We start from the raw sequence: 58,214 nt of genomic DNA, 5'->3' as shown, positions 1-58,214 counted from the left end.
CCCCCCTGACCATTTTGGGCCCTAGGCTCGTGCCTACTTGGCCTATTGGTTAATCATACCCTGCATGTGACACATCAGCACAAGGGACTACTCTTTCTGCATATCGACACTTTCCTATAATTTATGAGCAAGATGGGTTCCTTGCATTCTGTCTGCAGAAAGGAAAGCTTTGAGACTTGAAATCTGTCAACAATTGTTGTCCCAATAGGAGAAGGAAGGTCATGAATTTCTTCACAAGATTATAACATCCAGTGAAACATGGACTCATCATTATGATCTAGAAACAAAGCGCCAATCCATCACAAGTATCATCACAAAGGTTCATCATCTGTGAAGAAGAAGAAAAAATTCAAAACACAGCCTTTTGCAGGAAAAAAAAAATGTTTAGAGTCTTTTGGGACATGAATAGTCCTCAGATGGATTTCCTTGAACATGGTACAACAATCAACTCAGAGTGTTACATTGCAATTCTGAAAATTTTGCAAGAACGATTGAGAAAAGTTCAGACGCACAAGAAGGAAATTTTGTTGCAGCACGACCATGCTAAAGGCTCTCACACAACACAAAACACCACAGAGGCAATTGTGAAGACAGATCTCAGTCTTACCCCATCCACCATACAGCCCGAACTTAGTGGCACGCAATTTCCATCTTTTCCCAAAATGGAAGGAATACCTTCAGAGGCATCTGTTTGACCCGAATGAAGAGGAGGAAAGGACTGGGAGCAACTGGTTGAAGAGATAAAATGTGCAGTTGTTTCATGACAGCTGTTAAAAACTTGTCCATCATTGGCAGAAATGTGTGGCGAATGATAGTGATCTATGTAGAAAAGTAAATATAAATTAAAAAAAAAACTAACTAAAGTCACTCCAGTGTGAGAAAAACACTGTCTATGCCCTAGTAAATATGATACTAAAGCGAAAGAAGAGCCTCAGATCAACGGAGAGGTGTACCCACACTCTTCCACCCTGACATCACGGGCAAAAACTTTCACAAACGTTAAATACTAGCAGGTGGGAGACTCAAAATAGCCAAGAAAAAAAAGACATGGAAAAACCACTGAATATTATTTTTGTTTTGTTTTAAATTCATTACAATAACTTCATTTTAAAAAGGTTATGGAGGTGGGAGTATTATTTTTTATTTAACCCATGTACAGTCACCAGCAGTCAAACATATCATGGTTGTTTTTGCTACAAAGTGTTGTATGGTTTGCTACCAAATTATCTAATGGATTTTTTTTTTTTTTTGGACTCCTGTACGTTCACAGTGTAATTTGGTCTTTTTTACATTGCTCTTGCCCAAAGGCCATGTTTACAAGACAGATCATGGTTGACTACTTTCTTATCAGGCCATTACTGAAGACTTATCTGTATCAAAATTTCTTGGGAAATAATGATGGCTGGTTGATATGTTTGTTATATTAATTACGATTTTGTAGCTCAATGTGTTTGTGCAGTTTTCTTATTTTGTTATCCGCATAGAACTGAAAGGTTTTGCGGAATAAAAATAAGTGTTATGTTATACTGGACCACAGTAGTTGGAACAGGAAACAAAAGGCACTTTCACCAGACAAAAAAGATTTGCCTAGTTTGACCTGCACAAGACATCTACGCCTTAAAATAACGCAGGAAATTAGAATCAAATTGATTGTGTGGGATCTTTTTCTTATCACAGTGAAGGGACCAATGGTCTTAGAGTTTACTACTGGAATAAATTTTGGACACCAAAAAATATCGAGCAGTATGTCAAAAATTCAGCCACATCAGAGGCCACGAAATTCAGTAACAAACTGGTCCCTCTGATGTTCAGTTCTTCTGACGAGGTGATTTCATCGGAAGAAGATATTGACCTTGTTACCATGGAACTTTTTGGTAAGCTTGGCATATTATCTTTTATAATATTGTATTCTAATAATCTTGTTCACTGTTTTGGATAATTTGTGTCTCATGAGGTGATGCATGTGTAATAAATGAAATGAACCTCTACTATTACAATAGTAATATCAAAACAATATAGTAGAAAAGGACAACTATGATCAAATGACCACTGTATCAATAAATATCATTCAGAGTTAAATAACCCAAAAAATTCAAAAAATAGTGCAGAAAAAGAGACCTCAGTTAACTAATTTGCTCTATATTTCAGTATATATAGTACAGTAGGAGTTCTTGCACGCCAGTCATTAACCATCCTTGACAACTATGAAGATAAGTACCTGGCTGTATTTGGTCAATGTCTGAGAAATTTTATAATATAAATGAAGAGTGGAGGTTTTTTTGAGAGACTAATGACTTTGCTATGCTATACTACAGAACTTGTATGTACTGAAATATAGAGCAAATTGGTTATCTGAGGTCTCTTTTTTCTCCACTGTTTGAATTTTTTTGGATATTTAACTCTTTGAATGATATTTATCGATACAATGGTCTTTTGATCATAGTTGTCCTTTTATTCTATATTGTGTTGATAAAAGAAATGAAACAGAATTAGCAAGGGCAGCAGTTTCTTCTTGTGGACTAGTTGTGTGATATATCCTTTTTTTTATTTTTCTTCAAAGCCTCAGAGACTGGAGGAATGGACAATGCAGTAAAATCAGGTAAACTGAGCTCTGGCTAGCCAGAAAATTAGTCAAAGAAACTAGCTTGATCTTTAGGTTTCTTTCCCTTCTTCTCAGCTAAGAGTTCTCTGTGCTTTTCAATAAATGTATGTTCCAGGGCTTCCCTCCTTGTCATTGCGACACACATCTATACCCGATATTGGAGGTTGAACGGCACTTGTTTATTCGATTTACTGCTGTTTGTTACATTAACCTATTTACCATGGACCCCTGAGGAAGGCAATCTGTCCGAAATACGGACCATGTTGGGTCCCTTGGTTGGTAAATAGTTGTTATACCATTTACAATACAATAAACAGTGCCTGCATCTTGTACATGATCTGCAGTTTTTGTTTTGGTTTTCCAGGGCTTCCCTCTTTCACCTATCTTCTTTAATGTGTATGTTTTTCACCATATACCCTTCTTGCTTAGTGAGGAGGGTAGAGGACTCTACAGCCCAATAGTTAGGCTACATGTAAACTTTTTCTTCCCTTGTTATAGTCCTTTTTACCACTAAACTTGATTACTGTAATATAGTTTAGTCTGGCATCTCCAAAGGATTGACAATGAAATAACAAACTCTACAAAATTGCACAATACATTTACTTTTTTGGGTAAATACAGTAGATTCACTCATGTATCATCATTATTTAAAAAAAAACCAAAAACCCCCAACAACAACACTGGTTTCCAATAGAAGAATGAATTAAATTCCAAAATTCTCTCTCTCATTTTCAAAGCCCTTCGATATGAGTTACTTGAATACCTTCACCAGTTAACTCTTTCGTATACCCTACCTCATACTCTCTGTTTGATAATGGACCATAGACTTGTTCTACCAAAACCCCATCTTGCACATTCAGAATCTACCAGATATTCTGCATTCTTTTTCATAGCCCCAGCACTTTGAAATTCACTTCCACAATATAGACATAGTGAACCTCAACTCAAGAAATTCAAATCTGCTATCAAAACCTGTCTATTTAACCAGGCATTCCCAGAATGATGAGTTGGCACCTCAGTCTTTGGGGTCCTTTTATCAAGCCGCGCTAGTGGGGTTAGCACGTCGTACATTTCATCACGCACTAACCCCTGCGGCCGGCTAAAAAACTAACGCCTGCTCAATGCAGGCGTTAGCGGCTAGCGCGGCAGGCGGTTTAACGCGCAGTATTACACACGTTAAACCCCCTACTGCAGCTTGATAAAAGGACCCCTTTGTCTATCTGTGTCACTCCCACCCTCTCGTGTTTCCTCCTCCCTCACCCCTCTGGATTAGTTCTTGACGTATGAGGATTCTAGAATGATTGACTGTGTCCTATCTAATAAATTATAGCTCCTGTGCTCATTTTTAGATTGTATACTGCTTTGCTCTGTTCACCCAGTTAAAAGTGGTATAGAAAAGCTCAACTAAATAAATAAATAAATAGTGCAGTCGGCTTTGATCCTGGGGAACTGGGTTTAGTTATGTCATCCAATAATATATACAGGAATAAGAGAGAACAAATTATTACCTCCAGTACCCCTCTCTTGTTATTTCACAAATATAAATTTGCTTAGAATTATGAATATTAGCCAGGTGTGACCCAGATTGGAGCTTTTTTCTTTCTTAGATATCCATGTAAATGTGTCATCAGATATCGTTCTTTTAAATATGTTTTTGTAGAACCAGCTCATTTGATTGCTTTTCTTTCTCTGAAACGTCTTGAGTGTGGAATACCAACCAGTACCTAAGTGATAATTTGCTCTGCATCAGCACAGATTCAGTAATTTTCTTTGTAAAATTATTCTTCAATTTAATTACTCTTTTCGTTAATCTTGGACCCAAAATTGAGGACTAGTGTGTGATTAAGATAAGAAATGTTTTCCTTTTCCTTTATACTTTGATCCATTATTAGGATTGGAAGTTAACCTAAATGTTATATTTTCTTGATTATACTTTCTGTACAAGTTATGCTTGATAATAATGTAAAATCTTATAAATAAATAAAAAAGAATTATGAATATTCTTCCCTTCATTACTTGTCTCAAAATAACTACTATTTTTAGTTAAAGGGGGAAAGAGCCTCAGATCCCCATGTGCTGTAAGTGTCAAACTGAACAAACACACTAGAAAGGGTTAACTACCTCATTGGCTCAAAAACCCCCATCCCGTCCAATATTTATGTAACTCAATATGTATGTGCCAAAAAATTCTTATTCAAAGCGCTATGCAAAATAAAGTGCAAACACTTAGCTTGGTCAGGACTCCGATGTTATGCGCAGATGTTGTGCTCTCCTGCTGTGTGCTGCTTCTGCCGGTCCCTTCTAGCCGACGTTAGCTAGCTGGTATTTTACTTAATAGCTGCGTCAGGGCAATGGACCGTTTCCTCCGGCGTTGCTTCTCCACGATCTTTGCCTATAACTTCTGAAGAGGTTCGTTCATTGTTTCAGGTTTCTCATTCTCAATGTACTTTAGATACTTGCCCTGCTTACTTCTTTCAATCTGTTCCTCCAGCAATTATTAACTGGACAACTCTGGTTGTAAATGATTTGTTGAAGTTTATTTATATCCCATCCTCCCAGAAAGCCCAGGACAGGTTACAGGAGAACATACATAATTTAAAAAAAAAAAAACAACTGAAGGGAACCTATCAACAACCCAAAGGAACTTACATAGTTTCGATAAACAGTGGGAAACCTATTTACAACATATAGGAGCAGTTACAACAAAGGTGCGTTAAGCTTTATAGCGCGCTAAATAGCGCATTATAAACGGTAATGCATGCATATTATTCTATGGACGCATTAGCAGTTAGCACACGCGTTGATTTAGTGTGCGCTAAATCCACGCTAAAATGCTTAGTGTGCCTTTGTAAAAGAGGCCCATAGTTTCAAAAAAACAGATGGGAACCTATCTACAACCCAAAGCAACTTACATAGTTTCGATAAACAGTGAGGCCCTTTGCCATCTGATATGGGACAAATTACATTGACACCTATACGAAAAGCAACTGGCTTGCACCACTCTACAAAACTGATTGAGACCTATGTCAGTAAGCAGTTTGCTGCTTACATAGACATGTTTTCTTGTCTACATTTTTCATTTTGGATTGAGACCTATATATAGCACTGAAACTTTATTACATGTATTATCTTCTCATATAAAAGACGGTTATGTTTAGGCAGACCTATTATTTTACTCCAGTTTGACATTTCTGCTGCCTTTGATGCTGTTGACCATGTTCTGATGATAGAGAGATTGAGTGAGGCTGGAGTTATGGATCCAGTGTTGAGCTGGTTCCAAGATTTTCTATCTAATCATAACTATTGTGTTCTTAAGAGCAACTCATTTTCTCAGTTTTGGACCCCGGGTTGTGGGTCTTATGCTGCCACATACACATCCATGTTCCTTGTTTTCCTCCATTCATATAATTTAAGGATTTCGGTTTGTAAAATGGATGGTCATGCTGGATGTTTCCAGGACAGGGACATCCATCTCATATGCATGTTAGAATAAGACTCCAGATTCAGTATGCAAACTGTTCAAGCACTGTTCCATATTACAGTTAGAAATATCAATTGGTCAACAGTGTAAGACTTTGTCTACATTCACATTTATTGGGTGATATCCCAAGTGTATTGATTAGGCTCCATTTCAATGCTATGTAGCAGTGTTTTTTGATGGTACCATATTACATTCCTATATATCTTATAGACCATGCTTTCTAACACAAGTTTACAAGTTTCTTACAGTAATTCATTTATGATATTTTCCTTCCAAGCTATCTCTTTCGACCTCTATGCAAAACCAGGTAACAACAGAACTTTAATTTTGAACAATCCAAAGAAATCCCTTTACCAGTGGAGACTGCGAGCTCCTCCCAGCTGCATTGTCCGACTCATAATCTTCACTTTGAACGGAGCACCTCCTGGAAACTGCATATCGCACAGACTATCAGCCTATGATTTCCTGCTCCCCCTTCAGAACAAAGTCATTGCAAGGTATGTGCATAATGCACAGATACAAATAAGGGTGCTTAGTTTTCTGATAATTTATGAACCAACATTCAAAGGCATGTGTACTTTCAGTGGCAGCTGCAAACCTTATAAGTGCCATATGTTATATGGAGAGTGCCACTAAAAATTCTTACTGATCATCCTAGCACTATAGAGGGAAATTCTATAAAGATGCATCTATTTTTTAGGATCCCGTGGAGGGGGAGGGGTGGACCACCCTGGGCACCGTCTTGGTGGGGCTGAAAGTACCTCCCTTATCTGCCCCCCTGTACAATTAATGTAGCTCTGTCCTTTACTTCCGTGAAAGAATCTTCCAAAACTGCTGTTAAATTTTGTAATTTGATATCTACTGGTAAATTCCCAGAAAGTGGTATATTTTCAGAAACGGATACTTCTTCCAAGCCAGTATTTCTTTTTGGTGTTGATAAGTAATAAGCCTTGTTTATAGGTGGTAATTTATCTGGTGGAAAAGACAAATTCTCCATCAGAAATTTTTTAAAGACATCAATCGGTAGCATGGAAGGAATTTTTGGACAACTCAGTACTCTTAAATTAAGATGTCGATTGTAATTTTCAATCATTTCTATTTTGCGTGAAAGAGTAGTCTGATCTCTAATTATAGTAGTAATGGCATTTTTCAAAGGAATAGTCTCAGAGTCTACCTTCTCTAATCATTCGTGTTTCACTTTTTCAATATTTGAAGTAAAAGAGTCTACTTTGGTTACCAATACTTGAACATCTGAAGCCGCCTTCTCCACCTTCTCTTCCATTCTCCTTATGGCCTCCAGAAGGATATTCAGGGTGTTAGCAGGAGTTCTTCCTGAGGCATCAACTCCCTCAGAGATCTTACTCCCTTGCTCTCCAGCCGAGAGTGTAGCTCTGCCTGCAACCTGCTCCAGAGCAACTCCCTCCTCCCCTCCGGAAAACAAGTCGCTGCTCTGCCCGCCCGCTGGACAGAGTGGTGCAGAGATCGTTGGCGGTGACAAGGATGTCTCCAAATGCAAGGGCTCGAGTGCTCCCTCACTCGAAGCCACCACGGAGGTCTGCCACCAGTGGGAAGTCCGAGGGTCAGCGGCGGTCCGCGGCTCTACAAAACGCTGAAGTGTTTGCTGCGTCGGTGAAGAGGTAAGGGCCGCAGGTTGAGATATCCTAACGGCTCCTTTCCTCTTAGTATGGGGCATAGTCAAAAACTTGTGAAGCAAAAAGCTGTAAATTTGAAGTAAGAAAAGACAGCTGGGATGCCACTGCTACACGTCCGCCATCTTGGATAGATCGCCTGCTCTAAAGAAGCATTTCTTAACCAAAGAATTTATTTGATTTTTAAACGTGAGTGAGGAATCCATGAGAATGCCCATAATCTTGGAAGAAAATTCGATCTGTAAGGTAACTCCTAAGGCCAATGTTACAACAGGAGTGAGATAATCCAAATTTGGGCCTAACCATAAAAGTAAAGTAGGAGACTACTTTTCTCTATAGACTACTAGCATAATAGATTAAATATTTTAGGTGCAACCAACCACTTACACAAGCCACAGCACTGGTGCAAATGTTTACACTTAGGGCTCCTTTTACAAAGGTGCGTTAGGGCTTTAATGCGCAGAATAGCGCACGCTGAATTTCCATGTGCGCTAGACCTTAACACCAGCATTGAGCTGGCGTTAGTTCTAGAAGCGTAGCGTGAGTTTAGCGGGCACTAAAATCCTGCATGCGCTAAAAACGCTAGCGCACCGTAGTAAAAGGAGCCCTTAGATTTCCAAAAAACTTGTATAAATTATAATATGTTGTAATTTATGAGTGTAACTGTGTGCCCTGGCCTAGCGCTGCCCAAACTCCACTCATGTGAATGCCCATCTGTAAAGTAATGCTATCAGATATTGTTGCGTACTTACAGAATAGTGGCAGCTATCCTCTAAGTTTGCTATATATCGTATTTTATTTTATTGAGTTGGGTTAATTATTATTTCTTGTATTTATGTCTTCAACTTTTTAGTTTGATTTTTCATTAGGAAAACATTTCTATTTATTTGATACTCCCATATTTCTATATATTTGATTCTCCCATATTTAAAATATCACCTTATAGGTCAGATATAATGTTAGGCGAAATAGAACAATAAAAAGAAAAAAGCCTACAAGTCAATTTATTTCATCTTAATTTCATGAAGTCTGTGAAAGAGCAAAATGCTACAGAAAAAAAAAAATCAAGCAAAAACTAGTACAAAAAGCACTACAGGACGTTTGCCAACATTTAGAAAATGCAAAAAGTGATCAGTGCTTAATTTTTGCACAAGTATTTACATTACGTGCTCCTTTTACTAAGGGCCTGTTTTACAAAGCCACGCTACCGGTTGCTGTGCAGTAACGGCCCCGAAGCCCATAGAGAGTTAAAGGGCTTTGGGACTGTTGCGGTGCGGCCGCCGTTAGCGTGGCTTTGTAAAACAAGCTGTAAGTTGTGCTAGTGGTTTTAGCGCGCGCTGCATTGTCACACGCACCAGACGCTAACGCCAGCATTGAGCCGGTGCTAGTTCTTGGCGCGTAACACGGGGTTAGTGTGTGCGGCAATGCAGCACGCGCTAAAAACGCTATCGCACCTTAGTAAAAGGAGCCCTAAGAGTTTTATCCATGGATCTCTGGGAATGAAATACTTGAACTAACTTTGCTGCAGTTTGAGGACTGTGTAAGAAAAGTGGTCCAAAGGCCATTTTACCATCTTTTAAACATAAATCTTTTCCTAGATTCATGTAACAGGACCCAGTGATAGTTTCAGTCAGAGAAGAAGGTAGGAAGAAAGCAAGGGGTAGAGGGAAGAGTTGAGCCTATCGTGGGCTCCCAGTAATGGTCTCAGAGGAGCCATTGGCACTTCATCTCTTCTGCTGGGCCAAGAATGATGTAGGAAGAATGTGACAACCCAGCACTGAGGATTTCTGTGAATACCGCAGGTCATATTTTAACTGAAATAATAACCCCAGTTCTACCCCCACTGGAGTAGTGGGAATGGAAAAGGGTAGAATGAATTTGACTAATTTTGGGGAGAACTCACTGGAAGTAATAACTGAAAGATCTACACTCATAGTGGCATTTTCCTTGGAGTTTGACAGAGATTTAATTCTTCAAAACTTACTGTAAGCATATGAATAATACATTTTTTGTTTCGACAATTCGAATGTTTCCAGACATATCTCAAGTGGCACACATAAAGTCCCCTTGATCTGGAAGGCCTCTCCCCCAATTCAAGACCCTCCTAACCCAGACCCCTCCAATTAGCCAAAACACCACCCTCCTTTAGGCCCCTCCCCCAAGCATACATTGACGATACCAGTAGTTAATGGGGTCTGAGCAACAGTCCCTAGTTTCTCCTGCCTTTGCTAATGCCAAACTCAAAATACATTGGCATCCCCTAATGGTAGTCTCATGGTACTACCACTAGGGGTCAGGATTGTATATAAGGGCTCACTGGCTGGCTTCTTTGAGAAGTTCCTAGGAGCAATGGGTTGGATTGGTAGAATAAAACTGCTTTGTAGCTGGTTATGTTTTTGCTTGAAGATTACCCTATCAATTTGCTGCCTGAATATTAGCTCATATTATGGATATTGTATCCATCCCCTTCCATATTATTCCCACCTAAACAAACAGACAGGAATTAAGCCAATTAGGGTAAACTTTCAGGCCACATCAGCTGTGTCTTTTCCCATTTACAAACATGATAGATGTCATTGGATCCCTGAGATTCCCATTGTGTTTCTATTCAGTTGTGTGGTGTTACATTGTAAAATATACACATTTTCCACACAATTTGAACTGACAAACCCATGTCTTTTTGACAACATCCTTGGAAAAACATGACCCTGTCTGACTTATCATTGGAGTATTCAAATTCTCTTTCCTTCCTCGGCTGATCTTTTCACTCCACATCTAGTCTTTCTCCACATCCAATGCAGTACATGGACAGTACAAAGGAACCCTGGTGACAAAAGCCCAGAATATATCTCACAGCACCAATCAACTTCAGCTGGTCTTGCATTTTGCAAATTTGTTTTACATTTTGAAACTGATTAGCAGGACTTGGAATGAGGGCTAAAATACTGTTTGTCTCTGAAACTCTTTCAGGTGGTGTGAGATACCAGTGTCTTGGAGCCCACCCATCATGCACCTGACCTCATCAAGCAATGTGATGCTTGTTACAGCTTCACTGGACAGAGAAAATAATTTGTTCAAAGCATACTTCCAAGCTATCCCTAAAATAGGTAAGTCATAAAAGAACCAGCACAAGCAATGACTTTCTCTTTAACATTAATGCAGTAGTAATTATTAATTGTTGAAATGTATTAATATACATCAACATTTTGTTTGACTTAAAAGAGTTCTAGGTGGAGAATGGAATTTATTCCATGGTTTATTATTCTTTTTTAAAAAATTATTATTATTATTTAATAATTTTCTTCATTACATATTTCAAATTAAATAAAATAATGGAATTATAGTCCACATCAATGAGAGGAGACAACTTGAATTTAAATTATTATTTATACAAACATAAGGAAAATAAACCCGGTTTATTATTCTTATATGGCACCTTTCTTAGGCAAATTTTTAATAGGAGTGGTAATATGGGGAAAGAGTGGTACAACGTTGCATATGTCTAGTACCACTATAGAAATGATCAGTAGGAGTAGTACAAAGGATATGGGCAAATAAATCAACAAGCAGGAATATGATACTAGGTTCCACTTAAGAGTCATCACCCAAGATAAACATCTAGATGTCATTGTGGACAACACATTGAAATCTTCTGCTCAATGTGCAGCAGTGGCCCAAGAAGCAATCAAAATGTTAAGAACTTAAGAATTGCCACTGCTGGGTCAGACCAATGGTCCATCATGCTCAGCAGTCCGCTCATGCAGCGGCCCTTAGGTCAATGACCAGTGCCCTATTTGAGTCTAGCCTTACCTGCGTACGTTCTGGTTCAGCAGGAACTTATCTAACCTTTTCTTGAATACCTGGAGGGTGCTTTCCCCTATAACAGCCTCCAGAAGAGTGTTCCAGATTTCTACCACTCTTTGGGTGGTAATAATTTCTAACAAGAGGGCACTCTTACGTTTGTACGGAATCTATCCCCTTTTAACTTTAGAGAGTGCCCTCTCGTTAGAAATTATTGGGAAAGGGATATAAAATAAGACAAAGAATATTATAAACCCCCTGTATCATTCCATGTGTGGCCTCACCTTGATTATTATGCTAAAAGAATAAAAACATTAGAAGGCCTATTTTCATTCCCAGCAGCAAAACTAGCTAAAGATGTTGTCAGAATCTTAAGTGCCATATCAGATTATAAAATCTTCCAGAAAAAAATCAAAATATTGTCATTTAGGAAATATGTCCTGCGATGCTAATCTAATGTTTGTCTAATAATAAGCTGCATATCTGAATGGCACCTAGCGACACCTAAGTCCAGGCGCCGTCCGACGCCTAACAAAGCCTACCTTAAAAGTAGGCATAGTTAGGGGTGGAGAATAGGTGTTGTAAACTTAGGCATGCAAGATAGGTGCCAATAAATTAGGTCAGGTAAAACCTGGCCTAATATACCAGTGCCTACCACAACGATGCCTATTGATGCTTAAAGATGCCTAGGCACTACTAGGCATGATTCTATAAAGGATGCCTAGCAGTTGATTGACAACCGTGTGAACCAGTGCCTACAAGTTAGGCATGGTTAGGCACCATCTATAGCAGTGGTTCCCAACCCTGTCCTGGAGGATCACCAGGCCAGTTGAGTTTTCAGGATAGCTCTAATGAATATGCATGGAGCAGATTTGCATGCCTGGCACCTCCATTAAGTTTCAAGTTTATTAAGATTTTGATTTACACGCAATATCAAATATTTTCAATGCGTATTACAAAAATTAAAATTTAGGGAAATAAATAAATTATTTAAACAATAGACATAAAAACATATCCATAGACAGTAAAGAGTACATAAGGATTATTAGGATAAAATTACATTTGTTTAAAAAAAAAAACCAAAACATTTTTAGGGAGGAACAACATCAGGAAAGGTATGGATAGGGGAAGAAAAGGGAAAAAAAGAAAAGATTATCTAATTTAAGAATCAAATGCATCTCTATAAAGGTAACTTTTTAAGTTCTTTTTAAATTTTTCTAGAGAAGTTTCAGCACGTAGAAAGATAGGAAGTTTATTCCAGAGCTGAGGTCCAAAAATAGAATTATATGCTGATCTCTCTCATGCATATTCATTAGGGCTATCCTGAAAACCCGACTGGCCTGGTGGTCCTCCAGGACAGGGTTGGGAACCACTGATCTATAGAATAAGGCCCAAAAGTCATTAATATGTAATGCAAATACAAATAAAACTACAATCAGAGCACTTAAACATGTTTCAGTAATTTGTGTATTATTGCATAATTTCCTAGATATTCCAGATAGGTACCGTAAATAGCATATTATACAAAATTTAAAGCTAGTTGTTGTTTTCCACTTGAAATTGTACCTTTTTTTCATTAGTGTTTTTTAAAATTATGAAATCTTCAAAATTGACACACAGTACAACCACGTGGCATCAGTGGGGCCTAAATGGATGCATCCAGTTATAGAATTACCCCAAAAAGGGTAAGTCTAGAAATCGGTGCCTATTTTTAGACACCAAAAAGGCACCTATCTAGCCTTGCAAATACCCTGGGCAAGTCACTTAACACTCCATTGCCCCAGGTACATTAGTCAGATTGTGAGCCCACCGAGACTTGAGTAAATCACTTAGGCCCAGATTCACTAAAAGATAGCGATTCACTCGCTGTTGTCCATTTCTAGCCAATTTTAAAACAGCGATTGATTCACTATCTTGTTTGCATGCAAATGATTTGAATGGAGGTGCAAATCATTTGCATGCAAACTCCCCAACTCAATCGCTCAGTGAGCGATTGAGTCGGGGAGAGCCCTGACAGTAGTGACAGAAGAAGCAGCCTCCTATCACTGCTGTCAGGGCTCCTGTCAACCGCCCGCAACTCATAGCAAGAGGGATGCCCACTCCCTCCTGCCAACCAATGCTCCCTAAACCGCACCACTGAAAAATATGGCAGGAGGGATGCATGGGAAGGGGACTAAGGGAGAAGCCCGAGGCACCTGAGCCAATCATGGCCTTAGGCCCCCTCCCCATGCATCATATGATGCACTGGGGTGGGGCCTAAGGCCGCATTGCATTGCTGGAGTCCGGAGGAGCAAGAGGGAATGAGCACTCCTCCTGCTTCCAACTTTTAAAGGTAAGAGAAAGGGAGGGGAGGGGGCATCATCTGGGTCCAGGTCTGGTGACAGGAGGGAGTGGGCATCCCTCCTGCCATATATTTAAGCCCGTACCGCGTGGGTGTTTGGTGGTGGCGGTGGGGTGTTCAGCCGGCTGCAGGGGGGGGGAGGAGGGGACAATGGCAGGAGGGACCGCCATCCCTCCTGCCATATGTTTAAATGCGCACCGCGCGGATGTTCAGTGGAGGGGGAAGGGGGTGTTCGGGGCGGGACAGCAGAGAGGCAGAGAGCAGGGAGGCAGAGAATAGGGCACCTTTTGAGAGCAGGACAGTCAGAAAGGACATGAGTGACTGGTCCTCAGCAGTCGCTTCTTTTTTGATTGGCCAGCCCAATCGGTGTTCCTTCTTCTCTTTAGTGAATCGCTGTCTTCCTACTTTGCATGCCATTTCTCCTCATTTGCATATGTGGATCAGGTCGGGGTTGCAAACTGGTCGGTGCATGATCGGTAAGTTTAGTGAATCTAGGCCTTAGGCTATTGTAAACCACTTAGGCTATAAGTGGTCTAATAATATTGCAATAAATAAATATAATTTAAGTATAACCACTTAGACCAACCATAGAGCTGATGTAAATGCTCATGCCTACATTACCAAGAAACACCATGGACCCCTCCTTCAAACTATGCACCAATGCATTTAGGCGCCTTCTTACAGAATAACTCTTGATTAGTATGCTAGCTATTACACATAGAAACATAATGGCAGACCCATCCGGTCTGCCCATCCGCAGTAACCATTATTTCTTCCTCTCAAAGAGATCCCACGTGCCTATCCCACGCTTTCTTGAATTCAGACAGTCTTGACACCTTTTCCACAAGACTGTTCCATGCATCTACCACCCTTTCTGTAAAAAAGAATTTCCTTAGATTACTCCTGAGCCTATCATCTCTTAACTTCATCTTATGCCCCCTCATTCCAGAGCTTCCATTCAAATGTATGTAACTAGAATACTGACATTTACACACAGTTACCACTTAACTTTATGTGAGTCCTTATCGAATTAGGTCCAAAGGGCTCTGTTTACTATCCTATTGTACTGTGTACTGCCTTAATCTGCTTGCCAGATACCTAATAAACCATAACCTATGCAATGGTTTTGCACCTAAGTGTTCCCGCTAAGCTGCGCTGGGGTGCGCTGACGCACAAAATATTACCTCGCAGCGCACAAGTTTCTCGTCACAGCGCACACAGTGTAGAGCACAGTTCTTCAACCGCCGGTCCGCAAACAAAATCTTGCCGGTCCGCGAAGGATTCGGTCCCCGCCGCAACGAAAGGCCGGCGTCAGCTGACTTGCAACTTCCTGTTGCAGTCGCTGTGCCGGGACTCCTGCCTTCGCCGGGACTCCTGCCTTCGCCGGGACTCCTGCCTTCCACCGCGTTTGCCTCCTGCCTTGTCTCCGCACCTCCAGACCAGCAGCGGCAGCTGTGTATGCTTTTAACTTCGGCACAGAGCTGCCCCTAATCAATAGTTTAGCGCGGTTTCATAAGGCAGCCTCGGGGCCTTTGCTAGGCCGGCCCACATCGCATCATCGAAGCGGGCCGGCTATCAAAGGCCCCGAGGCTGCCTCATGAAACCGCGCTAAACTATTGATTAGGGGCAGCTCTGTGCCGAAGTTAAAAGCATACAGAGCTGCCGCTGCTGGTCTGAACTCTTGGGCCGCTGAAGGAGGGCAAAAAGCAGCTGTCCTGGAGGTTTCCCTTCCTCTCGCCTTTACAGGTTCCTTTTTTCCACCTTTTTTTTTTCCTTCAAACGGCAACGGGCCCCAGCATCGACATCAATCAAGTAAGTTCCACTGTCAATCAAGCGGTTCTGCTCGGCCAAAGCTTCCCCTGTGACATGAGCCACCCTCAGGGGAAAGAAAGTGACCCACAAAGGTGAGGGGAAGGGGGGCAGATGATGGAAGTTGGGGGGGGGGGGGAGAGAGAGAGAGAGAGAGAAGGGGCAGATGATGGAATGGAGGAGATGAGAGAGAGAGAGAAGGGGACAGATGATGGAAGTGAGAAGAAGGGAGAGAGAGCAGAAGGCAGATGGATGTCAGTTGAGAAGGGAGAGCAGATGCTGAATGGAAGTGGGGAAAGAACACATACTGGATGGAAGGAGGAGATAAATAAAGGGGGAAGAAAATAGTAAGATAATGGAGGGGTGAGGGAAAGGGGTGACAAGCTGTGTGTAGACACAGTGAAAAGAGGGAAACGGGACTAAATAGTAAGAAAGAATTTAATTTAGATGGAGGCAGAAAATAGAGAAGGAAGACCAGAGAAGAAAAGGGAAGAGAGAGCAGAGAATGATCAGATCTGAGTGGAGGAAATGAGAAGAGAGATATGCTAAAAACCACAGGGGGGAGGGAAGGATAGAGATGCCAGACCATGAGGGGAACAGAAGGAAGATGATGGATGCTAGACCAAATTGGGGGGTGGGGGGGGGCAGGAGGAGAGATGGCAGGGAAAGACAGACAGTGAATGGAAGGGGCAGATGCTGGACTGAAGAGACAGAGAAGGTTATCATGCTGCTGTACCGGGCCATGGTACGCCCTCACCTGGAGTACTGCGTCCAGCACTGGTACTTTAAGAAGGACACGGTACTACTCGAAAGGATCCAGAGAAGAGCAACTAAAATGGTTAAGGGGCTGGAGGAGTTGCCGTACAGCGAAAGATTAGAGAAACTGGGCCTCTTCTCCCTTGAGCAGAGGAGATTGAGAGGGGACATGATAGAAACATTCAAGGTACTGAAGGGAATAGACTTAGTAGCTAAGGCAGGGAGAACGAGAGGGCACTCTCTAAAGTTGAAAGGGGATAGATTCCATACAAACGTAAGGAAGTTCTGTGGTAGAAAGCAACATATTTATTTGGCTCATAACTTGCTGGCGCCCGATATTTTTAGCTCACAGTGAAAAAAGTTTGCTCACAACACCCGCCCGCTTAGAGGGAACACTGCACCTAACATAATTAATAAACAAATTTGTAGTGATTGCTAAAATTAATGTACATTAGATACAAAACATCTGTTGAGGTGTCCCCAGCATTTTGCTATTCAGTTAATGTAGAGAAAAAAAATGTTGGTACATGAAATGGCAGATAATGCAATGAAGTTGACTACTCCTCTTCAGGTGGCAATAACTATGACATGTTATCTGCCATGTTAAGACTTAATGCAGAGATAGTTATCATGCATGGTGTACCGTATTCACGGTTCAGAGTTCATGGCCTCAGTCGTTCGTGGTTTTTCACTGTTCTCTTCCTAAAAAACAAAAAAAACTACACAAGCGCCAAAATCGCTGACTAGAGGCAACACTGCCAAGATTTTTTTTTTTTTTTACAGCAGCCTATTTAACCAGGTGATCGCTAGGACTGCAAAGACTTCTTTTCAAGGACAGAATGGCCTCTTCAACGGCGCTTTACGCATCTGGTGCTAGGAAATCCCCCATGCCGCATTCTTTGCCAATAGCTCCTCCCCCTCAGGGCCCGAGTTAGGTACCACCAGGAGAGGGAAGCCCTTTGCTGCCGCTGTCATCCAAGAAAAAGAAAACGGCATCTGCGATTAGCAACCGGCTCGAGAGGCTTGCATAACACCTCCCCTGCCAGTTTACATGAAGTCAGTGCAAGGCCAGCAGAAACAGCCCAGATCTGCTTCATCTTCTAAAAGGGTTTAAACTGAAAATATGCTTCTTTTATTTTACCTTATATCAAGTTTTACTTCCAAAGATGTTTCAACAATATTTCTCATCAACCAATCTTATTTATATCAATTTAAGACATTTGTGTGGACCTTCTGTTTGTAACTAGGCACCACACTGCCGGTTACTTTTTATTCTGCATCAGTCCAGATTTATTAAACAACTTTATTTTATTCTGTATTTTATTCTGTATCTATCATTTTTGTATATAACTCATGCCTAATAGTTTTCATATTCCTATTGGCGCTGTGATTAAAAGGAACCCGTCACTTATCTTAACAGTAGACAGTTCCTCCTGCACCTCCCCCGACATGCATGTTTCAACTAGAAACTTTTCTTCAGGAGCGAGGTAAATGTTTGTGGGAGCAATTTTGGGCACATCCAATATTTGCGGTTTTTTTTTAATTCACAGACACATTTTAGAACATTACCCCTGTGAAGTTTGGCGGTGGATTGTAGTTCGTGCCCATTTCCTGCCCCTTCCATGTTAGGTGGTTAATGCAGATATTACCATATGCTAGCTGTTAAGGTGCCATGTGAATTGCTAGTATGGTGCTCAAGTTTACTGTTAGCATGAATTAATTGCCATGGTAACAGCTAATGCCATTTGGTAAACAGAAGCCATTAAATATTGCATCATTTAGATATATCCTATAAAGTTTGCTATGTTCCCTCATAATCCTCTTTGGTTCCTCTTTTCTCTTCAGCATGTGGAGGACGCTTTACCTCATGGAACGGCACATTGAGTTCGCCGTACTACCCAAGTTACTATCCCCCAAACATGGACTGCAATTGGATTATTAGGGTAAGTGTCTTTAAAGCATAGCAATGGATATTCTTTCCTTCATGGGCTAGACCCAGTCACAAGTTCATGCAGGGTGATCTGAATAATTGAACTTCTACCTCCAGCAACCAATCATAGGGTTTTATTTGCATGCACTATGCACAAATCACTTTATATAATCAAAGAGGTACTTTGGATGTACATTGGATTCTGTATGTAAAGTTATTAATACAAACCAAGGAAACTAAGTGTTATAGGGGGATAGTGTGACACAGTGGTTTAAGCTACAGCCTCAGCATCCTGAGGATGTTGATTCAAATCCATGCTGCTCCTTGTGACCCTGGGCAAGTCACCTAATCCCCCCATTGCCCCAGGTGCATTAGATAGATTGTGAGCCCGTCGGGACAGACAGGGAAAATGCTTGAGTACCTGAATAAATTAATGTAAACCGTTCTGAGCTCCCTTGGGAAAACAGTATAGAAAACTGAATCTATATATATAAAATCGGAGGTATGTATGTGTGTATGTATGTATGTGTGTGTGTGTGTATGTGCCGCGATCACGCAAGAACGGCTTGACCGATTTGAACGAACTTGGTATGCAGATCCCTCACTACCTGGGGTGATATGTTCTGGGGGGTCTCGCGGCCCACCTGCACACATGGGCGGAGCTACAAACAGAAAATCAGATTTCACCCATTCATGTCAATGGAAAATATGTAAAAAGCTGCCATTCTCACAGTAATTCAAAAACGGCTTGACCGATTTGAACGAAACTTGGTATGCAGATCCCTCACTACCTGGGGTGATATGTTCTGGGGGTCTCGCGGCCCACAACTCTATGTTGCTTGCTCAAGGGTGGGTTCACCCAAGAATTTATATGTTCTTGCTCCAGGCGGTGAAACTAAAAATTTTGTTTATAATCACGTTTTGCGTTTGTTGTATTGTATTCATTTTGTCAAATATTTCACATTATAATTTGAATATTGTACTTTTTATTAAGCTGTAAAAAAATAATTTCATTCACCACTATAAAGTATCTTTATTTGAATCCATTTACAGTGTTATTGCTATAATTAAATACCCGTGCAACGCCGGGGCATCAGCTAGTACTTGAATAAAAACCAATACATTTAGCATGATATGTAACAGCCAATGATAGCAAGTTATCTGCAATACTTCTACAATCTGCATACCCTCAAGTTACATACTATAGGCTTGAGAAAAAGATGGACTTTATGGACTCAAGCATGTACAGTAATACCCTCACCTCATAACTTACCCTAATAAAATAAATAAGACATAAATAATAAATAAGACAATCAGTAAGATAATAATACAGCCCAACGTTTTTTTAAAAAATGTATTTATTTATAACTTTCACATAAAATTCACAAGAATACATCTTGCTGCATGAAATGCAGAGAAGGAAAATTATTCAAAAAGGAAAAAAAAGAAAATTTCTTATAATATAACCAAATCTTAATCCCATTTCTTAGACCACAATAACAGTAGGGGTAGTCAACATACATTACAAGGAGAAATTAAATGCATATCATTTGAGGAAAAATCTTAGAGGGGCATAATCGAAAGGGACGTCTAAGTCCGTTTTCATCTAAGTCACAAGTCATCCAAAGTAAAAAAACAGCCTAGGATACATTTTCAAAAAATACGTCCAAAATTTTTTTTGTTTCGAAAATCGTCTAACTATATGTCCTGCCAATCTGATCGTCCAAGTCACTAAATCATCCATCCTTATACCACATTTTTGTCCAACTTTTTGTCCAAGTCAAAAACGCCTAGAACAAGCCCTGTTGGACATGGAAGGGGTCTGCAAAGTGATGGACTGAACACCCAGACATGCCACCTAAATAGTGGAGTACCTTACAGGGCACTGCTGTGAACTTCACAAAAAGGGTGCCATGCCTTCTCCTCACTACAGCTTCCTTATAGGTCATGGTGAGCCCCCCAAATCACCTCCAGAATCCCCTAGGCCCACTTATCTACCACCCCAATAGCCCTTATGGCTGCAGAAGCCACTTATATGCCAGTACAAAAGGGTTTTGGGGATGTATAGGGGAGTGCACATGGTTAATTATCAATGCAGTGATTACAAGGGCTCATGGGCATGGGTTCTCCTCTCCATGGGCCCCTAACCCACCTCCAAGACGGCTTAAGCCGCCTCTATGCTGGACGACTAGGCTTTCCTATGCCAGGCGGCCAGGTGATGGTCTGGAAGCTGAATTTTAAAGGTGTGATTAATATTTTTATGTGGGTGGGGGGGTCGGTGATCACTGGGGTAGTGTGTGTAGGGTCTGTTTTATGTGTTTCCAGTGCTTATCTTGTGACTTTAGGTGGGTTTTTGTGACTTAGACCATGTTTTACATGTCTAAGTCACAACGTCCAAGTTCCGTCGATCCTGGTCTGTATAACTTTCGGTTATACATGCTGTACGACTAAGTCTAGCAGCAGCATTCAATGCCACCGATCCTGTGCAAGCAGTGGCTCCCCTGTCTGTCTCAGCAGCAGACTATGGACTTTTCCTCCAGTAACTTGTTTTAGGGAATGATCATATTATTTTCTTACTTCTGCATATGTTAGATAGAGTTCAAAATAAATCAGTATTTTCTGTTATGAACCCTTATCTTTGAAGAAAGATCTGCTGTTTCCCAGCCTTTCATAGTAAGAAGATGAAAGGTAGATAGTATTGTTTCAGAGCAAGCTGGAGTAGATTGACAGCTGTTTGGAGAAAGTAGTCATTCTTGTGAATGGAAGTAGTGTATCTTCTGTAACATTTAGGGCTCCTTTTACAAAGGTGCGTTTGGGCCTTAACGTGCGGAATAGCGCGCGCTAAATTGCCGTTCGCGCTAGCTGCTGCCGCCTCCTTTTAAGCAGGTGGTAATTTTTCAGCTAGCAAGCGCTGTAGCGCGCGCTAATCTTGTGCGTGCGCTAAAAACGCTAGCGCACCTTAGTAAAAGGAGCCCTTAGTATCATCTGTGGTTGTGTGGGCAGTGGCCGGGCACGGAACGTTCACAAATGCAGGCAGCGGATAGTTTGAACAAAAAGTCTTTATTGTGTTTTTTCAGGCAGTTGAAGTCACTACTACATAATGTAAGCCTGTGTACTCTGTCAGGCAGGCAAGTCAGGTAATGTAATTCTTCACTGTAATCACTTCAAAGACCTGGTCTCTCTCAGGCCTTGCATTCAAGCACACTATGGTTTCTAGCAGTCTCTGCCCCATATACATAAAGTCCTTTCCTACCTTGTAAGACGTAGGTCAGACATCTTCCCAGCAACTTCCCAGTCACAGTTAGTCAGGGCTAGAGGCTTCCCTCAGCCACCCCTGCCAGGGAACAGGAAGCTTCCTTCAATTATTTCCATGACCTGCTATTCAGTTCTTCCCCTGGGGCTTATACGAGTATTAGGGCTCCTTGTACGAAGGTGCGCTAGGGCCTTAACGCGTGGAATAGCGCGCGCTAAATTGCCGCGTGCGCTAGCCGCTACCGTCTCCTTTTGAGCAGGCGGTAGATTTTCGGCTAATCCGGCGCGTGCGATAAAACCGCTAGCGCACCTTCGTAAAAGGAGCCCGTAGTCTGGGATACGCCATCTCGGCTCAGCAGGCTAGTTGTGCTGCACTGCTTGACCCACTAGCTAAACTAAACTAAACTAAGCCTTAAGTTTATATACCGCATCATCTCCACGGATGTTGTGGTGCTCGGCACGGTTTACAAGAACTTAAAATATAGGAAGAGAAGGAAAAAAAAGCTTTACATGAACTTATATATAGAAGAGAAGAGTAAGGGGGGATAGAATTACATTTTAGTGAAAAGCCAGGTTTTCAGTTGCTTGCGGAATAATTGGAGGGAGCCCAAGTTCCGCAGCGGGGTAGTAAGATCATTCTTCAAACTGAGGGGAGCCACAAGCACTAGGGGTCACTCGGAGAAATTGAAAGGGGACAGGTTTAGAACAAATGCTAGAAAATTCTTTTTTACGCAGAGGGTGGTGGACACATGGAATGCGCTTCCGGAGGAAGTGATAGGCCAGAACTCTGTACAGGGGTTCAAGAAGGGTTTGGATAGGTTCCTGGAGGATAAAGGGATAGAGGGGTACAGATAGAACTTGAGGTAGGTTATAAAAGTGGTCAGAAACCACTTCACAGGTCGCAGACCTGATGGGCCGCCGCGGGAGCGGACCGCTGGGCGAGATGGACCTCGGTCTGACCCAGTGGAGGCAACTTCTTATGTTCTTATGTTCTTATGTTCTTATTCCAAAGACCTGTGATTCTGAAGAGAAGGGATTTTCCCAGTTTGCCTGCATAGCGAATACCGTGTAGAGAGGGGAAGGATAATTTATACCTTTGGGTGGGGTCTGGTAGAATCAGATCTCTACTAAGATGATCGTGTGAGGGAGTGCTATTACGAGTCGCTAGCATCTTCTTAAACATTTTCAAAGCAGACGGGCATCTCAAAATGCCCCCCCAAAAGGTCCATCTGCCCAAAATGTGCAAACTGCGATTTTCCAATGGTAGAATTTGGACATCCTACATTGCAGCGTCTCATTGTGGGCATGTTTTGGGCAGGTCTAGGGAGAGCCCAAAATTAGGAAGTCCAACGTCAATAATCAAATGGACATAAACATCCAAAATCTATAAAGAAGGATGTTTTCATTTAGACATGTTTCAATCACATCCAGGGAACAAAAAAGGTACTCTGATTGAGCAGCTGACCACTGGAGGGATTAAGGGATGACCCCTCATGAATGCCCCAGTACTGTTCCCCTTCATCACTCCTGAATGTCACACTGAAAAGGGAAAATAGACTCCCTAACAGAATCAGATATTATAGTTATTCTGAACACTACAGCAAGCACATTTGAAGGGTTAGTGGTCAGTGCAGTGGACTGTAAACCAGGGAACCCAGGTTCACATCCCACTTCAAATGTCTTTTTTGTGTGCAGAAACATAGATATGCCTACTGTACCTAAATATTAAAGACATCTGCAAGCCTGAAGGCTATTGAGGTGGTGCACATTCAGATACAGTAGGCATTTCCTTGGTTTTGGAGGGCTCATTATTTAAAATAACAGAATTGCAGTGGAATATGAATCTGGGTGCCCTGGTTTAAAGTCCACTGCACTGACCACTAGGCTGACCCCTGCTCTGCAGAGATGTCTGTGTTGCTATATTCATACAAATACTGCCAGACATCCTTGTCCATGTTTTTTTTTGGGGGGGGGCGCCCATAATTTGGACATTTTATTTTGGAAAATGGCTGTTCATTTTCTACTTAACATAAACAGCACTCAACAGATACATGCCAGAGAGTCCCTTCTCTGTGGAGCTTGCAGTCTGATAAAAATACATATGCAGAACAAGAGTTTTATACTAGAAGACAGCTATAAACCTCTAGTTGCAATATATGTATCTCTTCTTCTGCAGAAAACCAAAGAGAAATGCTGCAGAGACGATGCACTTGATAACAAGTCTGTATTTCAATCAATAAATGTTGTAAAAATGTGGTTCACCTATGTGATGAAGGAACAGGGACCCGACATGGTCCGTGTTTCGACTAACACATCTTCCTCAGGGGTCCAATAAGTTCCTGAGAGAGCCACACAAACAATGTGTAAATAAACCGGAACTTGCATTGAAGCATAAGTGCCTGGAAGAGCTGTGTATCTGCAGCCCAATACATCAAGGGAGTATTGGGCCCTTTTGTTGCATTTGGTTGCTCTTCAGTTCCAGTTAGGTGCATTTTATATTTTCCATCTTGCAACTAATTAGGCATCAGAAATCTAGCAAAATTCCTAATAGACTGGTAAGTCAGGCTAAAAGTTTTTGTTTTCATATATTACAATTTATCAACTCTTCCCTCTAAACCAGGGATCTCAAAGTCCCTCCTTGAGGGCCGCAACCCAGTCAGGTTTTCAGGATTTCCCCAATGAATATGCATTGAAAGCAGTGCATGCACATAGATCTCATGCATATTCATTGGGGAAATCCTGAACACCCGACTGGATTGCGGCCCTCAAGGAGGGACTTTGAGACCCCAGCTCTAAACAGTGGGGGGGGGGGGGGGGTTTTAAACAAATGTGAAATTTTTTTTAGGGCTTTCAGGTTTCATTAAAGATAAAGAAGACAAAAGATAGAGAAACATGGAATAGTCTAGCAAATAACAACCAGTGGGTCCATTCAGTCAGCCCTTTTCCCTACTTGCTGCAGTTCTGCAGATCCTACATAATCTCTCTGTGCTTAGACAGTGATTTCTTAACTTGGTACTGTTTTTTGCCCCATCAGCCTCATTAGGAAGCTGTTCTCTTCTTGTGAGAGAAGCAGGACTTCTGCCGTTATACAGATAGATGTCTTTCATGCCAGAAGCAGTATAGTAATATTCTTTCTTTTCAAATATTTTTATTAAGTTTTTGCAACAACAAGAATATAAAACATAATACAATTTCGATACAGATATATATCATGGTGAGCTTCCATTATGGTATATCAATAATTGATAAGCATAAACATACCTACTCTGGCTGCAGTGGGGGAATCAAAGTAATCTGTAGTAAAAGGTTTCAGGTCAGTTATTTGACATAATCTGGCAGAGAATCCATGTTGGGTGCAGCTGGATTGGATGCTCTCCATGAAATATTTGATTATGGGCCAATTCTGCCTTTGCTTTATGAATTTATTTAAGCAGGTGTAATGCTCACTTGTGAGCATCCTTGGGTCTGAGACAAACCTGGCTGGAGCCTCTCTCATACAGGCTCCGCCAAGCCCTGACATGATTGGTGTCTGGTGTCTCCACCCGGGGAAGACTGCTGTGAACAAGGCTGACTGAAAACTATTTACAACTTACGTTATATATAAGCAGTAAGACGTTTACTTTGAGAAGTATTTTGTTAATCAGCTTGTTAAGCCTTCTGGATGAATGGTATTGAACAACCTTTAAACAGTGCTGTTGGAATCAGTTAGCCTTTACCAATGTAGAATATCTCCCTGTTCCTTCATTAAGTCTTCTTATTAGAGTGACAGTATTACCTATGTCCCCTTGCTCCTTCACTGAGCCTATTCCCTGCCCATCCTTAGCATGTCGTCAAGATCTCCTCTGGCTGGAGCTTTCTAGACTGGTAGATGCTGGACATCGGAGGGCTGAGTCAGTTTGGCCTTGCCAGTCTCTACTGCCAAGCTCTGAGCACTGGTTGCACTCCCAGGAGCCTCCATTTCCACTGGGCTTTGAGCAACAACTTTACTCCCAGGAGCTTCCATTTTTACCGGGCTTTGAGCTCTGGTTGTATTCCCAACAGCCTCTACCTCTGATGGGCTCTGAGCATCAGTCCTGTACCTAAGAACCTTTCTGTTACTGGGTTTCTGCATTAATTGTACTCCAGGAGGCCTTCTACCTTGCCCTGAACTTGCTCCCAAAAGCCTCCGTGCCCTGAGCCTGCTCCTAAGGGAATTTAGCTGTTGCGCATTGGATACCGATTGTGCCCCCAGAGGACTTCCGCCTTGCCATGAGCCTGCTCCCAAGGGTCACTCTGCTGCTGGTCCTTGGACACCAATATTTCCCCAGAGAGCCTTCCACCTCACTCTGAGCTTGCTCTCAAAGGCCTTTCTTCCCACTTCCAAGGGATGCTTTGCTACTAGGACCCATCATCTTCCTGGTAGACCAGTCCACTGTCTTCAGAAGACACCTCCAAGAGTCATTTTTCTGCAAGGTCCACAGCTCTTAGCTCATTTATGAGTCTATCTCTCTCCAATTCCAATTCTTCTGAGCCTGTGATCTGCAGTTCCAGGTTTTCCCCAGTAGAGGGATTCCTTCCCTCTCAGCCAAAAGGCCAAGAGACAGAGGTCTTGGACGGAATCTCTGAACTATTGAATAACTGATGGATCTAAAAGCCTATGGAGGTCACAGCTAGATTTCCCCAATTTCCCTGACTCCCTTACCAATTTCAGTAACCTTTAGTTAGTGTGCATGTTTTATTAACCCCAACTTTAACAGATAATTAATAACTCCCAAAGATTATACATGTTAATCATTAGTTTGTCTTTCCCTACAGTGAGCAATTTACATATCTGAACAGGTTTTCTTGGTCTACATTTCTGGCACCTACCCATGATGTGAATCGCGCCTCCGTTGGCACTTTAGGCTGCCTAATGCCACTTCCAGTGTTAACCATACCCAAAGTGGTATTAGGCGGCCTACAGTGTCTATGGAGGCACGATTCTGACACCAATTTTTTTAGGCGTTTGAAACTCAGTTAAAAATGTCATTTTAACAGCATTTTTTTTTACTGAGTTTAGATGCCTAAAAAAATGGCATCGTTTAGAGGATCTGGGCCTCAGTGTATAATCCTCAATGGTGACTGCCCCAACTTTGTTGGTTGGGCTGAGAACTTTTCAGTGGCCCCTCGTAAGCATACATATATGCAAAGGGAGTGTCTAACCATCGAGAGTTTGAAAATTGCCCCTATCCTGTATTGTTTTTTTAATCTTCTGTTATTGTGTTGAGTATTTCTAAAATCGAGTCATAACATGTTGCACAACTATTTTGGGAACTATTAAGATTTTAAAATACATTTTGATTGTAGGCACCACAGCCCGGTTATAAGTTGATACTAAATATTCTTGTAATACAAATTCAAGAGCAGTCTCCTGGATCCACTAACTGTGATAAAGACTGGTTAGAAATTGATGGAGTTAGGTAAGTAAATAATGACAACAAAACTTATTTAAAATGCATAAAAACTCCTGACTAGCTGTAGCTCATTCTTTTTGCTTTTATGTGTATGTCAAGGCCTCTATATTCGCTTTTATGTCTGGATGGCCCAGGTTCAAACTATGAGGGATCCAAGCAGGTCTAGTTTTCAGTCTAAACAAAATATGCCAATTAACTAGGTTCTGCAAAGATATCTTTTGAATATTCATTCTAGTTACTCCTAAAATTAGACCTACTTATAGCCTTCAAGGAGGGAGGGTTAGCCACCCTTAATTCTACAGCCTCTTGAACAATGCTATGCCACTTCCATTGACCTGCTGTAAACAGCCAAACTGATGTTATTGAAATAGAATTGTGTAAAAATGCCTCCCATATTAAACTCATCTAGGGGGCAATAATCAAATAACTTCTATGAGCCCTTTCAAGGCGCATACTTTAATCAAATTTTCAAAAAGAAAACTATTCTCAGAAAACTGACAAGAGTTATGTACATTGAGTGTCAGTGTACCTTGCATCACTTTGAAGTGCTTTATATGGGAGCCAGTATATCAAATTTTAATCAATAGGTGAATAGATTTCTGCAGGTGTAGGGGGGGGGGGGGGGCTGGGGAGAAGCTATTTGGTGTGTGTATGTTCGGAAATGAAATGTACGCACATGGTTTTCCTCTCTGATCTAAACCTGTTCCCAGGAATGCTTCTTTATAACCCAATTAAATATAAATGTGCAATAGAACCCGTGAGTGCATTTGATGAGGGCAATTTTCCATTCAGACATTATAGCAGGTAAATCACCATTTTAATGCTGGAAATTCCAGTTTGGACTAAATATTCAGCTGGGAGCAGTGAGGTATGTTTTTTTTTAGCTGCTGGTGGTGTTATGCCCCAATATTTACTGCCAGGCTATATCCAGGCACTGGCATTGAATATTTGGGTTAGTGCAGCTGGCTATTCCTTATCTGATTAACAGCCTAAATGAAACTGGATAAAGATAGCACTGAGTTTTATGTGGTTCAATTTGTCTGGTTATCTTAGGCCGTTAAATACTGAATAACGGCACTTAATCACATAAGTGATGACCCTGCCCTTGGTTCCCCTACTAAATAGCTAATTATGACTTTAGTGGTTAGTGCTGATATTCAGTGGCACTAAGGCCCGGATTCTCTGAACAGCGTCCTTTTTATAGGTGCTGGTAGGCACCCAAACAGTAAAAAATGCCATTGAAATGACATTTTTAATTGAGTTTTAAGGCACCTACTGGCGCTTAAAAATCAGAGCTGGCATTGCGCCTCCATAGGAGCTTTAGACCGCCTAGCGCCACTGTGGGCGCGGATAATACCTTTTTTCAACATCACATGTGTAGACCAAAGGACTCAGGTACTGTACACTGCAAATAAAATCAATATAAAAAGCTCATCCTTCCGGCTTCCTGATGTAGCGTAGCGAAACATAGACTGTGTTGGAGCCGTGAACTGACCTTTTCAGATAAGTGGTCTACTGTTAAACAACTCTTGTAGAGCCATAACATTTGCCACTCCAGTAGAAGCAAGTATCCTTGCTCCATCCAATGTGTTATGATTAAAATTCAAGCACCTTTCCAGCGACATTGTACCGCTGCTGTGGCGCCTTGCTGAAGAGCTTATGAGCACATTTAAATATTTAAAAGCCTTTAAATGTTATATGAAGATACTATTTGAGAAACTTGCCCAGTATTGATGAGGGGGGGGGTTGTGTTTTGTTCTATTTTGAAAGTATTGCCCCCTCAAGTGGACTGTAATTTAAAATCCTCGGTCTGTTTGGATCAAACTTGCATCCATCTTTGGCATTAACTTAATATTCAATTTTTCTGCTTTCTTTTCAAAATCTACATTTCCATGTCTTACCTTCCCTTCCTATCTCTCTCTTCTTCAGTCCTATTTCCATGGTCTGACGTCTCTTTCCTTCCTTTCTCTCCCTCCCTCCTTTCTTCCTTTCCCTTGGTCTGGCATCTGTCTCCTTCCCTCCCCCCATGCCCTGGCATCTCTCCCTCCCCCTCCATGGTCTGATATCTCCTTTCCTTCCCTCCCTCCCATGAACTTAGCATCTCTTGTTCCTCTCCTCTCCCTTGTCTTCCTTCTCCTTTCTTCCCTCTCTTTCCCCAATTGGGTGCAGCAGCAACAGAAGCAGCATTTTCCTTCCCTCTTTCCTGTGCAGCAGAAGCATTTCTCTTCCCCTTTCCCTCTCCCTCTCCCTCCCTTTCCCTGTGCAGCAGCAGCATTTCCCTTCCCCCTTTCCTGTGCAGCAGAGGCATTTCTCTTCCCCTTTCCCTCCTCTCCCTTTCCCTGTGCAGCAGCAGCAGCAGCAGCAGCATTTCCCTTCCCCCTTTCCTATGCAGCAGAAGCATTTCTCTTTCCCCTCCCCTTCCGTTCCCTTCCTTGTGGAGCAGCAGCGTGTCTGGCCGGCTCCCTTGCTCAGTCGATCGTTCCGTTCAAAGCCACAGGTGGCGGCTCCTTGCGAGATCCGCTCCTGCATCAGAAGCCTCTCTGATGTTGTGATGTCAGAGAGGCTTCCGATGCAGGAGTGGATAGCGCAAGGAGCCGCCACCCTTGGCTTTGAACGGAACGATTGACTGAGCAAGGGAGCTGGCCAGACACGCTGCTGCTCCACAAGGAAGGGAAGGGTGAAGAGAAATGCTGGTGTGGATTGCGCAAGGAGCCGCCGCCGGCCGCAGCATGCAAAATAGCATCTGGAGGGACACATGCAGCCCGTGGGCTGCGAGTTTGAGACCGCTGGTGTAGATGGACTGGAGTGAGCTTTGACAGAGGCTTCAGTAATTGGAACCTAAGCACAGTACCGGGCAGAGTTTTGGATTCTTGCCCAGTAATAGCTAAGAAGAAGAAAAGAAAAAAAAACCAACAAATTTTTAGATTGAATCAGGTTGGGCAGACAGGATGGACCATTCGGGTCTTTATCTGCCATCATCTACTATGTTACTGCTTGAAGTTAAGGGCCACTAGTTTAATACAGAACGATTAACGTCCAATGGCACATTTCTTTTGTGGTTATTCTGCTAGGCACTGCAAGCCAATCTCAGAAGGAAATAGAAGGAAGGAGTATGGATTTTCTGTGGCCATTAAATTCCATTCTGATGAGGTGGTGACACAGAAGGGATTCTACATTGAATACAGAGCATTCAGCCATACTGACCGTGAGTAAAAAGAGGCACACTTACACTGGAAAGACAGGGGTACAAGGAAAAATAGCAACAAATATAGACACTGGTTACTAATTTGCTGATAGGGAGGAAGACTTTAATGTAGGGATTGGCCTGTTTGGTTGGCTTCTTTTACACCTCTGATTATTATTTGTAACTGGTTGAGGAACCTAGGGCCTGATTCTATATATAGCACCAATAAAATTGGTGCTAACTAGAACACTTAGCATGATTCTATATAAGTCATGCACCATATATAGAATTGTACTGAGCAGCTGTACGCATCTCTAACATTTGGGCACACCCATTTAGGCCACAAAAAACCAAGCCTAAATACCTGCGCCTAAGTTGTGTGCAGATCGGGCATATTCTATACCACTGCACTTAACTTTTAAGAACACCCACGATCCACCCATGCTCCTCTCCTGGCTATGCCCCCTTTTGAGATTCGCGCATTAGAACTGAAGCACAACTTTATAGAATGTGCCTGCCAAGTTGTGCATATAGCATCTAATTAGTGCCAATTAGCTTAAATTATGAGTTGTTAATTATTGGGCTTCTTAAACAATTAAGTTGTGAGAACAAATCAGCTGTGCGCGCCGATTTACATGCACAACATATACACAAATGGGGGTTGGTGTGCTCTGGAATCTCTTCCCCCCCCCCCCCCCAGTATGTACATAAAAATAGCGAGAGGTTATCCTGACAAGATGACCTCATGTAGTCCTCCTAGCCAGCAGGGGTCAGTCAAGCCACAGTTGTTGCTGTTCGGCTACCTCTTTCATGTATGAAGCCTTTTCAGAAATGCAAAGTTTTGTATCCTAAGGACAATCCTAGATTTCTGACTACCTTATCCTGGGGACTTGCAGCACTGATTTCAATGGACAAGATCAGGCACTGCAAATCCCTCACTGCTTTGGGATGCAAGTTTCAAAACCAGAGCTGGCAAAAAGTCTCCAGCTTAGAACTGGGTAACTTGGCAGCTCTTCCCTTTATATCAGAAAGCTCAATGTCAATCCTCGATGGCCACAATCCAGTTGGGTTTTCAGGGTTTCCACAATTAATATGAATGAGATGTATTTGTATACAATGGAGGCAATGCATATAAATAGATCTCATGCATATTCATTTGGGAAAGCTTGAAAATCCAACTGGTCTGCGGCCCTCAAGGAATGACATTGAGCACCCCTGCTTTATATGGTTCCACAATACAGTAATATAGCCTTATAATTACTGCAAAAAATGGACTCTGCAGATAGCAAAAGGCTGAAGGGACAAGGGGAAAAAATCCCATTTTATTATACAAAAAAAATAAAAGCTATCATTTAAAATGTAATTTCTAAAATGCTAGAAGAACACAGTCAGCATGCCATGGTACCTTGCAATCCCTTTCAGTCCCTTTAACTCTATATAAAAGGGATAGGGATTGGGACTTGTATACCACCTTTTTGTAGTTTTTTACAACCACACTCAAAGTGGTTTGCATATAGGTACTATAAGCATTTTCCCTATCGGTCCCAGTGGGCTGAGGCTGTAGCTCTAACCACTGCACCACACTCTCCTTAGCTGCAGCTATAATTAAAACAATACATTTTCATGTAATTATCAGATTACTCTGCATCTCAGCACTGGTCTTTCTTGCCTGTTTAGATTGTAAGCTCTTTTGAGCAGGGACTGTTTTCTTACTCTTTTGTGACTGTGCAGTGCTGCATCCGTCTGGTAGTGCTATAGAAATAATTAATAGTGGTAGTAGGTTGACAGTAATAGAGAGATTACCCCAGGCTTCCACAAATTCCTTTCTAAACTCAGACCCCCATCCCCAAAATAATACCATAAATCATATTGTAAGGAGATTGACAATAACTAGTTGCTCCACAGAAGCAGAAGTGCAAAGATTCAAAATATGCAGATTGGTACTAGGTATACAGAAAAGAAGAGTTTCTTTTATTGGACAGGAATATTAATAATCTCTTGTCAATAGCCATTCCCTCATCACTTGCCTTTCACTGAAGTGAAGTAATGGGGCATTACCCCCTCCCTCTTCATATTATATAGGGTCTTATGCAAGAAAAGTCCAGCCTCGGCTTCTAGCTGAAATTCTATACTTGGATCTTAGCAAAAATCCAAGGAACATTCCTGTCTGTTTAGTCCACTACCAAGAAAAATGCTTCTTAGCAAAAGATGGGGAACAAAATGATATGTATCTCATCCTCCCTGCAGGAACATAAGAGCCTTCAATCATGACTCCACAAATTCAAAATCTCTTTTATTGAAACATCTTAGTAAATGTTGTCATGTTATATATCCCTACTTTGAATAAACGTTTGACCCAAAATGGTTTACAATAAACAGAATAATGCTGTGTTCAAATGCATTACATAATTTGAGGTTCAGGGGTGGTAGATTCAAGAGCAATGTTAGGAAATTCTACTTTATGGAGAAGGTGGTGGATGCCTGAAATGTGCTCCCGAGAGAGGTGATGGAGAGGAAAACGGTGACTGAGTTCAAAGAAGCGTGGGATGAACACAGAGGATCTAGAATAAGAAAATAATATTAAATATTGAACTAAGGCCAGTACTGGGCAGACTTGCACGGTCTGAGGATGGCTGGAGAGGGCTTCAATGGCTGGGAGGGTTTAGATGGTCTGGAGTAGGTTTTAACAGAGATTTCAGCAGTTGGAACCCAAGCACAGTACCGGGTAGAGCTTTGGGTTCTTGCCCAGAAATAGCTAAGAAGAAAAAATTAAAAAAATTTAAATTGAATCAGGTTGGGCAGACTGGATGGACCATTCGGGTCTTTATCTGCCATCATCTATTATGTTACTATGTATTACAATAATAATAATATGATATATCAATGCAAACTCAATCATAATGAAAATGCACAGAAGGATGTGCAAGGTCTATCCAAGCTCACAGCTCAATGGACAGGTAATGCAAGACATCCATGTTTCTCCATTTATTTTACAGTAAGATATTTGCAGATCACCTCCTAGTCTTACTAAGAATGCCATAATCAATGGATAATATAGGCTTGCCCTCACATACAGTGTTCCATGTATCATTTGTATAGTGCTTCCTCTTGTTCTAGCATGTCCCAAGCAGTTCAAGTGCATGGACGAGATATGTGTTCCTTTATGGAAGCAGTGTGATGGCTGGAAAGATTGTCCAGATGGCAGTGACGAACAAAGATGTGGTAAGTATTTCAATATTAACATCTGTAGTCATGCCCAATACATAGTAAGGCTCTTCTTGTATAAGATGCTTACATGGGCTTCAGTTATTTGTGAGAAATGGTGTGGCAGCTGTGTTAATCCACTCTTAAAGATAATATGTAGAAATAAAACAAAACAAAAAGAAATCAGGTGATACCTTTTTATTGGACTAACTAAGGCCTAGATGCACAAAAGTCAGTTGGTATTACCGACTGGATCGCTGTTGGCCGAATTGCTGGCCGATTCCCCAACAGTGATCGATGCACAAACAAGGGGACATGATCGAAACATTCAAGATAATGAAGGGAATAGACTTAGTAGATAAAGACAGGTTGTTCACCCTCTCCAAGGTGGAGAGAACGAGAGGGCACTCTCTAAAGTTAAAAGGGGATAGATTCTGTACAAACGTAAGGAAGTTCTTGTTCACCCAGAGAGTGGTAGAAAATTGGAACGCTCTTACGGAGGCTGTTATAGGGGAAAACACCCTCCAGGGATTCAAGACAAATTCCTGCTGAACCAGAACGTACACAGGTAAGGCTAGTCTCAGTTAGGGCACTGGTCTTTGACCTAAGGGCCGCCGCATGAGCGGCCTGCTGGGCACGATGGACCACTAGTCTGACCTAGCAATTCTTATGTTCTTAAGTGTGAATGCAAACGATTTGCACAGAGCTGCAAATCATTTGCATGCAAACACGACCGATTCAATCGCTCAGTAAACGACTGACACATGCGCAAAGCCCTAGCAGCAATGACAGGAAAGCAGCCTCCTGTCACTGCTGTTAGGGCTTCTGGTTTTGTTGTTTTTTAATGGCACAGATGTTGTGCTGTGTTAAACACAGCCTGTCCCATTTAAAAAAAAAACCCGCGCCAAGGCCTCCTATCTTGCACCAGCACCCCGAGCCACCATCCATCCCCCTGACCCGCGGTCCAACCCCCTCCCAATTCACCGACCCACCGCAAAATGACAGGAGAGATGTCTACTCCCTCCTGCCACAAAGGCGCCCACTCCCCCTCCAGGCCCCCCTGCCTTGTACCTTAAAAGTTGGGAGCAGGAGGTACTGAAAACATCTCCTGCTCCTCCTCCCTCGATGACGAAACTGGGTCTTAGGCCCCTCCCCAGTGCATCATGTGATGCATGGGGAGATGCCTAAGGCCCTGATTGATTCAGATGCTTCAGGCCCCTCCCTTGGGAGGGAACTAAGGCGCCTGAGCCAATCAGGGACTTCCTTAGGAAGGAGCCTACAAAAGTCCCTGACTGGCCATTTGTTTTGACCAATCAGGGACTTACCTAGGCCCTTCCCCATGATGCACCGGCCCAGTTCAAGGCCCAGTGTCATCGAGGAAGGAGCCTAAGGAAGTTTGTGATTAACCATTTATTTTATCCAATCATGGACTTCCTTAGACTCCTTACTAAAGAAGTCCCTGATTGGCTCAGACGCCTCAGACCCCTCCCATGATGCACTAAGGAGGGGCCTAAGGCCCAGTGTCATTGTCGAAGGAGGAGGTGCTTTCAGTACCTCCTGCTCCCAACTTTTAAGGTATGGGGCAGGTGGGCTTGGAGGGGGATTGGACGCCTTCATGGCAGAAGGGAGTGGGCATCCCTCCTGCCTTTTTGGGAGCATGGGGGAGGGAGTTCTTTCATGGCAGGAGGGAGTGGGCATCCCTTCTGCCGTTTGTTTTAGGTTTAGGGGGGGTTGCAGCGTTTGTTGGGGGGCATTAGGGAGGCCCTGTTGCGGCAGAGGAAAATTTTTTTCATTTTTTTAATAATGGGACAGATACTTTGCGTGCTTTTTTTAAAAGTTATTTTTTATTGAAAATTTTTATATTACAAACATACATTCCAAACAGAACAGTACAAAGTCAACAGCAGACAACGCAAGGACATCCGTGTTGATCCTTCACAGAGGCCAAAAAGACCCAAAACACTCCCCCACACACACATCCAGAAGGCCCACCCAACCCAATCCAACCTCCCCCCCTACCTCCCCCCACCCCAGCTTTCCAGTGTCAAAAGTTCAGGAGAGAACTTCTGGCTCTATGGGACAGACCTTCCCATACAGGGGCCCAAATTCTCTGAAATTTCCTTCAAGGACCAGGACCACCCTTACGGACATTCAGGTATTCAAATTTTAATAAGGTAAACAGTTCATTTCTCCACATCGTTGCCATAGGTGCCTCAGGTTGACGCCACAACACAAGAATACATTTTCTGGCCAATAAGGATGCTTTGTGTAACACAGTGGTCTCAAATTCAAACCCTTTGCAGGGCCACATTTTGGTTTGTAGGTATTTGGAGGGCCTCAGAAAAAATAGTTAATGTCTTATTAAAGAAATGACAATTTTGCATGAGGTAAAACTCTTTATAGTTTATAGATCTTTCCTTTTGGCTAAGTCTTAATAATAATATTATCATTTATAGCTAAAGAGGCATATGATCAAGAAATGGTTTTATTTTACTTTTGTGATTATGATAAACATAATGAGGGCCTCAAAATAGTACCTGGCAGGCCACACATTGCCCCTGGGCCGCGAGTTTGAGACCACTGGTGTAACAGCAAATTACCCCCTCTAGACAAGCCCAATGTAGAAACTTGGGAAAAAACTAAAATATCCGCCTGCAGAGGAATCCGCTTACTCAATATATACTTTGCGTGTTTAATACATGCAAAATACCTGTGCCATTGAAAAAAAAAAAAATGAAAAAGAAACCAGGCAGACCAGTTAGTAACACAGTTACCGACAGGTCTAGAGCAATTGGGTTTTACGATCGGTAAAACTCGATGCTAAATAGCCAAGCGATGTTTGTGCATCAGTCATTTGGATATATCTGTATGGGGTTTTACTAATTTGCATGGGTCGGATTGGATTGTTAAATGGGTGATCGGGAGGAAAAGCACGCGGTGGGCAGTTTTGTGCATCAGGGAATAAAGGTATCATCGTTAGCCAGTGGAACATCAGTAAAAGCTGCAGATAAGACTTGTGTGGGAATTTTTCCATGCATGTTCTACTGCTAGTTTTGCTGGTCCTGCCCTCTGATGTAAACTTCTTGCGTCAGAGAGATGGGACCAGCAGATCGAGGAGTGGCACATGCAGCAAAATGATCCCGCACATTTTTTCTGCTGCTTTTAACGATGCTACCGTCACTGAAGAGCTGAGAAAGAAGGTTGTACTTGGGGCTGAGCATGCTTACCTTCCCTGTTCATGTTATACAGAGTGCCTATGCTAGAAACTGATGTCAAGAGTTTATACAAACTGTCATCAACCTCTGGGACTGGAGCAATGCTAAATATCTGTCCAATTGTGACACCTAGTGGCTGATTGTAGGTTTGTATTTTGAGAGATCTGCAAGTGCTCTCAGAATCTATGTGCCACCCTTTCTTGCAAACCACATTCCAGCATGTTTTGCAATTTAGTTTTTCAAAGATGTGCATTGTCACCTCTGGAGTAGAAGGAATTAATCAGTATTGGGAATGCTTACCTGGTGTTTCATGCATCAAGGCAACAAGCTTGTCTCATGTGTGTAACTATTTTTTTTTGGGGGGGGTTTCTTCTTCTGCAGGTTGTGATTATGGGGAGAACAGTTGTGGCAATGGAAAGTGCCAGCATGTTTCCAGGAAATGCACAGGAAATGGCAACTGTGGAAGTGACAGTGATGAAAATGACTGCAGTAAGGTTCTGTGGGTAACTGCTGAAAAATCATTTTAGATGGAAGTATGTCCATCAAAGCCAAGGCAAAATGTAAATAATGTGTATTTAATCTGAAGGAGAGGTGGAAAGATCACCGATCCTTAAAATCACATGCTAAACAGCTTTACACTGGAGATTTATGGGAGACACCAAGTGACCCATGCAGACCCAAATCAATGATCCTTCCTCCCCCGACACTCCTGACACCCATGTCCCGGTGGCCTAAATGGGCCTCATGAGCTCCCGATCTCAAAAACATAGCTAGTGGCCCAACTATGCTACCCCATCCTTGACCCCCCAAATTGTCTCTGTGACCCATGTAGACACCCTGATGGCCCAATTGACTCTGATGACTAAAATGGGTCTTCTTCCCAGCTGTGCACCTCCCCTACCTTGGGGCAGCTCAAGTTTCTTCCCCATCTCACTCATGGATCAAAAGAGAGGCAGGAGATCTGCAATGTGCACACAGCAGAAAGAAAGCACAAGACCAACAATGCAGAATAAATATTTACAAGGGTTTAATTTCAAAGAAAGGTATAATTCCTATTTTGGATACGTTTTACCTATAAGGCTGCATAAGAGGTAAAACTGTCAAATAAAACAATCACTTAAATCAAACAAATCAAAAATTATAGATAAACCAACATGTAAATAAATAAATAATATTAAAACCCATGTTTGGTCCTGGTTCATCAACTCTTTTGGATACAAACTGCTTTATGATTATACTAATGTTTAAGCCCGTTACATTAACAGGTGCTAGAATATGTCTGTCTGTCTCTTTCCCTCCCGCTGTCTTTCTTTATGTCTGTCTCTCTCCCTGGCCCCCTTTGTCTGTCTGTCTTTCTGTCTCTCTCCCTGCCCCTGTGTCTTTCTTCCTTTCTTTCTGTCTCCCTCCCGCTGTCTATCTTTCTTTCTTTCTCGCTCCCTCCTGCTGTCTGTCTGTCTTTCTTTCTATCTGTCTCTCTCCCTGCCCCCTATGCAGCAGCAGTATTTTTCTCCCCCACCACTTCCCTGTGCAGCAGCAGCATTTCCCTCCCCCTCCATTTCCCTGTGTAGCAGCATTTCCCTCCCACTTCACTTCCCTGTGCAGCAGCAGCAGCAGTATTTCCCTCCCCCTCCACTTCTCTATGCAGCAGCAGCATTTCCCTCCCCCCAGTACCCTGTGCAGAAGGCAAAGCAGCATTCCCTCCCCCTCCATTTTCTTGTGCAACAGCATTTCCCTCCTCCACTTCCCTGTGCAGCAGCAGCAGCATTTCCCCATACCCCCCTTCTCTTCCCGAGGTCTGGTCTGCTCCCTTAGTCTTTTGCCGCCACCCCCGCTTCCATTCCCTTCCCGCAGTCTGGCCTGCTTCCTTAGTCCCTTGCCAGAGTTTATTTTTAAGGTTAAAGGTGCCGCCGCGTTTCCTCTCACGATCCCCGCCTGCATCGGAAGCCTTCTCCGACACAGGTACGGCTCGTGAGAGGAGCCACTGCTGCGGCTTTTAACTTATAAATAAACTTCAACCAGTAAGGCGTATTTCCTGGATGGAGGACTGCCGCTTTGATGGCTTGAGGAGGTGGAGAGCAGGGAGGCCAATGCTTTTCAATTTCTCTGTCGGCCACTGGCACAGCTAAGCGCGCATGCGCACTCCTGCCGGCCACGGACCTACTGATCACGGATCACGCAGGTAGGAGTGCACATGCGCACTTAGCATTTTATTATAGTATAGATTTATATTTATGATTGTTCATTAAAGACTTGACGTCTTGTAACTATTACTGCAGTTTTTGCTTTTGTTGTTCAACTCTATGTCAATTCCCATTTAGCTCTTGACAAACATGATATGGCTATTCTATAATCTTGCAAGGATTTCAGAACTCCAGATATTATATATGGAATGGCAAAGGAGTGAAGATAAGAGGATTGCTGCTCATATATGCCTTGTGTGCAATTGTAAATAGTTTGAATTTTATTTTAAAAGATATAGGGCTCCTTTTACTAAACCATGGAAGAGCTTCTTACTGCAGGCCAGCAAGGTAAATTCTCTAGTGCTCATTCTATTCCTATGAGCATCGGAGCATTTACCTCGCCGGCCCATGGTAAGAAACTCTTTTGCAGCCTAGTAAAACCCAGCGATAGGTAACCAGTAGTATTTCAAAAACATTCATTTCAAAGACATGCATGAATTTGCAAATATTTTTGGACAAGAGGTATTGATGCAAGAAATGCGCGTGCCACTGAAATTTCATGTTTTTGCATATTTCTTAATGTTTTGTGCATTTTCTTTTTGGACAAACACCCCTAGGATGAAAACATTTCACAGTTTAGTACATTGACCTGTAGATGGATGATCTTATGGACAAGTGGGCTAACTCATTTTCATATCTATTGAAATATCAAGTGTTTTCTTCTTAATTTTCCAAAATTGTTGATAATTCAAAGCACCTTGGATGATAACTTACATTAGTTAAGGACTATAAATAACCTATATGAACACAGTGTGTTTGAATTAGAGAAAAAAATGAGCAGAAATGAGGCAAAATTGAGGGTTAGCCCAGTTGCCTGTAAAACCATCCATATTTGGATGACAATCAAGGACTTTTGTTCTTCAGCATATGTATGCATTTTTATCTTCTTCCATTCCTGTTATCATTCCTCTGCCTACAGAATCTCAGTCTGTCTGTGTTTCCTCTTCCAGAGAATGACAAGATACCAACCAGACCACAGCTCAGTGCGCTCAGTAAGTCAGTCCTACTTTATCTCTGTTTCATAAATACGAGGGGGTGCTGAAAAGTTCTCAGCCCAACCGTTTTAACCAGTATATAAATTTTTAAAATAAAATCAATAGTAATAAAATAAATGATGTGGATATGGTTCAATCAATGATCTGAAACAATGTTAACACACAGAATTTCATTTCTGCAAATTGGCACTTAACGAAATAACATAACTTTCTTTTCGGCTACAGTGGCAAAATAACCCTCAGAATGTAGGAAGGTGGTTGGTGGGGCTGAGAACTTTCCAGCACCCCCTCGTACTATGTTCAAAAGATGTACACATGATTTGATCTGTGATTTTAAGTGGACTAGTAGCAGAGAAGTGGATGCAGGAAGGCATTTTTGTACTATAAATGTGCTGGTATACGCTATGGTTCATGGATGAATGCACCTGTATTCATTTTTAACCTTAGCCGCAGTTTTTAAAATATACATATATTCAGTGCCACTATCTGAATAGGAAGTAATGCTAAATATATGTGGAGAGTGTTTGCCAATCAATTATTGAGGTTAATTGGCTCTAATTTATATTTACCTTCTTATCTAGCTCATGTCCAAATCCTTTTGCACATAACCCAAAAGGAGGCATAACTATGAGAGGGGTATGGGTGGATCAGGGGGGGAGGGGTTAAGGGGAGGGAATTATTCTCTTTATCATATATTATAAATAAAATATTATAATAGATGATATTCTTACATGAAAATAATGTAATAAAGGGAGGGGGAAAAGGTTCATATTTAAATAATAATTGATAAAATCATTACAATATATATTGTATAACTTTATAAGAAAAATAATTACAATTATATGATATATAAAACCATAAGAAAAATAAGACAAGAAATGTTATATATAAAATATATTATAAAAATATCAAGTGTATTGTTAAGATAATTGTATGAAAATTTATGACACTTGTTGTTAAATGGAAAAAAAATTCAATAAAAAAAAACTTAAACAGGGGTGTTCCAAATAATTACATACAGTTATAGATTTTAGAGAGTGTGCATCCAAGTTGCATGCCAGGATTTACACCAGGATTCAGTTGGTGTAAGCACTCATTCCAAAGTGCCCTTAATAGAATTCTGCAAAGTGCAAATTTTTCCCAGCACCTACTTTTCAGCACCATTTGCTGAATCCAGCCCTACATGTGTAGATGTGTGTTCTGCACAGACTCTGCCCATGCATATGCCTACCTATGACATATACACTATGTAAAGTATGTATTTACAGAATAGCACTAAGGCAGAATTTTGACATATACACGTGCACTTTATGTGTTACTAGTATAATGAAGTACAACATAATCAGCGTCTAACAATGAGCATGTACTTTATAGAACTGCCCCGATGCTGGCAGTACAGACAGTCTCCTGGTTAAGAATGAGTTCTGTTTTTTAAACCATTCTTAAGTTGAATTTGTATGTAACTCAGATCATATTTCTCTTCACAAAGCCGCGGGCAGAATTTCTTACACTGCCTGCGGCTGACCCAGAAGCCTTCCCTCTGACGTCAGAGAAAGCTTCCTCCAATGTCAGAGGGAAGACTTCTGGGTCACCTGTATGCAGGAACCGCTGCCTACGGCTTTATGAAGGTGTGACTGAAAGGAGGAAGAGAAGGGAGCCGGCCAGTAAAAGATAAACACCCGCAGGAAGGAGGCACGAACTTGGGACACAGAATAGAGGGAGGGAGGGAGGGCAAGAGAGGGGCACATTGGAACATAGGAGGGAGGGAGAGGAGCACGTAAGAATACCAAAGGGAGAAACAGGACTCCAATTTGTAAGTACGAGTCTGACTTAAGTCGGACGTTCATAATCCGTGACTGCTGTGAGAGTAATTTTATAAAGATTTTTTCACATATGTATGCCAATATATGCATGTAAAAAGCTGCTTATAAAATTACACCCCCCCCCCCCCCAATGTACAGGTACACACGTCCCCAGATTCTACAGTATATAAGTTGCCCAAATGCGGGCACATATCCCAGATCCACACACAAACTAATTAATTAATAGCCGTTAACAATTAATTGGTGTTAATTGGCAGTCATTTGGGTTTACGCACCTTATTATATATAATGTGCACCTAAATTTTATAGTGCACAACTCAAAAGGGGGTGTGGCCATGGGCAGGGTAAGGACAGGTCAGGGTATTCCCCAGAAATTAAGTGCAATGTTGTACAATAGGGTCATTTAAGTGTCCAACTGCCATTAGTCGTGCGCCTGCCCAAAACATGCCTCCAACACGCGCCTTTGTTGTTTAGATTGGTGTTCTTCAACCTTTTGACATCTATGGACTGGCGGAAATAAAAGAATTATTTTGTGGACAGGCACCAGTCCGCAGACTGGCAGTTGAACAACACAGGGCTAAGTCATGGGCCAGACCCCTCCCTCATAATAATACTAATTGTAACACCATTTTTTCCATTTATTTTTCATATATACACATACACACACACACACAATATAATCTTATTAACACATTATGGTTAACCACAAAATTAAACTACACAAAGCACACTGTATTCTTCTCAACATTCTTTCCTACCAGAACACAGATAACCCCTATGCAAATACGGGACCAAAAACTAAAAGTACTAATATATAGAGCTTTGGATTCTTGCCAAGAAATAGCTAAAAAGAAAAAGTAAAAAAAAAAATTAAATTGAATCAGATTGGGCAGACTGGATGGCCGTCATCTACTATGTTACAAACAAACTCTAAGATGCAAGACTCTGCATGCAGTACAACCCCAGAGAAAAAGAAACAAATGCATTTCTTCCTGAACAGTGCAAAATACAGACAGCAGATGTAAGTTCTCAAAATTGACACAATTCAATCACTAAATTTCAAAGTAAAATCATTCCCCCTACCTTTGTTGTCTCCCTCCCTCCATGCTGTGCTTTACCCTTCTGGCCTGCTCCCATCTGGCCGTTTTATGCTACCCCCGGTGTTATCTTCGGGCCGGCTCCCTCTTCCTCACTGATGCAGTGCACAAAGCCGCAGGTGGCGGCTCCTCGCGTGTGTCCCGTGCCTCATCTGGAAGTCTTCCCTCTGACATTGCGGTTCTCATACTATTATAGGTTTGGTCAGATGATTACATTTCTGTCATACTATTGCTTAAGATCATCCATAACATTGTCTATAGAACATGACACAGTGGTTTGCTTCATCTGCGGGTGAGTGACTCCATTTTATTCCCTTATTCCTTAATTTGTTTTTAGATTGTGGAAGAAATCAAATGAAGAAAAGCAGAATTGTAGGAGGCAAAGATGCAGCATCTGGCAGGTGGCCTTGGCAAGTGAGCTTGCAGATGGGAATCCATGGACACATCTGTGGCGCATCTGTCATTGCAAGCAAATGGCTTATTTCAGCTGCACATTGTTTCCTTAACTCAGAGTCCATCAGGTATAAAATTGGATCATCAAAGTCCCCAGTTTCCTGTGGCAGATTTTTCAAGATTCTGTGACAGATTTTTCAAATTCTTCAGCAATTATGTGGCAAATATGCATAACTTTGCATAAAGGTTCATATCGCTCACTATACAAACAGACTATTTTTTTATTCAAGATTGTTAACATTTGAGTTGATATTCAAACAAAGTTTTATGTTCACCGGTGTCTGCTAAATATATAACTTTGCTATACAAGTACAAGGGTCCCACGGCAACAAGAGGGCATCCGTGGAAACTCAGGGGCGGGAAGCTGCACAGTGACACCAGGAAATTCTTTTTTACTGAGAGGGTGGTTGATCGCTGGAATGGCCTTCCACTTCAGGTGATTGAGGCCAGCAGCGTGCCTGATTTTAAGGCCAAATGGGATCGTCACGTGGGCTCTATTCACAGAGGAAGGTAGGGGAGGGACATTAGGGTGGGCAGACTAGATGGGCCATGGCCCTTATCTGCCGTCTATTTCTATGTTTCTATGTTTCTAAGTAAGTTTACACACCCCTGGCAGAATTTGTCTAAGATGTGTACCATTTGTGGAAAATATGAGTGATCAGACAAAACACATTTCTTTAATTGTTAAAGTGTTTCAAATTAAACCATTATGCATTACAGAATAGCACAATCATTAAACAAAGCATAGCAATAAAGGGCATAATAAAATGGCCTTGTTTAAAAGTTATACAAAAATTCCAAAATATCACTCCAAGACAATAGCACCACACAAACCAAGAAAGCTACCTTATTACTTAAGCGAAAGAAAAGCCTCAGACAAACGGAGAGGTGTACCCACACTTTTCCACCCAAGCATCATAGGCAAAAAAACTTTCACAGAAGTTTAAAGTGGTTGAAAGCAGCAGTTGGGATCTGCGTACTGATAGCCTGGATTTGGCGCTAAGGCCCTGAAGTAGTGGTTACCGGCCACGAAACGATCGTCAGCTTGGCCTGTTTGTGTTCAGTGTTTTTTACCATTAATCATTCTTGGCTATTTTTTTGCTCCCACCTGCTAACTTTAAACTTGTGCGAATGTTTTTTGCCTATGATGCTTGGGTGGAAAAATGTAGGTACACCTCTCCGTTTGTCTGAGGCTTTTCTTTCGCTTAAGTAATAAGCTAGCTTTCTTGGCTTGTGTGGTGCTTATGTCTTGGAGTGATATTTTGGGATTTTCGTATTATACTTCCCTCCATTCCTCCCTGTTTTTTTGTGCTTGTTTAAAAGTTTGCATATCCTTAGGGCCGGATTCTGTAAACAGTGCCGTTATCGGCAGCCACTTTAAAAATGGCTGCCAATCATGTGTCAATCACACAATGGTGCCGTTTACAGAATTGTTGCTATGTGAAAGGTGGGCACTGGAAATGCAGGCCAGGGTTTTAAAGGCCTACATTTCTGGGGCCTACTTTTCATGAGAATTGCGTCTATGGAGGTGCCTTATGATGCCTAATGCCACTTCCGATGTTAACCACGTACACATTCTGCAACATTTTATTTATCCATATTCTGTCTGCTTTCACGCATGCTTAAACTTCTCATTTGCATATTATTATGTCACAATTCAGTAGCACCATTTCTTTCTTCCCATGTGCTTAAAATTCAACGTCTTTTCTGTTCTTTTGAAGACTCCTAAGGAAGGCTAATATTCCAAAACACTGGCCATGTTGGGTCCTTGCTTTTCACTGTACCTTTTTCACAACGGAATACAGCTGTTTTTGTTATTTTCAACTTTCAATTACTCATTTTTAGAATTTTGCTGTTTTATTGGATTATTGGGTTTTGTTGATTACATATCCCCTGGATACATCCGGGTGCATTTTTCCTTTTGTTCTTTTTCCACGTCCTATGTGTTCTGGATTTTGTGTTCTCCTTTTTTTTTTAATCTCTTCCATGCAGCCCATTTTTGTTCCAGTATCTGATTATTGTGCATGCTGAAACAGTCACATCACTTTGTTTCAGAAAAGTCTGTATTTCAGTGGAGATTACTTGTGGGTTTTTCTTTGCATCCCTACAAAGTTTCCTAGCAACTGGGTCCGAAATCTTTCTGACCATGGCTTGCTATTAATAGAACCCATAATTTTCCACTTCTAGATCAGAGTTTGGACAGACCTGATTGGCATTTTCAAATCTTTCGATATATTTTAAAATCCTTCTAATTTATAAAGTTGATCTACTTTTGCTCGCAGATTCTTTAACAGTTCTTTTGCTTTTCCCATGCTTCAGTAACCAGGAAAGTCATTGCAGCCCTGGATGAAATGCACAAGGGTTTCTCAAGAGCTAAGAAACTCATTGACTATTTTTACACAGACACTAATTATAATAATCAAACAAAATTGCTCAGAAACTGCCTTCACAACAGTGAGAAGCACGAAACAACAACTAAGGAGACCAGATGGTGCTCAGTCCTTTTTATTATGTAACAGACTCAACACGATCGTGTTTTGGCCCTGAAAGGCCTGCCTCAGGAATCTAGAATGAAGCATGTATTCAAAATTACACAATTATATAAGCAAACAACTTCCACAATGATCAATACAAACATACAGAAATGAATTCATAAAAATCAATAAAAATCGAATGATCATGAATACACACATATGTATCTTAATGTTGTAAATATAAATATATTATGTGTGTGCTGTGTTTTCTGCCTTGGTTTATGGAGGATTATAAGTTATAATGAGGCCAATATTCAGACCACGGGAGTCAGTCAATTATCTCCTTCGGTCAATGGTGAAAACAGAAATTCAATATCACGCTGTATACGGTGACTGGCATTGAAATTCCAGGGGCTTTTGGGCCAACTAAGCCATATTCATCGGTTCATAGTCAGTGGCGCGCAAGACGCCAGTGCGCCGATAATCTAACGCTGACATTTCGGCGCAAGACAGAAGCGCGCGGGGGAAAAAGTAATTTGTAAAGAGTTCCGACAGTGGGTTTGGGGTAGCAACCCCCCACACACACTTTATTGGTTAGTGATCGCAAAACAGAACTTTTTCTGATTTTTTTCGGGAAAAGTTCTGTTTTCTCTATAATGTGGGGGGTTTCACCCCCCCCCCCGCTCCCCCCTGCAACAGCAGCGCAAATACTAACCAATAAAGTTGGGGGGTTGCCACTCCAAACCCCCAGTCGGAGCTCTTTAAAAATTATTTTTCCCCCCGCCGCTTCTGTCTTGCGCCGAATTGTGGCGCTGGATTGTCGGCGCGCTGGCGTCTGGTGCACGATTATCCTGTCACCTATTCATCAGCTGGCTGGCTAAATCCTAGCAGCCAAAGATAGACCTGTTTTTTTAGGTGGGCCTATTTGGCTTCTGAATTTAAGTGAGTATTGGTGGTGACTGGCTATGTTGCGCGACATAGCTCTTCAAAGGCCAATGTGTCCAACGGGATATTCATCTCCCGCTGAATAATGGCAGATAGTCGGCTATGTGCTATTTGGCCAGCCAGAAGCCATTCCCAGCTAGCCCAATAATGCTGAATATCAAGTGGAATATATCTAAACCTAAAATGTTTGGAATCTATATTGTGCTTGTCATGAAAAGGCTAGAAGAATGCCATTTTTTTTCATCTGACATAGTAAATGATGGCAGATAAAAGCCTGAATGGTCCATCCAGTCTGCCCTGTAATCACAATCTCATGATTAAATTTAAATGTCTTTTTTCTTTGTTATTTCTGGGCCATAGACCTTAGAAGTCTACCCAGTACTCACCTTAGTTTCCAACTACTGGAGTTGCCGTTGAAGCTCACTCTAGCCTATCCAAACCATCTCATTTGTGGTATTCAGACCATAAAAGTTAGCCTATTCATATTCTAATTAGAGATCCTCTGTGTTCATCCCACACTTATTTGAATTCCATCACAGTTTTCCTCTCCACCACCTCCTTCAGGAGGGCATTCCAAGCATCCACCACCCTCTCCATAAAAAAGAATTTCCTAACATTACTCTTAAGTCTACCACCCCTCAACCTCAATTTATGTCTTCTAGTTTTACCAGTTTCCCTTCTCTGTAAAACATTTGGTTTTATATTAATACTTTTCAAATATTTAAATATCGGTATCATATCACCCCTGTCCCTTCGCTCATCCAGAGTATACATATCGAGGTCTTCTAGTCTCTTCTTATACTTCTTTTGGAGCAAACCCCCAATCATTTTTGTTGCTTTTCTCTGGACCTCTTCAAGTCTTTTTATATCCTTGACCATATACAACCTCCAAAACTGAACACAATACTCCAAGTAGGTCCTCAATACCTCCTTTCTTCTGCTGGTTATGCCTCTTTCTATACAGCCTAGCATTCTCCTGGCTATAGACACCCCCTTGTCACACTGCTTCATCACCTTCAGTTGGATGATAGCTATGATATTCTGAAAAGCCTGTGATACTTTGTATTTATAGGTATTCAATGCCTTCAGTCTGGAAAGCTTACCTGGGCCTGCAAAGCATACGCAGAAACAGCAAGCAGGTATTAATGAGGTCAATCAAGAGAATAATTCTGCATCCACACTATGACCAGTCTGCATCCGACTATGACATTGCCATTTTGGAGTTGGAAGCACCCCTCTTCTTCACAAATCTCATACACCCTATATGTTTACCTACCAAGCCTAAAGTATTTTCTTACAGCGCCATTTGTTATGTGACTGGCTGGGGAGCCCTCAAGGAAAATGGTATGTATATTTTTCAGATACAATCCGTGCAAAGAATCCACACTAGCAGTAGGGGGCATTCCCATCTTCTACTCATGCAGTTAATGTACAGAAAATATAGCTAGCAGTGCAGTTAATGCACAATAACACAGTTAATGCACAATAACACAGAAACCAGTGGTACAGCTAGGACTGAATGGGTTCTGGACAGCAAAATTAAGATGAGCTTGGCTATAATGCCATCTCTTCCAAGGAAATGGGGAGAGGGGGTGGAGAGAAGAAGAGAAGGACCCATTTATATGTATGTATAGAAAACTTGTCACAGTAATAGAAATAAAAACTGAATGCAAGATATCAGCGATCTATTTACAATTAATACATTCAGAAAAGACAAAAAACTTGCTTTAGTCCCAGCATTTTTCCAATTTTTTCTGGTTTTTTTTTCTTAATTCTCATTCTAGTATACTGTACTTTTGAGATTTCTTTTTTATGTCCACATCTCCCCTCTGTGTCCCTGTCCCTATCCTGCTCCCCATGTTCAGCAACTGTCCTCTCAGTGATCACAACCTCCATCTACATTCAGCATCTCTTCCTCTGTGCCCTTTTCTCTGTGTTCCTTCCATGGTCTGCATTTCCTCTCTATGTCTATGTCCCTGTCCCTCCCCATCTTTCCAAGTTTATTTAAAATTTCTATCCCTAGGAAGAGCCTTCAAGGTGGCTTACAATCTAAAACATGTCCAGCTTCTCCACTCTCTTCTCTTCCTCCTGTACCCTCACCCCTGGTCCAGCCTCTCTCTCTCTCTCCCTCCTCCCTTCCTCCACTGATTCAGCATCTACCCCCCCACCCCCCGGTCCACTTTCTCTGTCTTCCCTCCACAACTTACCAAATTCATTATTTCTACTCCTCTCTCCTCCTCCCCTTTGTTCCAGGTCTTTCTCCCTTTCCTCTGCTGCCCCACCCCCTATAAGCCTACATATCATTACTACTACTACTTAAACACTGAAAGGCATATGCAGTGCTGTACATTTTGACATTTATAGATGGCCCCTGCTCAGAAGAGCTTACAATGTAACTTGGACATACAGACATAACATATAGGATTGGGGATGCAGAACCCAAGGTAAAAGGAGTTAGGAGTTGAAAGCACTCTCAAAGAGGTGGGATTTTAACTGGGCCTTTAACATTGCCAAAGATGGAGCCCACTGTAGGGATTCAGGCAGCTTGTTCCAAGCATACAGTGCAGCAAGGCAGAAGGGACAGTCTGGAGTTGGCAGTTGAAGAGAAGGGCACAGATAGGAGGGACTTACCAGCTGAGTGGAGCTTAGGGGGGGGATCATAGGGAGAGATAGTGAAGAGCAGCTGAGTGAGTACATTTGTAAGTCAGTAAGAGGAGTTTGAATTGTATTCGGAAATGGATGGGAAGCCAGTGAAGTGACTTTAGGTGAGGGGTAACTTGAGTAAAGTGGCTCTCCTGGAATATGAGTCATGCAGCTGATTTCTGGATGGATTGGAGGGGAGCGAGATGGCTAAGCAGAAGGCCTGAGAGTAGTGAGTTGCAGTAGTCTAAGCATGAGGTGATGAAGGCATGGATAAGTGTTTTGATAGTATGCTCAGAGAGGAAGGGTCAGATTTTGGTAATATTATAGAGGGAGAAGTGGCGGGTTTTAGCGATATGTTGCATCTGGGCAGTGAAGGAGAGGAGTCAAAGATGACCCCAAGATTAAGAGCAGACAAAACAGAAAGGATGAGAATGTTATCCACAGAGATGGAGAATGAGGGAAGCAGAGAGGTGTGTTTAGGCGGGAAGATGAGCAACTCTGTTTTAGCCATATTCAATTTTAGATGGCAGTGAGACATCCAGGTGGCAATGTTGGACAGGCCTGGTCTGGGTTTCAGTAGAGATATTTGGTGCAGAGAGATAGATCTGGAAGTCGTCAACATAGAGGTAATACTGGAAGCCATAGGAGGAGATCAGTGCTCCAAATGAGCAAGTGTAGATTGAGAGCCTTGAGACCAAGTGTTGACAGAGCCTTGAGGTACATCAATCGATAGCGGGAAGACTGTGGAGGAGGAACCACCATTGCATACACTGAAGGTGTGATGGGAGAGATAAGAAGAAAACCAGGAGAGGGCAGAACCCTGGAATCCCAGCAAGGACAGCATATCAAGGAGGAGGTGGTGATCAACAGTATCAAAGGTGGCAGACAGATTGAGGAGGATGAGAATAGAGTAGAGGCCTTTGGATGAGAATAGAGTAGAGGCCTTTGGATCTGGCTAACAACAGGTCATTGGAAACTTTAAAAGGGCAGTTTCTGTGGAATGCAGCAGGCAAAAGCCTGACTGAAGCAGATCCAGAATAGCATGGGATGAGAGGAAGTCCAGGCAATGGTGGTGAACAGCATGTTAAAGTAACTTGGATAGAAGGGGAGGAGAGAGATGGGGCAATAGCTGGAGGGACATGTGGGGGTCCAGTGAGGATTTTTTGAGGAGGGGTGTGAAAAGGGCATGTTTGAAGGCATCAGGGACAGTTGCAGTGGAGATCAATAGGTTGAGGATGTGACAGATAGGAGGGATGACAGAGGATGAGATAGCACCGAGTAGGTGAGTGGGAATTGGATTGGAGGAGCAGGTAGTGGGTTTGGAGGATAACAGAAGATGTGTGGTTTCCTCCTTGGTGATCTCAGAGAAAGAGAAGAGGGTGGCAGATGTTGAGGGGAGGTTAGTAGAAAGGGCAGATGGAGGGAGGGGATGGGGAAGCAGCCTGGTTGAGAGCTCAAGGTGAATTTTCTGAATCTTATTGTAGAAGAACTCCACCATTGTCTGGAGAGAAATTGAAGGTGGGGATAGATGGCGAAGGTGCTTCGAGTAGGGAGTTTAGTGCAGTAAAGAGATGGTGAGGATTGGAGCTAATAGAAGTGGTTAAGTAGATATAGTATTCTTGTTTAGCCAGCGAGGGGGCAGACTGGAATGATGTCAGCATGAATTTGAAGTGTATGAAGTTAGTGTGCGCATGGGATTTAAGCCAGAGGTGTGCAGCATAATGGGTACATGAGCACAGGTAGCAGATGTGGGGGGTGAGCCAGGGTTGGAATTTTGCATGCCTAACAGGAAGTGAGATTGGAGGAGCAAGGGTATCTAGAACAGAGAAGAGAATGGTATTATAAGACAGTCTTGTGTGATATAGTAGTTGAGGAGAGGGATGAGGCAGCAGTGGAAAGGGCTCTAGGGTCAATAGCCTGAAAGTTCCTGAATGTGTTGGTGGCGATTGGACGGATCGGGGGGGGGGGTAGGGTGATGAATAGTGAACATTAACAGGTGATGGTCAGAGAGGGGAAGGATGGTATTGCAGAATTTGGTGGTTGAGCAGTTGGAGGATAGAATTAGATCTAAGCAATGTCTTTTCTGGTGACCCAGGGTGGTGGAGCACAGCAGGAAATTGTATGAGGATGTTAGGGCAAGGAACTTAGAGGCGAAGGAGTTGGAGGGGTCATCAACATGAATATTGAAGTCACCGAGGATGAGAGAAGGGGATGAGGGCCCAAGGAAGGAGGAGTGCCAGGAGTCAAAGTTGGTGAGGAAGGAAGAGTGAGATGTATTGGGGGGTCGGTAGATGACTGCTACTCAGAAAGGTAGGGGAGCAAAAAGACAGATGGAATGGACTTCAAAGGAGGAAGAGCATTGAAATGGTGGTGGGAAAAGGGGTTGAAATTTCCGTCCTCTTTGTTGCAGGTCTTTCTCTCTTCTCTTTTTCCCCCTCAGTGCCAGCATTTCTCCCCTTCTCTCTCCTTCTGCAAATATAGTATCTCTCTAGTCTAAACCCTCTCCTTCTCCCTTCTCCCTATGTAGGCCCAGCATCTGTCTACCCTCCTCCCTCTCTTTCTCTTTGCACTGACCTGGTATATCCCGCAGTCCTCATAACACACGAGGATGAGGTGGTTAGCAAAAGTATCGGCTGAAACAGGTTGCCCAGCCCCACTTGGGCCTTTCTTGTGCTGCATCCTGTCTACAGAGGCGGGATGCAGCATAGGAAAAGCCCAGCAGCCTGTTTCAGTCACTACCTCTGCTAGTCACCAGTGTGCATTATAAGAACCATGAGGCGACTCCTACCAATGGGCATCACTGGGCATTTTGCCTCGCTTGCTCAGTGGTAGCTACAATACTACTACTACTGTTTATCATTTATATAGCACTGAAAGGCATATGCAGCACTGTACATTTTCACTCCTGACAGAAGTCCTTAATATCACCTATTTATCTATTGCATTAACTGTGAATGTGTGGCATTGTATCAAACATAGGTTTAAGGCTCAGTCCCCGCCCTTTCTCTACCCTATTTTGCAATGTTAAGAGTCAAGCTGTTGCATTGTTAGTGTTCATATGTAGTAACAATTCTTGTATGCTATTTCCTAGGGTTACCATATTTTTCTCTGGGGAAACCCTGGACACATAACCCCAATGATTTTGTCTCAGCCCCGCCCAGTTCTCTCTCTTCTTCCGGACAAGCTCCAGCCATGTCTAGAGGACCCGGAGCATGCGTGTGACATCATCCAGGCATGCTCAGAGGTCCTCCAATTATGGCCGGAGCTCGTTAGGGCTTTCCAAAACCTGAACAAATGCCAGATTTTGGAGTCTGTCCTGGAGCCTGGACAGTCCTCTACAAAGAGAACATGTCCGGATTCTCCCGGATGTCTGGTAACCCTACTACTATTTCCTGCTTTAACTGCATGCAGTTTAGTGTAAGAGCTCATCAGTGCTATATTTACATGTCTCACACATTGTTCAGGTCCTAACAGTAAATTTCAGTGTTGAATTTTTGGATATTTTAAAAAGGCATGCTAAGGTGAGTGACTCAAAATGTCAACTAGGTTGAAATGCTCCTTGAATAGATATACAGTACATAGGAGTTTAAGTACATCTTTCATTTATTTCCCTATGTTTGTTGCCTGGCATCTTGGAAAGTCACTGTGGCTCTGACTCTAGCAGCGCCTTACTCCTATGCACCAGCTGCAACTTGTGACCCTGGGCAAGTCACTCAGTCCTCCATAGCATTAGATAGTTTGTGAGCCCACCGAGACACATAGAGAAAATGCTTAGGTGCCTGATTGTAAAACCGCTTAGATAACCTTGATAGGCGGTATATAAACACCTAATAAACTTGAAACTTGTCAACCAACTTCTAGATGCCATTTATAGAATTGCGCCTAGCGGCACCTAACTCAACTTCATAATGTCAGGCGCTGGTATATTAGGCCAAGATTTTCCTGGCCTAAATTACTGACGCCTAAATATATCATGCCTATTCTTTGCCCCTAACTATGCCTACATTGCGATTAGGCGTGGGTAGGCACTTCATTGTAGGCATCAATAGGTGTTGTGCCAAGTTCCATTCATAATTAATCATTTTAAAATTCATTTGTTTTTAATGGTGTGGTCAATTACCACATCAATTAAGCTAATTAAAAGGTTCCTTGACAGAACCTTTTCTTTTCAGGCGGCCACACTGAATACATGGCTTGCCAAAATTGCGTTAGAAGCTTCCTCTTATCTTGATTTTAGAAAACAGATAAAAACTCAATTATTCAATAGACTGGCAACCTTACTTACTTAATAATTTTTATCTCATTTTAAATTGCTTATATCTTCCCATTGTAAGCTTTTAACTTTGCCGAAATTTTAGATGATTTCAATTTTAAATATCTATTTGTACTGTATGTATAATGATTGATTGATGTGAACCGCCTAGAACTCCCGGGTATGCCAGTATATAAAAATAAACTATCATTATTATTAAATAATTTTGAGTTCTGTGTGAAACTCATCTGGGTCCTCAATTTAGGCGCCACTTATAGAATCAGGCCTGTGTGCATGCACATCTTGATGGGCTCTGCACTGGATTGGAGTGCCACAAGGAGAGGGAGTTGGTCAAAAACTAATCTAGGTTTTAAAACTGAAAAAAAAATATATCAATATGTTTGGGTTTTCTAGGTGAACCAGCTAGAACTCTGCAGGAGGCTAAAGTTAAAATAATCAATCATAACATCTGCAACAAGCTTTATGAGGCTTCCATTACGCCCCGCATGTTATGCGCTGGAGATCTTAGCGGTGGAATTGATTCTTGCCAGGTAGAAACTGATTACTCTAGAAACTGCTTCTTTTCCTTGTAATTCAAGTCCTAGATAGGACTCTACCTTCTCCTGAAGCGGGAACAGAAAATTTAATTGCTGTGCTTTCTTACCAGTCTAGATACTACTCCTGGTTCTCCTTTGCTCATATCAGGCTGCAAAGTAATGCTTAAATATATAAGATGTGTGTGTGTTGGGTGGGGGGGGGGGCTAAGCATACAGAGCATTTCTCATGGAATTCTTTCCAACCCCTATGCATGTAAATACATGTTTGTCAGATCTGGCCATCTCAATGAGTGGCTCAAGGCAACATGTGTTGTCATGTCAGTTGAGAGTAGAATAGATTTGGGGGGGATAGAGCAGTTACAAGAGTGGGGTAATTGCAGGGCTATAGCATTTGGGGATGGGGCAGTTTACAGAGTGGCAGTTGGGAAGCAGGTTTTGGAGGAAAGCAGTTTGCAGGGGTAGGGGAAGTTTGGGATGGTATGACAATTGTAGGGATATTTTTGGGGTGTGGTTCTCTATGTGTACTGTGGCAGAAATGTAGCTTACGAATGTGGGTCAGTTGCAGGGGGTTGGGGCATTTTGCAAGTTGGTCTAGCAGTTGTGGGGGGTTATCTTTTGAGGATGAGCAGTTTGTGGGCCAATTGCAGAGGGTAGGTTTTGGGCTTTTGGGGGAATTTAGGGGTTTGGAATAGAGAATTCCACCTTATAAACTGCCTGGGCCCTGTTCTCTAACTTCTACATTTCACTTTAAGTTTCTGCGCTATAGAAATCCTTCTCCAATAGAAATGTATTAGGCTATATTTGGGAGGAGGGGACTTATTTCTCTGAAACCCCTGGTTTGATTTGGCACATTTTCGAATGTGTCATGTGTATATACTGGTTTTTCACACATGTCAAGTTTTAGCCCATTCTGTTCATTTTTTTATGCTACAAAAGTTAGGGTTACCAGAGTATGGCTCCAAAAAAAGGACGAATTGAGACATCCGGGTTTTACTTCTATTACCGTACTTTCATTGGAAATAAATCCCAATCAGTCCTCTTTTTTCAGGAGCCATATGGTTGAAAAGTTGGAATTCCTCCCATAGGACTGTAGTGGACTATTTCTGAGGGGGGGGGCTATTTCTCTGCCCTATTGTCAAATTCATTGCATCTTTTCACTAGTTTTTCCCTCATACCAAGTTTCATCCCATTCTATTATATTTTTGGAGACTTATTTTGCTCCCAGACACAGAAGAACAGACAAAAAAACATTCTCATCTTTGTATAATTCTTTCCAGCTTCCATTGGGTGTAGATGGGTGTAGATTGGGTCAAAGATAATCACATACTAGAATGCATGGTTATGTTAGTTCTGCACATTCCATGCAGGATGTGGTCCAGGAGTTCAGCATTTATTTTGAAGACTTGAGAAGGAAGAGGGATGGAATGATGCATGCAAGAAAAATCTGAAGTGTTTGCCTGACTGGATAAAAATTAACTAATTTGAGACTTCAAAGAACATGGCTCGTTCTACATCAGTTAATCACTTTTTTGTTGTATCTTTTTTAGGGTGATTCTGGGGGTCCCTTAGCCTGTTTAGGACGGGAGAACAAGTGGTATCTAATGGGCATTGTCAGCTGGGGAGAAGGTTGTGCACGGCGTGGACGGCCCGGAGTCTATACCAGAGTCACAGCACTTTCTGACTGGATCCAGAAACAGATGAACTTGCATAGCTAAGACATAATTGGAAATGCTGTGTTTTTCATATTATTTAGTGGGGCCTACTGGCCAACTAACTCTATTGTTTTTAGCACAAGTTAATCCAATCTTGGTTTTACAACATTGCAAGCCATGATGTACACCTCAGTTTTTTGGGGGGAACTCAGTAAGGAAAGCAAAAGTACAAATCCAATGGCACTAACTCAGGACTTGTAAACCTGACCTGTAAGAATCGAGCCTAATGAAAACCATACAATCTAGACTGCAAATTTGATTGCAGGTACAGATTAGAGAATGACACGGTGACAAAATTCATCACCGTTCCCGTCCCCGCGGATATCCGCGGGAAATAATCCCATGTCATTTTCTAGTGTCTATTTCAACCTCGGTCCTTCTACACCAGCATTCTTCAAAGCAAAGCTTGTGGGTCAGTGGTTGTGCCCAATTATACTCTGATTCTTCCCTCTCTACTTAAAGAATGACATGAAGATGGTTTCCCGCCGTTATCCGCGGGGACGGGAACGGTGATGAATTTTATCACCATGTCATTCTTGGGGCCCAGGATTTTTCTTACTTAACAGACCAGTTCCAGGCTTGCCTCATATTCTACAGGACGTGATCTGCCATAATGTAAATTAACCTTAGCTTCCTGTTGGGAATTGGAGGCAACCCCCTCCATTGTTAAGTGAATGAATAAACTGCACTATATTTATGAAATGAAACCATTAAAAGCAGACTTTAGACAAGCTATGTATAACATTAATCGTTTTTATTGGTGATCAAATTAATGAACAGCAACAATATAAAATTTGAATGTCAATACAAAGATTTAAATGTTTTATGTTATAACATAAGTAAACACCAAAAAGTCCAACGGGACAGAGAACCCACGGTAATAAAACAGTACAAAAGGAAGTGAGAACGGACAATGAACATTCTTCAGTGGAGTGTTCATTGTCCATTCCCACTTCCTTTTGTACTTATGTTACAACATACCATAATATAATAAGGATTGCCATTTTTATATTAACTCAGTAATCTATTATCCCTTTCCATTCCCACCACCTCCTCCTCCAATGCTTGTACTTATTATAGAGTTAGTAGTAGCTAGTCATCCACCCCAAACTCCTATGTTGTCAATCTATTATACTTGAAAATCTGGGAATGAATGGTACAGTGTTAAAGTGGTTTTCTACCTATCTGATAGATTGTTCCTTCCAGGTTAGGAATGGATGTAAGGTATTAAGTGAATACGCTATAAGGAATGGAGTCCCTCAGGGCTCAGTGCTATCGGTGCTCCTATTCAATATCTATATGGCCCCTATAGGTCAATTGTTTCAGTCTTTGAAGGTCAATTATCAACTATATGCATACAACATTTTTTCCCCCCAGTACATGTTGAATGGATGGGAGAGGAAGGTTTGAAACTGAATGTTGATAAAACAGAATTGATGATTGTGGGGAAGGTAGACTAAGAGAGGTGGCCAAAGGAAATAAAGGTAATGAATGAAGTCCTTCCATTGTCAAGTGGCTAAGATGGTACAAATATGTTTTGCACAAATATATTTACTGTATCGGGTGAAACCAATGTTGGTGCCTTTTGATTTTCGTACTGTAATAAAGGTCTTATCGAGGCTTGACTACTGTAATGCCCTGTATCTTGGAATGATTAAGACAAGATACAGGGCCTTGCAAGTGGTAGAAAATGCTACAGCCAAATTGATCACAGTAGCACCAAAACATGCTCATATTACACCTTATCTTCGACAATTGCAGTGGCTGCCTGTGATATTTAGAGCAGTGTTCTTCAACCTTTTGACACCTATGGACCGGCAGTAATAAAATAATTATTTTGCGGACCGGCAGTTGAAGAACACTGGGCTAAGTCGTGGGCCAGACCCCACCCATCTACACCCAATCTCCGCCCCAGACCCCACCCCCATAATTGTACTAATTGTAACAACATTCATTTTTCATATATACACATACACACAATATAATCATATTAACAACACATAATGGTTAACCACAAAATTAAACTACAGAAAGCACACTGTATGCTTCTCAATATTTATTCCTACCAGAACACAGATAACCCCATGCAAATATGGGACCAAAAACTAAAAGCACTAATATATACAAACAAACCCTAAGATGCAAGACTCTGCATACAGTACAACCCCAGAGGAAAAGAAACAAATGCATTTCTTCCTGAACAGACAACATAAGAACATAAGCAATGCCTCTGCTGGGTCAGATCTGTGGTCCATTGTGCCCAGCAGCCCGCTCATGCGGCGGCCCAACAGGTCCAGGACCTGTGCAGTGATCCTCTATTTATACCCTTCTATCCCCCTTTCCAGCAGGAAATTGTCCAATCCTTTC

The 58,214-nt window shown here is 41.9% G+C and overlaps 1 protein-coding gene across 1 annotated transcript; it reads left to right on the top strand.

The window, feature by feature from the left end:
• Nucleotides 1–6,296: 6,296 nt before the first annotated feature.
• On the top strand, nucleotides 6,297–55,850 carry LOC117359691 (suppressor of tumorigenicity 14 protein-like). Its single transcript, XM_033942909.1, has 12 exons — nucleotides 6,297–6,580; nucleotides 10,703–10,839; nucleotides 18,285–18,382; nucleotides 26,947–27,059; nucleotides 30,125–30,258; nucleotides 33,355–33,459; nucleotides 37,038–37,159; nucleotides 39,816–39,888; nucleotides 43,149–43,332; nucleotides 47,756–48,027; nucleotides 53,993–54,129; nucleotides 55,683–55,850. Exons 1-12 carry the CDS (start codon nucleotides 6,297–6,299, stop codon nucleotides 55,848–55,850), a joined length of 1,827 nt encoding a protein of 608 aa, XP_033798800.1.
• The last annotated feature ends 2,364 nt before the right edge of the window (nucleotides 55,851–58,214 follow it).

The sequence above is a fragment of the Geotrypetes seraphini genome, chromosome 4 (genome assembly GCF_902459505.1).
Source record: "Geotrypetes seraphini chromosome 4, aGeoSer1.1, whole genome shotgun sequence".
NCBI lineage: Eukaryota > Metazoa > Chordata > Amphibia > Gymnophiona > Dermophiidae > Geotrypetes > Geotrypetes seraphini.
Note: the sequence above shows the minus strand (reverse complement) of the source record. Positions and strands in the feature narration are given on the sequence as shown.

Bases quoted from the DNA above. Each gene is read 5' to 3' on its own strand.
- LOC117359691 (XM_033942909.1), top strand. From the start codon at position 6,297: ATGCTTTCTAACACAAGTTTACAAGTTTCTTACAGTAATTCATTTATG. The intron at 6,581-10,702 runs GTATGTGCATAA...AAACTCTTTCAG, and splicing joins CAGAACAAAGTCATTGCAAG to GTGGTGTGAGATACCAGTGT. The intron at 27,060-30,124 runs GTAAGTAAATAA...TTATTCTGCTAG, and splicing joins TTAGAAATTGATGGAGTTAG to GCACTGCAAGCCAATCTCAG.